General features: G+C 32.1%; 6 protein-coding genes across 7 annotated transcripts; 4 read left to right on the forward strand and 2 right to left on the reverse strand.

Annotated features, from left to right (window-relative positions):
* The first annotated feature begins 74 nt into the window (after positions 1–74).
* Positions 75–2,439, forward strand: HCF152 (Tetratricopeptide repeat (TPR)-like superfamily protein). Its single transcript, XM_028081555.2, has one exon. It carries the CDS (start codon positions 158–160, stop codon positions 2,285–2,287), a length of 2,130 nt encoding a protein of 709 aa, XP_027937356.1. The 5' UTR covers positions 75–157; the 3' UTR covers positions 2,288–2,439.
* Positions 2,440–13,387: 10,948 nt separating this feature from the next.
* On the forward strand, positions 13,388–17,039 carry LOC114190479 (PWWP domain-containing protein 5-like). Of its 2 annotated transcripts, none has more exons than XM_028079377.2 (3): positions 13,388–13,470; positions 13,559–13,623; positions 13,718–17,039. In XM_028079377.2, the coding sequence occupies exon 3, from the start codon at positions 13,727–13,729 to the stop codon at positions 16,697–16,699; it is 2,973 nt and encodes a 990-aa protein (XP_027935178.1). In that variant the 5' UTR covers positions 13,388–13,470; positions 13,559–13,623; positions 13,718–13,726; the 3' UTR covers positions 16,700–17,039. The 2 variants fall into 2 exon arrangements, with proteins under 2 accessions (XP_027935178.1, XP_027935179.1); XM_028079378.2 differs by having other exon boundaries at positions 13,391–13,440.
* Positions 17,040–21,164: 4,125 nt separating this feature from the next.
* On the forward strand, positions 21,165–22,487 carry LOC114191158 (akuammiline synthase 2-like). The gene has a single exon (XM_028080340.1). It carries the CDS (start codon positions 21,165–21,167, stop codon positions 22,485–22,487), a length of 1,323 nt encoding a protein of 440 aa, XP_027936141.1.
* A 6,714-nt stretch (positions 22,488–29,201) lies between these two features.
* On the reverse strand, positions 29,202–30,789 carry LOC114189926 (small ribosomal subunit protein uS12). Its single transcript, XM_028078653.2, has 4 exons — positions 30,639–30,789; positions 29,843–29,998; positions 29,627–29,753; positions 29,202–29,515 (listed from the first exon to the last, which is right to left on the reverse strand). The coding sequence occupies exons 1-4, from the start codon at positions 30,641–30,643 to the stop codon at positions 29,375–29,377; spliced, it is 429 nt and encodes a 142-aa protein (XP_027934454.1). The 5' UTR covers positions 30,644–30,789; the 3' UTR covers positions 29,202–29,374.
* A 13,043-nt stretch (positions 30,790–43,832) lies between these two features.
* Positions 43,833–44,675, forward strand: LOC146884618 (uncharacterized). The gene has a single exon (XM_085675942.1). It carries the CDS (start codon positions 43,833–43,835, stop codon positions 44,673–44,675), a length of 843 nt encoding a protein of 280 aa, XP_085532068.1.
* Positions 44,676–57,559: 12,884 nt separating this feature from the next.
* On the reverse strand, positions 57,560–58,850 carry LOC146884619 (uncharacterized). The gene has a single exon (XM_085675837.1). The coding sequence runs from the start codon at positions 58,645–58,647 to the stop codon at positions 57,745–57,747; it is 903 nt and encodes a 300-aa protein (XP_085531963.1). The 5' UTR covers positions 58,648–58,850; the 3' UTR covers positions 57,560–57,744.
* Between the last annotated feature and the right edge of the window lie 13,239 nt (positions 58,851–72,089).

A 72,089-nucleotide genomic window follows, 5' to 3' on the forward strand; every position in this document is an offset into this window, starting at 1 on the left:
ATAACCAAGTTGGGATTGAATGGCGGGAGGAAAAAAACCAATAATATCCCTTCCATCCACGTATGTGAAGGGAAGACCCAAAACGTAGTTAACTGCAAATCCATTGATCAAGTTTTTATTCTTATCCTCTCATTTCTCAAATGGAGGAGCTGCAGTCATGAACGCGGTTCTCTTACAATCACCACTCTCACCCTTCCAACGCGCCGCCACTACCAACGCTGAGCCCCGTGACCAGAAGCTTCTCTCGCTCTTACGCGACCGGAAAACGGAAGAAGCCTGGCACGCCTATGCCAACTCCACGCACCTCCCCAACCCCACCTGTCTCAGTCGCTTGGTCTGTCAGCTATCTTACCAGAACACTCACTCCTCCCTCACGCGTGCTCAGTCCATCGTTACGCGCCTCCGCAGTGAGCGCCAGCTCCACCGCCTCGACGCCAACTGCCTCGGCCTCCTCGCCGTCGCCGCCACCAAGGCCGGACACACGCTCTACGCCGCCTCCGTCCTCCGCTCCATGATCCGTTCCGGCTACCTCCCTCATGTCAAGGCCTGGACCGCCGTTGTTGCCCGCCTCTCCTCCGCCCCCGACGATGGCCCCGTCGAGGCCCTCAAGCTCTTCCGCTCCGTCACGCGCCGCCTCCGGAAGCTCCCAGACAAAGACATGGCTGCCGCGTCGCGCCCTGACACCACGGCTATCAACGCCGTGCTCAACGCATGCGCGAACCTCGGGGACGCGAAGGCGTTCTTGCAGGTGTTCGATGAAATGCCGCAGTTCGATGTTGCGCCTGATGCGCTGAGTTATAATACTATGATGAAGCTGTGTTGTAAGATTGGTAGAAAGGACTTGCTTTTGTTTGTTTTGGAGCGGGTTCTTCAGCTGGGTATTCCTTTTTGTGTGACCACTTTGCAGTCCCTTGTTTCTGCTTATGTTGAGTTTGGTGATTTGGAAACTGCGGAGAAGTTGGTTCAGGCGATGAGGGAACAAAGGAGGGATATTTGCCGGGTGCTTAGGGAGTGTAGTAATTTAGAGTATTTGAGTGGAAATGAAAGTGATTACGATAATAGTAATAATGATGAGGATGAGGATTGTGTTTTTGAGAAATTGCTTCCAAATTTGGTGGATCAGAGTGGCAATGAAGCTGAGCCACCCTTGTTGCCTAAAGGGTATGCTCCAAACACTAGGACTTACACCACTTTGATGAAGGGTTATATGAATGCAGGGCGTGTGAGTGATACTGTGAGGATGCTTGAGGCTATGCGGCGTCAGGATGATAAGGGTAGTCACCCTGACCACGTTTCCTACACCACTGTGGTTTCAGCTCTTGTGAAGGTAGGTTCCATGGACCGTGCTCGTGAGGTTCTTGCTGAGATGACAAGGATTGGTGTGCCGGCGAACTTGATAACTTACAATATTCTCCTAAAGGGTTACTGCAAACAGCTGCAGATTATTGAGGCAAAGGAATTGCTTAAGGAGATGGTTGATGATGCAGGGATTCAGCCTGATGTGGTGTCCTATAACATTCTCATCGATGGGTGTATACTGGTGGATGACAGTGCTGGGGCTCTTTCATTCTTCAATGAGATGAGGGCAAGGGGAATAGCTCCCACCAAGATTAGTTACACTACTTTGATGAAGGCTTTTGCGTACTCGGGTCAGCCGAAGCTCGCTCACAAGGTGTTTAATGAGATGGACAGTGACCCTCGTGTGAAGGTGGATCTGATTGCTTGGAACATGTTGGTGGAAGGGTATTGCAGGTTGGGGTTGGTGGAAGAGGCGAAGAAAGTGGTTCAGAAGATGAAGGAGAGTGGAGTTCACCCTGATTCGAGCACTTATGGAAGTTTAGCCAATGGAATTGCACTGGCAAGGAAACCCGGAGAGGCCCTTCTGCTTTGGAATGAAGTGAAGGAGAGGTGTGAGATGAGAAAGGAAGGGGAGAAGTCTGATTCTTCTGTTCCTCCATTGAAGCCAGATGGAGGGCTTTTGGATACTCTGGCTGATATCTGTGTGAGGGCTGCTTTCTTTAGGAAGGCTTTGGAAATCGTGGCTTGTATGGAGGAGAATGGGATAGCTCCCAACAAGACCAAGTTTACTAGAATCTATGTGGAAATGCATTCAAGAATGTTTACTAGTAAGCATGCTTCAAGGGCTAGACAAGACAGAAGAATTGAGAGGAAAAGAGCTGCTGAGGCGTTTAAGTTTTGGCTGGGTTTGCCTAATTCCTATTATGATGGAAGTGAGTGGCGGTTAGAACCTATGGAAGGTTATGGCACCACTTCCGATTCGGTTTAGTTGCTTCCTTTACATACATGTCAAAACGTGGATAAATCTACAGTGTAGAAATCGATGTAACTTAAAAAAGGTGGTTATTTTGTAATCTACAGTGTAAATTTTGTCATTAAAACACAGTTTTTCCAGTGAAGAATTCAGATGTTTGTTTTTAACACTTGACTCTTCATTCATTCTTTAATTTAAATTTTGATTTTAAAATTATAAAAAGTTATGAACTTAGATATATATATATATATATATATATATTATATTTAAAGATAGATATGGGTTAAAATCAATATTGTTTGGTAATTTATTCAAAATTGTACAGAATATCATCAAATGGAAAGTTATATTTTTCAGTATGACTTCTAGTTCTAGCCAGTAATTTAGTCAAGCCACAGAAAAAAGGTCATGAAGCTTTGCGATGCTTGGTCCAGAAATTCTGCATTGCGGGAACTATGTAGGTTGAGTGCAGCGGCATATCCTTCTCGTCAAGAAGTTGTCTTAACTGAATTTTGTGAAATGAAATTTTGTCATTTGTTTATGACTATATGTCATGAAGGTTATCTCCCAATTCATTACCATAGTATCATGGTTTTTAATATCAAGGTTTTCTCACCACTCATTTTCTTTCGGATGAAGTTCCAAAATTTTGAAGTCAGCTCACTCCACTACTGTATGGATAACAGGCCGACCATATCTCGGCCTGTCTGTACATGGAAAGGCCGATCACATCCCGACCCCAGGGAGAGGGAAGGAGACACGCGCGCAAGCCCAGCAGACAAAGGAAAAGGGGCCAACATGGTGCAGAGGTCGAGTACATCTCGGCCCGCTGCCTGACCGGGTATATCCAGCCCAATAGTGGCCAGTTGGGTAAGGATGATGATGTATAGAAGAGCAATCTTATTCAATAAGAAAAGGATTGATCCTTGATAAAGTACAGACGAGCAAATCTCGACCAAAAAGAAAAGAGTTGATCCTTGACAAGGTACAGACGAGCAAATCTCAGCCAAAAAGTAAAGAGTTGATCCTTGACAAAGTACATACGAGCAAATCTCAGCCAAAAAGGAAAGAGTTGATCCTTAGCAAGATACAGACGAACAATCTTAGTTAATAAGGAAAGAACCGACGCGTACAATCTTGGTCAGAAAGGAAAGAGTTGATTTTCGAATACGAATGGCCCGCAAATAATAATAACAGTTCTGTTAAGAGATTAGTATAAATTAGGGTCTAATGAACATGTAAAGGTATGCTTTTCTCACTTTACTACATACACTTCATATCGAATCACTATTTAACTTAAGTATCAGAGTGCCTGTAGGTAACCCCACCCTCAGAATTCATACAGCAAGCAAATCCAGGAGGAGTCCAGAGAAGAACAGAAGGAGGTTTGACACAGAGGGTTTTTGATATCGTCTGGTTTTGCACTAAAATAGTATCGATCAGGTTATTGATTCGCAAATATACATGTCTATTTTTTTGTGTTCATTTGATCATTCTCTTTATCTTATTCTTGGCGAATGAGTGATTTACAAATGTTTCTGCCTATTTCTGTGTGTTTGTTCTTATTCTTTATGTGTGAGTAATTTACAAATGTTTTAGCCTATTTTTGTGTTATCTTGTTTTTGTGAATAAGTTATTTGTTGGAGTAGTAAGTGGAATCATCATCCTCTTCAACATTTTTTTTTTCAGATATGAGTCAATTTTGGCGAGAAATTACAAGAAATGAGGGTTGGTTGACTTGGAATTTTACAGATCTCGGTGAATTTGGCCTAATATAGAATGACTTCTAAAGAGAAGTAGTCACGAATCCAAATGGCTTCTTTACGAGTGGAAGTTGACATGAGTCGTGGTGACTTCTTCTATAACTGTTATTTCTAGCGATTTATGTATATATATTTTTATTAATTGATTTATTTTTTATAGTGTGCGACTTTTGTATATATATTTTTCTTTATATTAGTTAAATTCTTTTATAGCGTAGAGGTATTGTAGTTTACAAATCCTAAACATAAATATTTATTATATGTATCTCTATTTTTTAATTTAAGTTTGACCATAAAGTATTGGAACATTCATTAAAAAAACCATAAAGTATGTGAAAATTAATAATATAAATAATTTAAAAGACATCAAAGTTGACATACAATATTGTAATACATTAAAAAAAATGCATTGATGGAAGTGGTCAGGTAGGTTATTTGGGTGGTTGTTGTTCGCCCATGTTAAGTTTAATGAAAGTGGGGATGGTGAATAGTTGTTTAGGGTGTTTGAAAATGTGCAAACAGTGATGTCATAGCTGAGGTGTCAAACATGTGTGATGGTCTTGCACTATAGCTTGACTCAGACGAAAATAATGTGTATGACGAAGGGACTTGTTGGAAGGATGTGTTTGATGGGTTGTCATGCTGAGGATGGTAATATCCGAACATTTCACTATGACCCACAGACGACTGACAAAAAAATTGATGTGTATGATGTATAAAATCAGTAGAAGACCTGGCATGGGCAAGGTAGGATTGTGAAAGAGGCTGAGGAGGTTCTTGTGGCGTATCATATTGCAACATAAATAGTAGGGTTATTTAATTGAATAACTACAAATCATAAATAAATGATGTATTATCGTAAACCTAACCTTATTGTCAGAAGATTGTGCAGATGGAGATATATAGTGAATAGTATGGTTCATGTATCACTACATGTATAGTGCACTATCACTTAAATGGTTGTTTGCGGTGAATGTTGTACCTTGAATGACATGATTATGTCGATCATTCCATATTACAATCCATCGTCGATGTGTTGACCAATCTTTGTCATTTCTTCCTCTCAAATCGTCCCTATGAACCTGATCGAGGTTAACTGGGTCAAATTTTGTCTGAAACCAAATTACCGCATGATTGGATTTGCTTGTTGGAATTCAACCGTCGCAATGCAAATTACAGGGACTGTCGCTCTTGATATCGAAGGGATGTTAATGACAATCAATTGACTTATTTCATTATCTAATAAAATGATCTCACCATTTATAGTTTTATGAAAAATATCTCAAATTATTATTTTTGAAAAACTTCAACATCAACTCATATATTTCTATTAATAATTATTTATGTTACCTCCATTCCACGCCTCTATATAAAAAAATAATTAAAATATAAAAAGAACATCAAAACTAAAATCGTTATGAGCCAGGACGACTTCAGTTCAACACAATCTAAAGTCACCAAGAGTTATAACGACTTTAGTCTATCTAATATAAAAAAGTTGTCATTATATCATAACGACTTAACCCAAATCTATAATATTGTTGTCAAACAACCCAATTTTGTAAATTAAGGGCAAAACTAACCCATTTTTTGAAAAAAAAAAAAACCCTTCTTCAACTTTGTAGACAACATGCATGACTTTCTTGCATGGGGTTCATCTAAGTTTTTAATTCTACATAATTCTTACTACCTTTCTTGAATCTTGACTATGACAATATAGATATAGAGGCCCACACATCAAGCAAAATTTACTGAAGTGATGAACTCAACTAAATTTAGAAAAGTTTAAGGACCTTCCTCATTAAGATACTTCAATTGATATTAGTCTATCTAACTTCATGGATTTGATATGGTCTTATCAATGCATGGATGGTCAAAGTTGTGTAATGAATTTTGAGTCAAATTGATAAGACCATCAATTTTTTACAATATTACTTATGCATCCTATCAAATTTCTTCTTGCACCACAGTACAACAAAAATACTCAAATATCCTTTATAATTGCACCAAATCACCACTCTTGTTCGTTATTGTCATCTCTTTTGGAAGTCTCACATCGACTAGAGATAAGACCAATTCACAATATATAAGTGGGTGCAATCCTCATCTTACAAGCCAGTTTTGTGGGGTTGAGTTAGGCTTAAAACTCATTTCTAACATGGTATCGGAGTCAGGTTAGAACATATTCTAGCGAGATTGCTTGGACATTCTATTTCACCTGCTATCTTACCGCTAACGGATCACCCACTAATTTCTAGTCTCACGCACAAGATAAATATACCTCAGCGTGAGGGAGTGTGTTGAAAGTCTCACATTGACTAGAGAAAAGGCCAATTCATAATATATAAATGAGTGCAATCCTCACCTTACAAGCCGGTTCTGTGAGGTTGAGTTAGAATTAAACCTCACTTCTAACAACCTTTGCTGCCAACAAATCAGAAAAGAAAAAAATGCTTAAATTTTTCATTCTAAAAGGTCTTTTCCAAAAAGAATTTCATATGTTCCTAAATTTTTGTTTTCCATAACACATTTCAAGCATAAGAATACCAAAAATATCTTTTCCAAGTTCAGGAAAATTTATTCAAAAAATCTGTTTCAGAAGACGTGTTCCAGGATGTATCTTCCATGTTTTTCGAAAATTTTATTTTAAGCATCTCATCTCACAAATTTTGTTTCAGAAAATTTCATTTCAGACAAATTCTGTTCCAAAATTAATAATTTGAAGGTCACTTTTACAAGGTAAACTAGTCATTTTCAAGAATTAATGGGTGCTGCAACAAATTGATGTGGTGCAGGAAACAATTGCATGAATCTTTTATATGAACACCTCCCCTCTAACCCTATGTAATTTTACATTTTTCATTTACATTCCTCCTGAATTATAAGTTAGATATTGTATTCTTAACCATGTTTGAATCTCAATCAAATGCACTCTTGCTTAACTATTACGGATATGTTGTTTTGGTTGATACATAATAGAAATTTTGCAAAGCATAATTGAGTATATTTGATGAATATTTTTTTTTTTCTTTTCGTTAACTTAATCTTAGCATTAAGATATTTGTGGGAACAAATAAAAAAAAAGGTTAAAATACCTTTTTGTTCTAATTTTCGTCAAGTTTTGTCAAATAAGTTCTAATTTTTGTTTTGTGTTCAAATAGGTCCCAATTTTCGTCAATTTTGTTCAATTAAGTCCTTTTTTGCTAACACCGTTTAAATCATTAACGATCATGAACAGTAACTGTCACGTGTCATTTCATGGTTTTTTTGAATTTTTTTTAAATGTTCATGTGCCAACTCAGTAGTGTGCCACATGTCAAAGTCAATATTCTATATTCAATTTGGTCCATATATTTGTTATTTTTGTTCAATTTAGTCTCAATTTCGGTTAACACGAACCAATTTGGTCCCTCTCCAAATTGAAACCAAATTTAATTTTTATATTAAAATTCACATTTTTATTAAATACTTTTATATAATATATTAAAATTCACATCATTATAACTTTGATATAAAAATTAAATTTGGTCACATCTTCGATAGAAACAAAATTAGTCAATTTTAAACAAAATGGGGACTAAATTGAACAAAAATAACAAATATAGGGACCAAATTGAATGTAGAACATTGATTTTGACACGTGGTACGCTACTGGGTTGACACGTGGACATTTAAAAAAATTCAAAAAAAAAGTTAAAAAAAAATTAAAAAAAACCACGAAGTGACACGTAGCCGTCATTGTTCATGGTCATTAATGATTTAAACGATATTAGCAAAAAAAGACCCAATTGAACAAAATTGACGAAAATTGAGACCTATTTGAACACAACCAAAATTAGGACTTATTTGACAAAATTTGACGAAATTTAGGACAAAAAAGTATTTTAACCATAAAAAAATATATATACAAAAAGAAATTAACTACAACTTTGGGACATAAAGGACACTAAACTTATATGATAATTGGATTGATGCAAAACTAAAGATGTTTTGTAAAGGTTAAAAAATATTTAATTATTCTCACAAAAATTGATGGCATATTCTATGACAAACTAAACAAACAAATCAGACCGCCAAGTTTTGTGTATTAGGGTGGACGTATGAAAGCAAAAAGTATTAATAACAACTTCCAAACAGAGTTTTTATTTTTTCTATTGTAAAATTCCAAGTTTAATTAAAGAATAACATTAATTATATCTATATGCAGAATGAGTTTCTTATTTAACAATAATCTAGAAAAATGACACACAAGAAAATCATGTTGGGATTCAAGGTCTCACCTATATTCTCATGCTAAGAAAATTAAGTGTTGAAAACATGCTAAATCATTTTATCAGAGTTGCTAACACTAATACATCTTTTGTTCATCTACTCACACATACGACGTGCCAAACTCCAATTATTTGTTCTTCCAAGATTTTAGGATATTAACCTGTGAAATGTCTAATATTTCTTTTAATCTCTTAAATATAGTTTACTATCACTTGAAAATTATTAAAAATGAAGGATTTCATATGTTTAGTGTTGTTGTTCTTAAATTAATGCTTCTAAGTGATAATTAAAAAGTTTTGATCATACAATATAATCAATATTATTTCTTACAAAGACTCTTCAGATTGTGTATAAATGTTTAAGAAGCAAAATGTTTATTAAAAAATATTAAATATTTATTATATAAATATTAAAATATTGCTAATTAATTAGTCAAAGAGTTCTATTAAAGTATTTGGATGATTCTTTTCACACCTAGTAAACATGTGTTATCACCTTTTATTTCACTGTACAATTATGATAAATTATATAATGTTGGTAAACTTAAATGTGGGTAGTTGGAAGTTGTTATATTAATTGTCTAGGAGATTGCAAAAGGTTGAGAGTGAGTCTAATATTGATTAAGCATGCAATAGAGTTCATTAATTGTGGTTTAGATAATGGTTATATTTAAGAATGTAGTTAAAGGATCATGTCCAAAGGTCTAAAAATGGACCATGTAATGCTCATGGTAAAATACAACAAGTCTGATCTGAATATAGAGAGTGTTTATCCAGAAAAAAATTGTTTGTCGACATAATATGAATAGATTGAAAAGAATGTTGTTATACTTTCTTAGGGTGTGTTTGTTTTCAAGAATGAATTTAAAAGAGAATTAGTAAATGAATTTGAGGGGATGTAAAGAAGTAAATGAAGGTTGTTTGTTTTAATGGACACGTGAGATTGAACGAACTTATACAATTTGTAAAAATTTATGAATGATTTAATGAATGTGATGTGATATATATAAAATAATATTTTAGTAGATAATATTGTTAGATTACAATTTTAATCCTATGATTAAAATTAGTATAGAATAAAATATAATTGTTATTATTATTAGTTTTATTAATATTATTATTATTATTATTATCAATATTATTAGTTTTAGTACTATTATTATTATTATTATTATTATTATTATTATTATTATTATTATTATTATTATTATTGTTTAAGTAAAAATATACCTATTAAGTTGGAATTCTATAAAAATTGATGAATATTTAGTTAAATACTCATAATGAATTGTCTCTCCTTCCTCATCTCTTTATCCATATAAGATTTAGAATATTACATTCTTCCTCAAATTCATCCAGACAAATCACCTTTAATATTAAAAATCATTTAAAAAAATATTAAAATTATTTATTTTAATTATTTCATTAATGTTATAAGTTTATGATACCTAGTGTTAACATTTAATAAAATACAAAATTGTAGAAAAATCAATAAAATATAATTATATGCAAAAACTACTAAAATATAATATAATTTTGTTATTTTAATTCAAACAGATATATTTGAAATGTTAAAAAACTTCAATATTAAGAGGGGTTGTTAATTTCCCTAGTGTTATGACCGATATTTTTGTACTTTATTTTTACAATATAATTCTAATTCTAAATCCATTGATTTTTTTATTAGAAAAAAAAAACACTTTAACTTATAAAATACATGATTTTCATAATATGTATATTAAGGATATTAATTGAAAAACAAAATGATAAAATAGAACTTGCTTATGAAAAATAGCTAGTGGACCTTAAAAATATCTGTCATTACTCTCATTGTTCAAACAAAATAATCACATGTTTATGATATGATAATATTTTTGAATGATTAATTTATTATTAATGTGTGATTTCCAGAAGAAAAAGAAAAGATGATTAAGGTGTGCTAAACTGTTCAGTTTAATAGTATTAACAACCTTCAAACCAACACAAATATATCTTCAAATGATCTTGGTGTAGATGATATACTGAGTGTGGGGATTAGTTTTTTTAAAATAATTTTTTCAGTGATTAATAAAAATTATATATTTTCAATTACATTTTAAATTTATTCTAATTAAATCTCATTATTTAGAAATTATTTGATATTATATAATTTTAAAAAAAGAAAACAGTTAGTACTTTTTATCCTTTAAAATAATTATTTTCTGTTTTTTATTTTACATAAAATTAAAAATATAGTTAAAAAATTATTCAGATTAAAATAATGAAAATATTTGAAATGTTAGATTCCCAATGAAAAACATAAAACAAGTCTTTATTTTCTTTTATAAGTTCATATACAATAGGGAAAATAAAAAACAATAAAAAGATATTCTTTATATTTCGTAGAAACTTTTTAATATAATATCATAATAATATTTTCTTATAATAAAAATGTTAATGAAAATGAATTTTTTGAAAAGAAAGTAATGTAGAGTTACCATAAAATCTTCAAACTTGATACTACCAAGTAACAAGAGAAGATGAAGAGGTCAAGTCAAGAACTTAAAATCATAAAAAGTAAGTTTTTTACCAAACACAAAGGCATTCCATGAAGATTCCAATGAGATTAAAAGAAAAGGCAACCACTTAGATTGAAGATTCCATGAAATTAATCCACAAATTTCAAGAACAAGCACATTAATATATTGAATTTTCGTATCACTCATTGAATACTATAAGAAAATCATTAAACAACAATCAAATTTAGACAAAAAATAATTAGTTACTATATTAACCAATTTAGATATTATTTTATAAACTACAAATTATTAGTATCCAAATAATTATAATAAATAAAAAATTATAAATCATTTGTGAAAGAGTCTAAAATGGTCTCTAAAAGAGTTTATAATTTAAAATTAGAGACTAATTTAGAATCAACAATAATAAATATCTAAAACCTTGGTAACTAATGTTAAAGACCAATTTAAATTCTATTTCACAAACTAATTATAATTCTTTATTCAAATAGAAATTATTTTAGATACATAGAATGTTAATTTATAAAAGAAAAAAATATGTTTGTGGTCCCTGAAATATTACGTAAATTTGGAAATAATCCTTGATCGAAACTTGTGTATGGTTTGATCTGTGTACTTTTAAAAATATTGGTTTTGATCCTTATTTTTTTAATGACGTCAAAGTTATTCCTAAATGACAAACGATGTGCCACATGTTATTTATTTGTTTTATAAAATTAACATTCTTGTGTTGGCTTAGTCCATGTTTTTCTTGATTAATTAAAAAAAAACTATTACTATAGAAATTAAGAATGAATTTATTTAAAAATTTTAAACTTATTGTATTAGTGAAGCCCACGATATTCGAAATTAATGAAAAATAAATAAATATTATAAAGTTTTATTTACTAAAGTTTTATTCCCCAAAAGTAAATCGAATGCGTTAACAAAATATGATGACAAATAACAACTTATCCAACAGTTTTATATTTCTACCAAACATTAACGTTGTTTGTATGTGGCACTCGTTTGTCGTCTAGAATAAACTTTGACGCTATTAAAAATATAGGGACCAAAACCAATATTTTCAAAGTACAGGGACCAAACGATATTAAAGTTTCGACAAAGAATCATTTCCAATTTTGAAGATTCATCAGTCAATATAGTACTAGTACCAACCGTCTAAACTTTTTGGTCTTTTGGTTCTCGAAACACCATTTTACACATTCTTCTCTAGCCTTCATAGTGACTTTGTTGAACCTATTCTTTCCAGGTATATGATATTGGATTAGACTTGAATTTATTGTTTGGAATTGGTTACCTGAAAACTAAAAAAGAAAAGATAAAAATTGCAAAAATTTATAGCAATAACAAAACTAACACATGCCCATAAATAAAAAATGGAGTAACAAAAATAACCAAATAAAACTCCATCCAAAAATAATAAAAATCAATCCTTTTAAAAGTCAAATCTTTTTAAAACGAAATTCGACTTTCTGGTTGAGATATATATGTGATCTATAGAAATGAGAAAAAAATTGAAAAAAAAAGCTTCAGGTCATAAAAAAGCTTCACAATCCACAAACCCTTCATTGATTAAGAAAAAAGTGAAACAAAATGTCAGCAAAAATGTGGAAGACACAAAAAATATAAACCAGGTAAATAGAGAGATATCTTCTTCCCTAGTATTATGACCGATATTTTTGCACTTTATTTTTACAATATAATTCTAATTCTAAATCCATTGATTTTTTTTATTAGAAAAAAAAAATCACTTTAACTTATAAAATACATGATTTTCATAATATGTATGTTAATGATATTAATTGAAAAAAATTGATAAAATAGAACTTGCTTATGAAAAATAGCTAGTGTTGATTCAATGAGTCAGGATCTTAAAAATATCTGTCATTACTCTCATTATTCAAACAAAATAATCACATATTTATGATATGATAATATTTTTTGAATGATTAATTTATTATTAATGTGTGATTTCCAGAAGAAAAAGAAAAGATGATGGGTGTGCTAAACTGTTCAGTTTAATAGTATTAACAAACTTCAAACCAACACAAATATATCTTCAAATGATCTTGGTGTGATGATATACTGAGTGTGGGGATTAGTTTTTTTTTAAATAATTTTTTCAGTGATTAATAAAAATTATATATTTTCAATTACATTTTAAATTTATTCTAATTAAATCTCATTATTTAGAAATTATTTTGATATTATATAATTAAAAAAAAACAGTTAGTACTTTTTATCCTTTAAAATAATTATTTTCTGTTTTTTATTTTACATAAAATTAAAAATATAGTTAAAAAATCATTCAGATTAAAATAATGAAAATATTTGAAATGTTAGATTCCCAATGAAAAACATAAAACAAATCTTTATTTTCTTTTATAAGTTCATATATAATAGGGAAAATAAAAAAACAATAAAATGATATTCTTTATATTTCGTAGAAACTTTTTAATATAATATCATAATAATATTTTCTTATAATAAAAATGTTAATGAAAATGATTTCTTCTAAAAGAAAGTAATTTAGATTTACCATAAAATCTTCAAACTTGATACCAAGTAACAAGAAGATGAAGAGGTCAAGTCAAGAACTGCATTTTTCAGTGGTACTACACACAAAAAGTTTTCTCAATGCTGTAACCTTTTTTTCTCTCTCTTCAAATCCCTCAAACCGTTCACATTTTTTCACTCTCAATCTAAGGACACTCCTTTTGCATTTTGCAGGCTCTCCACTCTCACAACAAACTACAATTCTGCTGAAAAGAATAAAAAATCAAGAACAAAAGAAGGTTTGAACTCTGTTGTTTATCGTTTAATGTTCATGTTGTTATGATATGAATTTACAGGTGCAAGTGTCAATGCATGTGTTGTTTTATGTTTTAGGTTATAATAATGTCTGTAAATACCGGCCAAATTGATTTAAACTCTGAAGCTGGTTTGTTTGATCGGGAAAATGATATTGTGGGGGTCAAATCGTCAGAGTCCAACGGTGTTAGTACGGATGTCTCTTGTTCTAGAACCCTAAGTGATGATCCTGTTGTCCGAGATGATATTGTGGATCGCGATCAGACGGTTTTTCACATTGTAGACGATAGAGGAGGAGTCGATGGTTATGTAACGGTGTTTTGTAGTATGAACCATGAGTGTGATGTGATGATTAATGACAGTGGAAAAGAGGGTTTTGGTGAAGAGCTTGAATTGATGGGTGTAGGAGTTGGTTTGGAGGAAGGAGTGGAGGTTGCTGATGGAGGGTGTAAAGAAAAGGGGGATTATTGTGGGATGGAGAAGAATGCAGATGACAAGATTTCGATTAAATGTTCAGATAGAGTTTTGTTTGCTAATGGAGGTTCAGAATGCCGTGGAGGTTTGGTTATTGAATCTGATGATGGTTTTCAGGGTGAGTTACAGCGTGAAAATGCTATTGATGTTACTGAAAATGGTTCGCTGACGAGTGAGCTCTCAGGAAATATTATGGCTCAAGGAGTTGATAATGAAGCCGCTGAGGAGTGTGAGGATGTTATGGATATTACTGAAAGTGGTTTGCTTGTGGCTCAAGGAGGTGATGATGATGCAGCTGACGAGTGTGAGCATGCTATGGAGATTACTGAAAATGGCTTGCATGTGTCTCAAGGAGGTGACAATGGTCTGGCTGAGGAGTGTGTGACTGGAAGACGTGTTAATGATGCAGGGAAGGAGTGTGAGAATGCTATGGATAATGTGGTTGAAGAATGTGATAATGGTGTGGCCGAGGAGGTTAAGAATGCTGCATTGGTGAATTTAAGCGCCGTTGTGGAGGATGACAGTTTGAGGATTGCAGATGATAGTTTGGTTGCTAAGGACGGCCTCAAAGATTTGCCAACTGCAGAAGTTGCAATACAGGACAGCATTCCATGTACGGAAGTTGTGAATGTCAACGCCAAAGAATCTTTGCATGTGAAAGGTCTTTTAAGGAATTGCCTTGAGCTAGAACCTTCTTGTGAGTTGAAACAACCAGCCATTCATGTAAATGCACGAGTAGATGTGATGCAGAATCAAACCACAGTCGGTGATTTTGTTGAAGGACATGTGTCTGAGAATAAGCAGAAGGAGTGTCTTGGTGTTAATCTTGTTGTAGATCTTAATACTTACAGAAACATGCAGGATGTTGACACGTATCAGGGATCAATGTTTTCAGATTTGAATTTGTGTCTATCAGATTTAGTGTGGGGAAAGGTGACTGGCCATCCTTGGTGGCCAGGTCAGATCTTTGATGCCTCAGCTGCATCAGAGAAGGCAAAGAGGCATCTCAAGAAAGACTGTTACCTGGTAGCATATTTTGGGGATCAAACATTTGCTTGGAATGATGTGTCAATGATTAAACCGTTTCAGGCACATTTTTCACAAATGGAGAAGCAGACCAATTTGGAAAATTTCAACCATGCTGTTAATTGTGCTTTAGATGAGGTCTCAAGACGGGTTGAGTTTGGCTTCTCCTGCCCTTGCATACCTGATGATGTGTTTTTCAAGCTTAAAACTCAAGTAGTTAGTAATGCTGGAATCAATAATCAATTTAGCAGAAGAAAAGGAGGGGACAGAATTATAAATTCAATGTCTTTGGAACCCACAAAACTTGTCAATTATGTTAAACTATTAGCTCAGTCGCCACTTGTTGGATCTGATAGACTGGATTTTGTAGTTGCACATGCCCAATTGTTGGCCTTTTATCGCTCAAAGGGTTATTCTCAACTGCCTGAGTTCACAGTACTTGGAGGGTTATATGATAATGATATGGAAACCCTACTCATGAGTGGGAAAGAGCAATGGGATTATCAAACCCATGTTGGCCTTTCACTAGAGGAGTGCAAGCACATCTCTGGGCATAGCAAGCGCCGTGGTAAGAAACATAAACTTATGTCAGATTTGATGTCTGAAAGGAGGTTATATATTTCAAATGTTGAACACACATCAGAACAGAAAACTAAGTCAGTTCCACGGCGTCGGGGTAGGAAAAGGAAAGCAGCTTACAATGCTTCGGAAGATTATTTGCATAATTCCCAAAATAGAAAGTTCAACCAATTACAGCATGCATCTGTAAGTGAGATTACGTCCCAACTCTTCTTGGCCGCCAAGAATCCAACTGGACAAAGTTTTTCCAGTCACTTAGTGCAGTTTTTTGCAGAATTTAGAAATTCCATTAGCCTTGAATATTCTGCTTCCCTGGAACAAAAAATGTTGTGTGAAGAAATGCATGGTGATGAGACTGGAACAACCTCCATGGGAGCATTGGCTACTGTGACATCTGAGCCTTGCATTGATTCTTATTGGACTGATAGAATAATTGAAAGCATTCCTGAAAAGCAATCATTGACAAAATACCAGAATGAGAGAGCCATTTTTCTGCCTGAGACTCTAAGTGAGGCTAACCCTATCTGTTTGAAGTTGCCACCATCTGCTGAAATTACTAGAGATTTGAGTTTTAACCAGCAAGATACTGATAGAAAATTTGGATCAGAATCTTCTAAGCCTGCAGAACATTTGGACGAGAGTTCTACCCCGGGCTTCTCCCCCACCGCTCTAACTCTGAAATTTTCAAACTTGGATTCTGTTCCTTCAACAACAGATCTCAACAAGATTTTTGGCCGCTTTGGGCCACTGATTCGATCAAAGACTGAACTGCTAGAGAGAACTAACCGTGCCAGAGTGGTCTTCCTAAAACGTTCTGATGCAGAAGCTGCTTTTAGTAGTGCTGGAAAATATAGCATATTCGGACCTTCACTTGTTAGTTACCGCCTCAAGATTTTGCCTCGGAAGCCACAAAAAGGTATAATAGGAAAGCGTGGCAGAAAAAAAAAAGTAACAAGTTCTGTGGATGGGGCAGCAGTCTGATGCATTGGTTTTGACCATTCCATCCTTATTACTTATGACATCAATCATGGTTGTGTTTTGATGTGAATGTTAATATTCACTTAGTATATTTTATGTGCTGAACCAAACTAATACTTAGAATTCAGTGGCTGACTCATTGATATTTAGAAATATTTGAGAATAGGACAATTTACAATTTAATTATTATGTTGCATACACTTTGGAACTGATATAAGTTCTTGGAGGTTGGTTTATGACTTTCTGGAACGAAATCGGTGCAGGACCAGAAATGGACTTGTCTGGTATACGAGAAGATTCATTCTCAAATCATATTTGAATCATAGGGCTTTTGTTTTGAAAACCAGTGTCCATGATTCAACGTTTTTCCCAGGTCCTTCAAATGCACTCTTTCAGTTTATTTTAAAGGAATGATTGTTTATTTTTATTAATATTTTAGATTTTTAAAATTAACTAATTATTTCTCTAAGACTAATTTCAATCAAACTTGCACTCAAAGATTTTAATATTACGAGGAAAGAGGTTTAAGAATGTGTACTTGGTAGAACCCTTACTCAATGTCTACTATTTTCATCTAACCTCGATTCCTCCGTACAAAGCAAAACTTTTGGTTAAATAATAGTTTTAAAGCTTTCACATAAGAATACTAATTTCTTGTTTTCCCAATATATATTCGCATTAATATTTTTTTTTGTGGAAACATACTAGCTTTATCCTTTCATATAAAGATACGTAATTAAATTAAGTAGAAGTTAAAAAAAAAATTTAAATTATTGATATCATAGATTTTCAGTTTTATTTAAAAATTTCCATAGGATAAGTGAATTAAGTGGTAGTTATTCTCAGTATTTTTTTCCTCCGACGAGTATGTCTTATATTCGCATTTAACCTAATAAATACATATATTCTTTTCAAAAAGGGTGCGGATATTTCATTGTCAAACATATAAAGATATGTTTATTTGTGAAGAGGCAATAGAATCGTGCCATAATCCATTTTTTCTATATATTATTATTTGCAACAAATATACATACTTAACATTTGATGAATAAATCAGTTTTAAAAAGTTCTTTTTTTTTAAGTGAGACGTAGATCAAAATTGATTTGTAAATGTTTTTTGATAGAATCCTACTTGTGAATTAGAAGATAGGTCGGATCAAAGTAAACATGATTTTTATTCAACTTAAAATCATAAAAAGTAGGTTTTTTACCCAACACAAAGGCATTCCATGAAGATTCCAATGGGACTAAAAGAAAAGGCAACCACTTAGATTGAAGATTCCATGAAATTAATCCACAAAATTCAAAAACAAGCACATTAATATGTTGAATTTTCGTAACACATTGAATACTACAATAAAATCATTAAACAACAATCAATTTTAAAGAAAAAAAAATAACTAGTTACTATGTTAACTAATTTAGATACCACTTTATAAACTATAAATTATTAGTATCTAAATAATCTGTAATAAATAAAAAATTATAAACCATTTGTGAAATAAAGTCTAAAATGGTCTCTAACATTAGTTACCAAAGTTAACTACTAAAAAATTAGTGTCTAAAAGAGTCTCTAATTTAAAATGAAAGACTAATTTAGAATCAACAATAGTAAATATCTAAAACCTACTGTAGCTAATGTTAAAAACCAATTTAAATTCTATTTCACAAACCAATTATAATTTTTTATTCAAGAATGTTTAGTTTATAAAAGCAAAAAATAGGGACCAAAACCAATATTTTCAAAGTACATGGACCAAACGATATTAAAGTTTCGACAAAGAATCATTTTCACTTTTGAAGATTCATCAGTCAATATAGTACTAGCATAGTACCAGTGGTCTCAACTTTTTGGTCTTTTAGTTCTCAAAACACCATTTTACACTTTCCTCTCTAGCCTCCGTAGTGGCTTTGTTGAACCTATTCTTTCCAGGTCTGTCGTGTTCGGTTAGACTTGAGTTTATTGTTTGGAATTGGTTACCCAAAAACTAAAAAAGAAAAGGTAAAAATTGCAAAAATTGATAGCAATAACAAAACTAACACATGCCCATAAATAAAGAATGAATAAAGAATGGAGTAACAAAAATAACCAAATAAAACTCCATCCTAAAATAATAAAAATCAATCATTTGAAAAGCCAAATCTTTTTAAAACCAACTTCGACCTTTTGGTTGAGAGTTTTGCCTTCGTCTTTTAAGAATTTTTCGGTCTTTTCCTTTTCATTCTCGAAGATATCCTATATCTTGAAACAAAAACTAAGTTAATAGTAGAAAGTAGAAAATAATACAAAGTTTTTTTTTTCAATTGTTTATCTTAACAGAATATATATATATATATATATATATATATATATATATATATATATATATATATATATATATATATATATATATATATATATATATATATAAAATCCACAAGCCTTTCATTTAGAAGAAAAAAGTGGAACAAAATGTCAGCAAAAAAATGGAAGAAACAAAAATCATAAATCATGTAAATAGAGAGATAGAGAGCCACGTCAAAAAAAGAAAAAAAAGAAAACATAAAAGAAGAGCAAGAACGAACACCAGAACTTGAGAGATGTCTAGAGTGCAATGCCAAACCCTAACTCAAAATCTGATAAAAAAAACAAATGATAAAAAAAACAAAAAACATATCAAATATATAACTTCGAAGATCAATGGTGAAGAGAAAATGACAAACAAATCAAATATATAACTACAAAAATCAGTGGTAGAGAGAAGGTGATTAAACCTTGAAGACCCAATAATGTGGTGGAGAGATGATGATTAAACCTTCGAGATCCAATAAATTGCGAAAGATAAAACCTTCGAGACTCAATAAAATGAGAAAGCCAAAACCAAAACATGTACAAGCAAAGAAGAAAAAGCAAATCAGTGATGGAGAGAAAAATGGAAGAGAGCGCAATATATGTATGAGAGAAAAAGTTAGAAGTTCTTTGACACAGAGCGTAGAGAGTGAGAATAAAGAGATCGAAGACACGGTGAGACATTGAGAGTGAAGAAAGAAAAATAGGGTTTTGCTCATAAAGGAAGAGTGAGGTGACAGAGGGTCAGAGAAAAGTTGGGAGTGAAAAAATTAGGGTTTTAGGACTCAATAAAATGAGAAAGCCAGAACCAAAACATGTACAAGCAGAGAAGAAAAAACAAATCAGTGATGGAGAGAAAAATGGAAGAGAGCACAATATATGTATGAGAGAAAAAGTTAGAAGTTCTTTGACAGAGAGCATAGAGAGTGAGAATAAAGAGATCGAAGACAACGTTGAGACATTGGAAGTGAAGAAAGAAAATTAGGGTTAATTAGGATTTTGCTGATAGAGGAAGAGTGAGGTGGCAAAGGGTCAGAGAAAAGTTGGGAGTGAAAAAATTAAGGTTTTAGGACAGGAGATGAAATTTGTTTTTTGAATTTAAAGCAGGAGACGGGTAAAAACCACATTTTGCCACTAATCAACAAAATAGAGTGTTTAAACTTTCCACTTCTAGTTAATTTTGTGTGTTCTGCCTTCCTGTGTTTGATAAAAAAAACTTGTATAGATAACATTAGGATTTCATGATATATGAATGTTTGAACATTATATATAACTTCTTCACTTAAAAACTAAAAACAACTTATTTTTTCACATTGTCAATACACGTCTCAACATCATATAAGTTAGGTGTTTAAACAATGTTTCTTTTCATGTAACTATCTTTTTTTTTTTATTCTTTTTTACGGAATGTAACTGCATCTCCTTATAATTACTATTAGTAACATACTCTACATTGATGTGGGGCTTCACAAATTGGAGTTTCCTAATATATGTCATCATAACTTTAAGAATTATATTGAATGGTAATTAAAAATAATATATTTTTCTACAACGTCTTTGGTATGAGTCTAATAAAATTTCTAACCTTATATATAGTTTATATGTCCTGGAATTCACACTCAATTGTTTCTCTGTGTTTTCGATGAACACTTAAAAGTATTTAAACATTAAACATGAAAATAGGCTAGTTCTTTAAATAGTTGAATTTTTTCTTTTGAAAAAAACACACACTCTTCCACCTTATCAGTGAAAAGTAAAAAATATATTTCAACATTAAATAGAAGAAATAAGTTAGGCGTTTAAACAATTTCTTTCTATATAACTATCTATTACAATTACTATTAATAACATAGTAGGACTTGATGAATAACGTAAACAGTTAATGAAATTTTGTTAACAAAATACTATAAAACAACAATACATATATTGATTATCAGAATGTTATTTAATTAACGTTGCTTTAAAAAACATAACTCTCGATTAAAACAAGACAAAAAAACCAAAAAAAAAAACTCATTTTCTACATTGTCTCTGACATTCCTCAAACAGTGTATATAAACAAATACCAATGAACAAATTTCTTATGAGATCTCTTATTCATATCTAATTCAAGCTTGTGCGGTTATATAACAGTTGAGAATGGAAATTAACATCACATTAAGAGAAACCATTAAACCATCACTACCAACTTCTTCAGAATGCAAAACCCAAAAATTATGCTTGTTTGATGTGTTTCAACTCAACACCTATTTTCCATTGATCCTTTTTTACAGCAAAACCACCAACCTTAAAGAATTTTCAGATGTCTCAACTCAGTTGAAGAAATCACTATCTGAGGCACTAACCATTTTCTACCCTCTTGCAGGTAGAAGATGCGATTACTTTTCCATTGATTGCAACGATGAAGGTGCAATTTTCATGGAAGCTTCAGTGAACACCACCATGGAAGTGTTCTTAAAACCACCAAAATTAGAATCACTAAACCAGTTACTTCCATGTGAGCCTAACAAGTGCCACCCTCACCAAGAAGTGTTGCCTCAGTTACTCGTTCAAGTAAACAAATTCCAATGTGGAGGAATAAGCATTGGGTTGTGCAACCTCCACATTCTCTTGGATGCATATTCTTGCAGTGCCTTCTTGAAAACCTGGTTTTCAATTTGCAAAGGGTCAAAGGGAGAAATCTCATGGCCAGATTTCTCTTCTGCTGCTTCTTCCTTCCCTCCAAGAAACACCATTGGTGTGCGTGCTGGCATGTTGAATATAAACAAGGATTCGAACATAGAAGAAAACTGCACAACAAGAAGATTCTTGTTTGATGACAAAGCCATCGATGAGCTAAAATCCATGTCAACATGTGATGAAACAAAACCTACACGGTACCAGGTAGTATCTTCATTCATAAGCAAACATATGATTGTAGCAATCAAAGAGGACAAAAAAACAAGACCGATGGTTGCATTGCATGTTGTGGACATGAGAAAAAGGATGGGGGAGTCTTTCTCAAGAGGTGTTGTTGGAAATTTGTTGTGGCCTGCATTGGTTGTTCTTGAGGGTGTGAACAAGAAGACTGAGATCATAGATTTGGTTGAAATTCTAAGAGAAGGACTAGGAAAACTAAGTAAGGACTTGTTTTTGAAAGTGCAGAATGATCCTGGTTTTTTGTGGAGTGATGAGTGTGCAGAACTAATGCTTGAAGGTATAGCAGAAAATAAACCAATCTCATTAGTGTTCACAAGTTGGGCTAATATGGGATTTAATGAAGTGGATTTTGGTTGTGGAAAACCTTTGTGGGTAGCTCAAAGAGGAGGTACTAAACAAAGTATCCCAAACACAGTGATATTGATGGAAACAAGAGAGGGAATAGAGGCATGGATCACAATGCCAGAGAAACATATAAGTATCTTGGAACATGATTTGGACTTCCTTCAATTTGCATTGCCTAATCCTACTATTTTAATTTAGATGTTAAACCAATGAAGATGATTAAAATGCCGAAATAAATTAAATTGTTTTATCTTCGTAATAAGAAAAAAGAAATTGTGTAATCAGAGTTGCTGTCTATATTGGTTAGAAGTGACTTTCTATCTCAACTCCATAAAATCGACTTGTAACATAAGGTTTAAACCCACTTATATATTATATATTGTTAATTGATTTCATCTCTAGTCGACGTGGACTTCCAACAATCTTACAAAATTGATTTTGTTTTTTTGGGAAACTTTTAATGTTGATTTGTGTAGTTAGACGACGACTACTGTTTTTTCAATTCCATAATTACTAATTGCATTTCGATATTAATAGAAAGATTAGATTGATCCCAGAAAAAGGAACCCTAGAATATGATGAGATAGAGAAGAATCCTAAAAAGGCTTATTTGAGAATAATTATGCAAAAGAATGAAAATCTTATTGATCTTTCGGTGATAGAGATATTGTCAACTCATGCTTCCGATGAGGTCTACCTTGGACAAAGGATTCCATATTCCACCTCAAATCTAGTAGCACTAGAAGCATTTGAAAGGTTTAGAGAAAGGCTGACAGAGATTGAGAAAAATATTTTAGAAAAGAACCATGATTCAATTTGGTCAAGTAGCTCTTATTAGTCATTTGAGTGGGCATTAGATTTTGTTTGGCTTGATATGAGACTTTTGGTTTTCAAAATGTTAGAATATGGTTCTTGTGAATAGCGTGGGTCTATCGATGGTCAGACCGTCTCTACCTAATTTTAAAAACAAAATTAAAAATTAAAACATAGAGTCCCTTAAGAGTGAGCGGGATCGTTCATAATTTGCTTCCATTGTTTTAAGGACGCAAAAATGTGAAAGCTTTGTGGTATGGCACAGGGGTTGAAAACGGACGCACATGGGACACTTTAGCGTCTATTTTTTGGTTTTGGGTGGGTTTAGGTGGGAGTCTAAAACTATGTTTTCTTGTAGTGATACATTCATGTTATTTTAATTCAGAATGAATTGATAACAATATTGTGATAATACATGAAAGTTTTGTTTTTCTCAACAATTATAGATGAATATGGAAATGTTTGAGATAAAGGGAGAGGGGTGTAGTGCAAAATCGAAGAATAAGAGTGATCAATGGCAATTTCAATACTAGAAACAACCTGAGCATTCAGGCACTATGTTGTTGTAATGGCTGGGAGAGATAATAGCCATTAAATTGTCAAGGATCATCCTAATGTTGCAGCTTCTATTGTTATTATTTGAAGTTTTGCTCTTTCATGAATATTGTGTTGTCACCAATGTTAATCATATTTTCTAATTTTTGACCATTTTCTTAATTTTTTTTATTTTAATTTACTCTTGCGAGTAAGAGGAATTTTTGTTTTTGAATAGGTATAGCAAGTATACATTGCAAAGTTTGAAAATTGATACCTGATCAAAGTGAATAAAGTATGGGTTAATTCTTGGATAATATAAAAATTATAAGATGATTCAAAACTATTACAGTCGCTATTAATAAATTTCTAGTAATATTTACTATGCAAGTTAGTTTTCAATCTTTGGAAGTTGCAACATGGTTATGGAATTTGACAAAAAGATGGCATATATGAGATCATTAAAGAAGATGATGGAGATGTGACAATGAGCAAGGACAAGGATCCACTTGAAAAACTTGGAGGACCTATGACAAGGGCTAGAGTAAGGAAAGCAAAAGAAGCTCTGCAGCAAGTGTTGTCCATGTTATTTGAATACAAGCCCAAATTTCAAGGAGAAAAGACTAAGGGTTTTAATTGCATCATGACCCAAATGGAGGACTAATATACCAATTTGATGCAGCTTCTTTTATTTAAATAAGGGTTCAATGCTTTATAAAATTGACTGACCAAATTGTATCTTGGCTTAACCAATTAATAGAGTTTAGTTTTTCTTTATATTCAAGTTAAATAAGGGCCCATTTGCCAACTTAAGAACTAGCCTTTGGAAGACCAAGAGGACCCTTGCTGAATGCTTCTGGATGACTTTTATTGCCTTAATTAATTTCAATTACAATCAACAATAAGTAAGAGACCATTATTAGCTTGAGTGGATCATTAATAGCTTTAAGTGAGCTATAATTCTAAATTTATGTGTCCTTTGTAATTCTGATGGTTACAGCTCCTATACAAGCTGAATCATTTCTATCAATGGAATCCAGTTAAGTTTCATTCAGAAATTCTATTTTTCTAGCTAATAGTGAGAGTGATTCTCCTAGTTTCTTGAGTGATTCAAGAACCCTTGGTTGTATCAAAGGATTTTTCCATCATTCGTGTGTTGTCTCCTTTGGAAATAGTGATTATTTCCTTCTACTTTTATATTCACCTCTTATTTCTTTCTTCTTCACCCAATTGTCAAAATGAATATCCAATTTTGTCCAAAAAAATATCTCGTGGTCATAACTGATTCTTAACCCTAAAGATCTTAAATCAGCCCTTGTGGAATAAGATTCACATAAGAAGACCAACTTTTTCACGGTCTCAATTGATTATTCAAAGAATAACCTCTAAAAAAATTCAATTTATAAAATTAGTTTGTTACAATATAAAATAATAGATAAATAAGTTTTATTTTTGTAACGATTTAAAAATATTTGATTCAGTTTGCTATTTACATAATATAAATAACATTATAAATAACATTGATATCTATTTTTCACTAAACTGTATAAGTTTTTCAATATATTATAAAATGGAAATATAAATTCTACGAAATTAAAAAGTAAAATTTAAATTTAATTGATGAATTAATATATTTTACTTATAATATACAAATATCAAATTTATATTCTTAAAATAAAATAATAACATTTAAATTTATTTCATTATGAATGTTTTATGACTTAACTTTTATGTCAAAAAGTAAAAATACTTTTCTTTTAGAAGAATTTTGGATATAAAAAGAATGATAATAAAATATTTATATTCTCGATATAAAATAACAAAATACTTTATTTTACGTATTGGTTTCTTTATTAGGGTATCCATCCAAATTATTTTGCTATTCTAGCTTTTGACCAAAATATTTATTTAAAATTGTTTTAAATAAAATTCAAGAACAAATTACAACACACACATTATAAAGTTTATTTGTTTTTATGTATTCAAATAAAGTATTTAATTAATTATTCTAAAAATATTATAACTTTATTAAGTTAATATACAAAATAAATTTATATTTATTAAAAATAAAGTAAAATAAATGTAGAAAATATGAGAAAATAACTGTTGATAAATAAGAAAATAAAGAAGGAGAAAAGATAGATAATTTTATAGAAAACATGTAAAAAAGTAACTGTTAATATTGTAAAAATTTTCAAATAATTATATCGTAAAGGGTAAAATTGGAATTATAAAATGTGGACACAAAAAAAAATCCTCTTATATAGAGGTATAGATTCCAATTACTAACTCATGAGCAAATAAATTTGTATAAAGAGATCATGACAATAGTGCATTAGTAAACCGCTTCTTTTCTTATATGGTTATGGTAGTACAAAAAAGACTTTTTTGTGGAAATTTTGTTCAGCCGCTAATCAAAGAGAGTAATTGTCCTAAATTTAACTTCAACGATATTGCATCTTTATTGCTTCCTAAAGACAAAATTGCTCATTATACTTTTTGCATACCATTGGCAATCAATGATGAATCAACTTGCAACATCAATCAAGGAAATATTCATTCTAAACTCTTGATGGAAACAAAATTGATTATATGGGATGAAGCGCCTATGATGAACAAGCTATGTTTTGAAGCTTTTGATAAAATCTTGAGAGTTATTATGAAAGCTAAAAATGAAGATAATGTTGAAAGACCATTTGGTGGAAAAGTTGTGGTGTTGAGAGGTGATTTTAGATAAATTTTGTTTGTTGTAAAAAAGGATCAAGATTTGAGATTGTAAAGACATCAATAAACTACTATGATTTGTGACAACATTGCACAGTTCTAAAGCTTTCAAAAAATATGACATTAAGAATGCAATTTCAAATCAAAGTGCAAGAACTATTGTTAAAATCGTCAAATTGGAGATGGACATATTGATTTGAATGAAAATGGTGAATGCAACATTTGTATATCACCAAATCTCTTAATTCAACGATATGAATCACCTTTAATTTTTGTAGTGAATTTTGTTTGTCCTAGTCTATTACTTTAAATCATATTTATCATTACTATTATTATCTATTTTTAACTTCTTAATTTTTTTTTCTATTTACTATAAAAAAAAAACAAAATTCATTCACATATCAAAAATAATATGTGTGTTGCACATGTCAAAATTCTAGTTATATTTATAATTAAGATTTAAATTATAAAATTTTAAAATATTACAATTTTACATAATATTAAGATTTAAATCTCACGCATAAAATCGTCATAATCATACTCCAAACAAAATTATAACATTGTGTGAATTATCATGTTTTTATAAATTGTGTTGCATCCATTATCACCTTTTTATGTGAATGAATTTAGTTCAAATAAAATGTAATAAATTAAAGATGTATTGGTATGTGTATATCAATTTTAAGTACATCCAACTAAAAATTAATGCAATTAAAATTAAAATATTTTCCATCTAACTTAGTTAAATTTAATATAATTAAACATTTACTTTATTGTGTATATTAACATCATCTAATTAAAATTTAGTTTTTTAGATGCACAACTAGAGATGGCAAATAAACTTGCCTCGTCGGTATTGCTTGAATCCGTCTCCGTTTTGACAAGAATCCCCGCATTGACTGGGTATGGGTATAGGTATGGATATGAAAAATCTCCGACTTTTTCAATTGGGTACAGGGTTATACATAGCCCCACCTTATCTCTGTCTCCGTTTAAATTATTAAAATATTCACAATTAATTAAGTAACCATATATATATATATATATATATATATATATATATACACTTTCCATTTTTTATTTCTTTTAATTATTTGGTTTGTCATGAAACTTATTTGCATCTCTAATATATTTTTCATCTTATCATAACCTTTATGTAATTATGTTAAAATGATGTATGTCAAATAAACAATTCTTATGTCTCACATTGAATATTTCTATTATTTTTTAATATTATTTTTTGTATATTTTTCTTTCATATGAGAATGTTTAATACTCTGAATTTAAGTATTTAATAGCATAAATCTTTCATTTACAAGGTAATATAAAAAAAATCTTTACTTATTATTATTAACTTTTATTTCATTTTTATTGTTTCGCTAAAACAATTTTTGTTATTTCTAAAACAATTTTTTCATTTTATAATACCCTTAATTATACATTTATTTTCTTTTGTGTGATTTCATTCAATAGTCTCTCAAATTGTTCATAAGACTCACATTTGTTAGTTTTTTAATATTTTTATTTGTTATTTATTTTTATCATGTAGAATACTATTTCAATATATTTTATCTATTTTATTTTTTATTTTCTAACTCATTATAATCATATTATAATTTTTTCATTATAATTGTATAAATAACTTTTATTTACTACAATATAAAAATTTAATATAATTGTCATGAATATTTTTTATCATCATCTAACGAAGTTCAGAAGATACAAGATTTATATTAAAATTTTATTATTATGTTTATTATTTGTTCTTTGCATCATTTTGATCAAATAATGTATTATAACTTTAACTAGATGATTACAAATTTAATAAATATTTTGGTTCTCATTAAATTTTATTTAGTATTAATGTAAACAAATATAATTTATTTTAAAATATTTAACATCAGAAAAACAATTATCCTCCTAATATTAAATATTTGATAATATTATATTTTTTTTACCATAATTTTTTATTATCTTATAAAAATAAATTAAAATTAATATTAAAATAATAAGAAAACAGATAAATTACGAGATTATACTCATAAAACTCGTCCCCGCCTTATTCTCGTCCCTTCGCACAATCCTTAGTTCTTTCTTCGTGAATGAGAATTTAACTAAAGTAAAATTTAAACCCAATTAAAAAATTGAAAGTCTTTTCTCTCTCGCAAACGGGATTTTAGTTAGAAAAATTCAAATCGAATTAAAAATAAAACGTGTTTCAGTTAAAATAAAACAGTATTGATGAAAAAAGTCAATTGAGGATTGATGAAAAAAGTTAATTGAGGAGTTTGCGCTTGATGATAGTTCTTCCCATTGCACGATGAAAGTGTTAAGTTAGGAGAAATATTAATTTTATAAACATAAATTTGATTAAATATTAAGAAAATTTGAATTTATTTTAATAATTTATGATTTTCATTCTAGAAATTAAAATTCATTCTAACAATAATACCTATTTTAGATTTTAAAAACCTTACAGTTTAGTTTAGTCACTCGCTTCATTTGAAAGCGTGTATCTCTATTATAAATAAATCTCACTTGTACTCTCTATTCATTTGAAGAGGTTAACGATTATATATCTCTAATATCGAATAAATCTCACTTCTACTCTTTCTTTGATTTGAAACTAGATGTTAACGGTTATATATCTCTAGTATTGACTATAATTTTTCAAAAAATCACAAAAATCCCACCTCTACTTTTTCTTTTTCAACCTGATGAAAACGTTTAAAAGCTTTTCAAAAAAAAGATCACCATAACTCCCAAATGAGATCACAGCTCTTCTGCAATAGAAAGATCGAGAGAGAGAGAGAGAGGGTTGCAATAGTTGTTAAGTCCATGTGAACACAAAATAAGGATACGAATCCAAGATATTTCAACTAAAAATGTCAAATAATTAAGTTTAGTAAATGAACGAGAAAAGATACAAAATTGTTCACAAAAACCATTCAGCTCAAAACAAAATTCATAATACTTAAGCGGATCAATTGCAAACAAACTAGCTTCTCACAAATTTAAGACCTTGGCTTCTCCTTCTTCTCCTTGAAAAGAGCCAAAAGAGAGACACCAGAAACTTTAACAACCTTAAACCTGACTCCGGGAATATCTCCCACAGCATGACCTTTTCTTCCAAATCCAGCAATCAAAACTTCGTCCTACAACCACGTGCCACAATCCAAGTTAATAACAAATAATCAAACAGAATCAATAATTCAAACTCAGTGAAAAAACAACACAAACATCAAGTAATGATGGCAAGCACTCACATTCTCTTCAATGTAGTTCAAGCAACCATCATTTGGGACAAAAGCAGCAATTTTCTTCCCATTTTTGATGAGTTGAACCCTGGCACACTTTCGAATAGCAGAGTTGGGCTGCTTGGCCTCAATACCTCTGCATAAAACAAAAACATTTTCATCTCTCAATATCATTCGTTTTTAAATAAATCTCAATATATACAAATCATGTTAACTTAATCTTACATCTTTTCAAGAACAATTCCCTTTGCATGGGAAGAACCAGCAAAAGGCTTCTTCCACTCATTCCCAAGATGAGATTTCTTGTATGACTTATCAGCCCACCTTTGTCTCCTGCGATGGGACTTGAGCTTGCGAGCAGCTCCCATTCCACGTGTCTTCCTGTAAACCAGGAAGAAAACCTAATCTAATTCAACACATTCTATGATCTTTGTTGAAGAACCAATTTCTGAACAAAATCTAGCTAAATACATTATATACGGTTCTTGTTGAACATCCACTTTCTGAATAAAACCAACCATTATTAAAAAGCACATCTAACTAAAACATATTTGTTAATTATTAGTCGCATTTTCTTAAATTGTGATAAAAATATTTAAACCCCTATCCTCCAAAACAAAAATCGTAACTCAGTTCACTAATCCCTAAGAGTGTAAAATTTGCATACACTTAATGCTTAAATCAAAATAACAATTGCAAATAATCAATATAGAGTGACCACAGGGTCGACCAAATATCACGAAACAAAAGCCCTGAAGAACCTAATCGTCTTGTTTAAAGCGCAGACATCAATCTAAACCCTAGACTGATAAATATACAAAACCATATTATAAAAAATATAAACTTTTCGCAGGGGAAGTAGCCACAGAAAGATTAGGTTTGAAACGGATCAAGTGAAAGCATATAAGAATTCACAACTCAAGTTATTTGTGTATGTTCAATTGGAGATTATAAGCAAACAAAAACAGAAAAACGAAAAACACAAAGCATATTGAGAAGGTGGAGGAGGAAATTAGGTTACCCCATGGCTTCGTTCTTCTAGGCACAGCTCGGGATGGAGGGGATGAAGGATGAGTAGCAACGACAGCAGAAAACCCTAATGAAAAACTGAGGTTGGGAGATTATATAGTGGACAAAATGAAATTCACTAATGGGTCTGTTGCGAACCACTGGGCCTGTGTAACAATTTTCAAGCCCATTTGGTTTAAAGACCAGTAAGAAAAAAAGTATGCCGCACAGGACACATGTATCACCGGTGGGCATTTACTAAACTATAATTCTTATTTATTTTCGTTTTTTCTTATCAGTGAAAGCTAGTTCTTAATACATTAATTAATATAATTTTGTACAAAATGATAGAATTAAATATGAACATAAATTTAATCTATCTGTAATTGTCCTGAAAATTTGAGAAAGGATTCATCAATATTTTTGTAAAAACAATTATACAACTTTGTTCAATTTTTAATTCATTTCTTTTATATATATATATATATATATATATATATATATATATATATATATATATATATATATATATATATTTTATTTTATTTTTTTTGAAAAATTAAAATTTCTCATTATGAGAAAAGTTATGTGCTTATATATAATTAAAGCAGCATAATACAGAACCTTTAAAATGATATTGTTCATCTTAACTTTGTCAATGGTATAGAAAAACATTATTATACTATTTAATCTTTTAGAGATTATATATATATATATATATATATATTTATATATATATATATATATATATATATATTTATGACAATTTTGACATTATTTTTCCTTGAAATTATATTTTACCTTTTATTTATATTTATATGTAAATGAATTCAATTTTTATAACTTTTTTTATTTCTTTAAATAAGATTATTTTATCTTTTCTTAAATTACAATAATTTTTATATAATAGTGAAGTATATCTATTTTCTGTATTATAGCAAAAAATTATTAAATTATAAAATAATATTTTTATTATGAATAATAAATTTAAAATTATGATTATTAAAGGATAAAAATAGGAAAGAAAATGTGTACGGTATGAATCATCTTATAGAATAGTATAGAGACAATTGTATCATTTCTATATAAGTGTGTAACCTTCTTCTTAAAAGTCTTCTTTTTAATGTTTTCTTACTAATATATTTATTTTTATACCTTTTTTAAATAATATCATTTTTTTCAAAAATATGAACATCTATCCTGAAATGTATGCATATGTTTTTAAAATAATTTATATTTATAAATAATATAATCGAGAACGGACAAAAAAGTAATTTCTTACTTATGTCACATCCATAAAAATTTTAAAAGCATTTGAGACAAAAATAAATTTCTTTTAACCAAACATAGTAGAAAAATAACTAAAAGGTGGCTCTTCAGAAACCAACACGAGGTGCTCTCTCTTTTAATTGTTTGGCTTGTTTTATGTTTTTAAAATCCACACATATTTTCAAGGTATTTTCCCTAATATCACAATCTTGATTACACTCTTTTTCTTGTTGTGTGGTTATGTTCAAATGATATATTATCAATTTCAGTGAATAAAATAGATTTTAGGTCTCACATTTGATTATTTTTACTTCTTCTTAATATTTTATTTATTATTTATCATTTTTCACATAAAAAATGTTGACTTTCAATTTCAAGTGTTCAATTGTGTAAGTCATTCATTTAATAGGCAATATAAAAATTTATCTTCTTTATTCTATTTGATCCTTAATTTTTTTTTTTAACTTTTGTTTTGCTAAAACAACTTTCATTATCTCTCAACTATTTGACTATTTTGATATATGGAAAGTTTTCTCAGATCTTCAAAATATTTTCTATCTTATCATACCATTAACTATACATTTATTTTTCTTTTGTGCGATTTTATTTAATGGTGTATCAAATCGTTTGATCATTGTGATTTTGTAACTGTATCAAATGATTTAATTCCAAGGTTGAGATTTTGTGATTTTTTATTATTGAAAAAAAAATGAAATTTAAGTTATAATGTTATCAAACCATTCATGTCTCGTGATAATTCATATAATTCTATGATTATATAATCACTCAACATGATCAAACATATTGTTAAAAATAATAATAAATTAATAATACATAGTTGGCATACCTCGGACTCAAACCCAAGTCCTTTCACACCATTAAGTATTCTCAACCATTTGAGCAAATACTTTTCCACGTCATACATGTTAGAATTAAATGTCATAAAGGCTCTCACTACCCGCATTTATTAATTAATTTTTCATGGGTCTTACAGAATGCATGTGTATCAATATAAATTTAAATTTTTGCATAGGAGGTGTGAAATGCTATATTAATTTGCATTGGTGCATATAATCATGTACTTAAGTTGTTAGTGGGTTGTTGCTTTATATTTGATTTGAGAATGCATTATTCATAAGTTGAAATTGAATGCTAGCATGGATTTAAATGATGGAGTATATATATATATATATATATATATATATATATATATATATATATATATATATATATATATATATATATATATATATATATATATATATATATATAGGGATTGATGCATGTGATATGTGGTGAATTCTATTATCACTTGAGTATTGGTATGATCTCAACTCTGAACCCATTGGGTATATGAATGTGTTCAATTGTGATTCAGTCAAGCTAATATGATTGGAGAAGTGTGGTTGATGTTTTGGATTTCCTGTGGATTGTTTGGGTTCATTGAGAACCTGTCCCAATGTGCCAAAAACCAATAGCCTTAACTCTATTGGTATGGCGCCTAGCGGTACGGGGTGAGTCGCTAGGCGACAACGACCAAACATAGGCCATTGGGATCGCGCGGCGCCTGACGGCAAGAGTGGTTCTGCCAGGCGACTACTGTCAAACAATGGTTATGTTTTTGTCTGGTGCCTGGCGGAGAAAGGGTTCTGCCAAGCAGTCTACGCTGTGATTTCACTTGGCGGTACTTAGGCTACGCCAAGCGATAGCACGGAGGGCAGTGTGCTCTTTTAGATTGCATTTTGTGTGGTTGTGATGTGGGACTTGAACTAGGAGATGCTTGGGTGATGAGCGGGAAGGTTCATTGCTGGTGATGTACACGTGATGATATGAGCCGGGAGGTTCATATCATGATACTCTCGTGTGGGGATATGAGCAAGGAGGTTCGTATGTTCCGTGCTCACACTTGAGAGATGCTGCGAGCGGGGAGGTTCGTAGCTGGTGGATCACGTGTGTTGGACTATGGGTGGGGAGGTTCGTAGAGTTGGACTACGAGCGAGGAGGTTTGTAGAGGCAAGACCACGAGCTGGAAGGTTCGTGGGAGCATTGTATATCCTAGGTCAATGGTCAAAGTAATTGCTTGTGTGGTATGGATGCACGTGGTCTACAATGCTTCAATGATACCTTAAAGGTCGGCTTGCTGGTGTTCCTTGAGTTGAGGCTCAAAACGTATCCCTTGAGTTGTGGCTCAGGATAGGGCTTAAGCACGTGACATTCCTTGAGGTGTGGCTCGGAATGGCATCTCTCGAGTTGTGGCTCGAGATGACGAATGAACACGAGGAACTCTTGAGTTATGGCTCGAGTTGGCGAGTGTTACCGGTGTGAGTGTGCGAGTTATGGCTCGTACGGCGGGTCCAAATAGATTGCCCTCCTTGGTATGAGTTCAACGGGTTTGGTAGTCTTGGGACGTTACGAATGATATTTGTATTGGGAACTCCACCTGGCATTACGGAGTGTGGTCTGTAGCATGGTTTCTCGCACGTGTTCAGCCAGTTGTGGCTGATAGGTGTGACATCAAGACATCTTGAGGTATTCATTAGAAGACGTAGAACATGGGTAACATGGTAGTGGCTATGTGTTCTAAAATCAAAGGATGGAAATTCCTTTGGTGTGTTCGTGTTGCTATAATTTTTTCATATTATGTGTATGGTTTAAACTGTTAGCTCACTCTATCTGCTTGTGTTTTGGCGATGATCGTGTACGCAGTACACGGGAGCAGATGATGTTGTAGGTGGATCTGGTGAGGCATAGAATCGGAGTGTGGCTATCATAGGAACATTTCTACAAAGAGTTTATTTTATGAATTTTAAGGTTTCTCTTGTAATCAATTGAATTATAGAAATTGGTTTTATTATGAGACGATTTTTGATAATATATTGAATTTTATAATAATTAGTTTTGAGCTGGTTTTTGTTATGAAATAAAGTTTTTATATTTCCTGTATTTTGAAAAATGCAGCTTAATAAATTAGGTTATAATATTAATATCCTATTTTATTAATTAAATTCGTAATATCCGAATGAGATCTTACAGAAGAGATGCAAGTGATGTTATGAGTTTTTGGATTTGATGCATCTACATATATGTATGTAGATCCTCCACCTATATAGATTATTTTGAATTTCCCTTCTTTTTGAAAAAACTATTGAAATTCTCAAGAGGACTATATATTCACTCTCTATACATATTTGTAGAATGTTAAATTTGCTTTATATTATTTATATAATGGTGTGGTTAATATTATATATGGATTAATCATGTCTTTACAATTTGTAATGTAATAAACAAACCGACTCTTATGAGTGTGGTTACTATGGCATACAATGGATGACAACCATTGTTCGTGCTGATATGCAAACACATGTTGAAACCAAGTAATGATATATACTTAACTCAAAGTACAAAAGAATTTTGTCATTTTTATGTACTAAATGGAGTTACTATCTTTTGTCCAACATTTTGACAATCCTCAACTATTGTATCAAAATTCAATTATTTATGTAAGGAAGGCTTTTGAAAAATATCTTATAAATTTGTACAACAATTTAAACCAGCTAGAATGACTTCTATTTTTTTTCTATGTAAATGCATTTTTTACTAGTATATAAAGGTATTTTACTATTTTGGCCATTTTTGGATGTCTTTCTACTTCTAGTTGTTGCATTTCCAGATTTCTTAATTATATGCCACTACAAAAAATATATTTATTATTAGCGGTGTGTTTCTTGCGGTTATATTACACCGTTAAAATATAAAAAAAGCAGTTATTTGGACGGCTACAAATTTTATATTATTTAACTATTTCTATTTTAATTGAGTGTGAGCGAAGTTGTTTTAGTGGCTTTGGGTTTTGGAGTTTTATTCAAAAACTTTCAAATTGGTTTGGAGTTTGGGAACTTAAGTGCGGGTATGTGATTTCTTATCACTCCATGGACGATGATATTCAAATTGGTTTGCGATTTCTAATCAAAAAAATTCCAAATTTGCTACACACTCATTCTGCACAAAGATTTCGTAGTTTATGTTCTTTTCATGTTTCTATCGCTTGACATTCTTCTTTCTCCCTTTCTTTTGGTCTTTTTTCTTTGTAATTTTAAAATTTTAGGTTTGTTCTTGTTCTTTTCATTCTCCCTTCAAAACAATTGTGTTTTTTAAATTTTACACAATATAATTCTAATCTCTCTTCCAATCTTCCTTCTTCTTGAAGTAGTGTGATCTTCTTATTGATAAAATAACGATAGGAGTGTTTTTGAATCATAGTTTGATTTCAAGGTTTGCAACATCTTATTGTATTTATTTTCCTTTTTTTTTCACCTTAACCTCTATTAGGTGCGAATGTGATCAAAATGAAAGAGTTATATGTTAGAACTCTTTCATTTGGTTGTTACTTTAACATCCTTAAGGAATATTACTTAAATAAATAATTAAAATAGAAAATTGAATATCAAAAGTCGCAATATTATTATTCCTAAACGCGGGAAAATTTAAAATGTTTAAACATCGCGCCAAAATTTATAAATTGTAATAGGAGAAAACATTACAATCTCCAAAATCCAAAACCATAAATAAAACATAGTAAAATATGGTAAACATCTCCTAGCTCTAATTCCCAAGCTAGCCCTAACTCCGTCGCCTAAGCATCCTTAGCATCACCTGTATCAACATCTGCTCCCGTGTAACGAATCACACGATCATCGCCATGCACAAACAGAAAGGGTGAGCTGATAAAATAAAAATAACAGATATATAATTCGCAAGATAAGTCATACACCCATCTTATTCAATCTACATAGTTCTTAGCCAAGACCTTAACCCCAAGGCTTTTCAGCCTTCAAATCACACCAATGGTTAGCCTTGGACTCAAGAATATGATGCTCACACGAACCTGCCCGCTCGTGGTCCTGCCTCTATGAACCTCTCCGCTCGTAGTCCTGCTCTACGGACCTACCCGCCCGTAGTCCAACACATGTGATCCACCAATCCCGTACCTCCCCGCACGTGTCATCTCTCAAGCGTGAGCACGGAACATACGAACATACCTTACTTGTATCCCCACGCGAGAGTAATTGGATATGAATCTTCCCGCTCATGTCATCACATGTTAACCACCATCCATGAACCTACCCGCTCATGGCACAGCATCTCCCGATCCAAGTATAGCATCATTGCTTAAAACACAACACATACATAAGTCACAGTTTGCTGGATTTCTGCCTGGCGTAGCACCAAGCGCCGCCAGGAGAAACAGGTCCAAACCGCCTAGCGGTACCCCCTCACCGCTGGGCGCCAGCCCTTCTCCAGCCCCACTATTTCACAGACGCCGCCTAGTGGGCGTACCCTACCGCCAGGCGCCATACTAGAGGTACACTGCTGCTGGTTTTGGCATTCAAAATGGTTGGTTCTACAGCCCAGATAACTCTAAGGTATGTTGCACATTTGCTTTTCATGACCTGCTAGTTTTCCAACCTTCCCACTATCACTTTAGTTTCTTATAACTCATCTATAGGTTCTTTCATTCTTACCACTTGATTCACCAAATCTCCCTTTAAGCATAATTATTCGATCAAACTTAAGAAATTGTCTAATCCATCCAATTGAACTTACTCAATTCTGAAAGATATACTTCCTTCACCACATTAGGCTATATAACTCATATCAAATAATTTTGTTAACTCCACGGTCACGTACTTCCCTTTAGCCCCAATTCCTATGCTTATTCCCTTTAATGCATTCTTTCATCCTTCAATCATTCTTAACTATCATACCAAGACCCAGGATTATCTAATCACTATTCCTAATCAGATTATCCCATCCTGTCACCATGTTCTAATATTAGACTTACTGTTAGCACTAAAGGTTTCATTACTTATTTGACCTCACTGATTTTCAATACTCTTCCACATCTAGTACCATTGATGCCATCTCTAGTTTCCCATTCCTCTACTTATATAATCTATTTGATCTGCAATTCATCCCATTTTGGATTCCCCCTTTTTCTCTTTGCTAGTCACACTTCAGGTTTCTCAAAACCACCCTAATAACTCACTGTCACCTGGCGGCCAATTAGATGCCGCCAGGCGATGCATAAGATCATGGGTACAATACCTAGATTTCTGCACTCGCGCCTAACACCAAAATCCCAGAATTTGATTCCGCTTTTACTTCTAACAGAACACCATCCATTTTACATGGTTTACTAGACCCGCTCTCGATCGTATCACTCATTATGTGCCATCAGATTCCCAAACACATCATTATATACTAAAAATCAAACACTCATTGAATTCCTTCATTTGACTCATAATTCCTCTCATCTCTATCCCTAATGGTAATTCGAATCACGCCAACATTAGGAATATCATGGTCTTTTACAACCCCACAGTTATAGAAGTTAATGAGAAATCAACACAACACAATTTACACCATATTTCAATCAAACATTGACAGTACATCACACATCACTTGGCGACTCAGTCTCGCCGTTGGGCAGTTCATAGCAGAACCAGCGTTTTTGGGTAAAATTGGTGTGCCGTCTGACGACTCGAACGACCCAACAACTCGTACGGACCCATTCAAACCGTCAGGTCCGGTTAGGTTATCGGGACCGTCTAGATAGTCTAGCCCATACGAGTCATCTGGATCGTCGGGTGCGTCTGGGGTCGTCGGGTCTGTCCGGGTCGTCAGATGTTTCCAAGTCGTTGGGCTCATCCAGGTTGTTGGGCCCTTCCGGTTCTTCGGGCCCATCCTAGTGGTCAGACCCCCCAGGTCTTCGAGCCCGTTTGGGTGTACGGGCCTGTTCATGTCGTCGAACAAGTTTGGGTATTCGCCCCGTCCGGATTGTTGGGCTCGTCATGCTCGTCGGGCCCGTCCATGTCTTCGTGTTCGTCCAGGTTGTCGGGCTCGTTCGGGTCGTCGGACTTGTTTGGAGCATTGGGCCAATTACCTAGACGGGTTGGACCGAGCCATATTGACGAACTTGACGGCATAATCGTGAAGTATGTGCCGTTAGGCCACTATATCATCGGGCCACCCAACCTGTCGGGGCTTCCCAATCGGTCCAGCTCAGGTGGGTCGTCGGGTCTAACCAATATGGTTGCGTAGTTGGGTATGCCCGACCCATCTGGGTTGTCGAGCATGTTTCCAAATTTATCTTGAACTTAAAACATAATTAAGCGTAAAATAAATATTGTTAAAATTAAATTTTATCTCACAATAAATTCAAATTTTTTTTCCAAACAAGAAATTGAAATGTAAGGTATTTTAATTTCCTTATCCAAACAAGTTATTTAAAAAATGAATGGAATTTAATTACAAGCAATTCAACTACAAAGCATTTCAATTTCTAAGCATTGTTGAAATACTTCATCCAAACACAAGGTTAACCTTGAATCCTCGCTCAATTTTGAATTTGGTATGAGTATTCAACCCAATGACTCTCTTAGCCTTGGTTTCTCCTCCAACAATGACTTCACTCCCCTAATTCTCTCTGCAACCCGCACCAGTTCACTAAATTTCTTCTGTCCAAGGGTTCCCACGCAGTTCCAGTCCTTTCTTTGCCCAATCTCTCCCTCTCTCAACCTTAATGCTCTCTTAATTACTCATTTACTCCACCAAATCGAAAATTAAATAAAAAATAATTTAATGGTTATTCAACCCTCATAATTGGAATGTTTTTCATCCCTCTAAGCTACCTCAACCCATCAATTACCAAGTCAAATGCACAACCAAATCAACCAATTCATATTTGTGACAATTCCTAAAATTTTAGGATTTTATTATCACGTCTAGCATTCAAGTATATCATCAAAATAGTGCATAAATTAAAATAACACACAATTGGCATACATAGGACTCAAACCCTAGTCCTCTTACACAATCAAAGTACTCTCAACCATTTGAGCTAGTACTTTTCCACATCATAGCTCTCTGCATTAAATACCTTAAAGGCTTCTCTTACCCGCACTTATTAAATAATTATTTAATTTTCTCGGGTCTTATAGTTACCATTTTGGTTTACTTATTGTCCTTTTCAATAGTGTTTAATTTAATTTTTATTTCCAGTATAGGTAACCTTGGTTTTTGAAATATATACATGTGTGTGTATGTTGTTTTCTTTTTTATTTCTTAAGTAATCAAATTTTACAAAATGGAATGCCAAAATTTTAGCTAGAAACTTCTAAAATATCATAATTAACTAAGTAAAATTGAATAGATAATGTAAGTGTTTAGTTACATTTAAAGAGAACTGAACAAGCACCCAAGCAACAATTTATAGGAAGTGGCTTTGGTAACTTCTTTGTTTTAATAAAATTTGGTACTTCATTAATGCATGCTAACATTGAGTAGTATTGATTTGATTGGTTGTGCTTACAATAGATCCTTTTAGAACTAGTGTATTATAATCTAGTTGCATGGACCTCTTTCTTCAGAACCTGGTTTAGCTTTGAGGACTTACATACTAACCTATGTTTATGCCTAGTTTTCTTGCGCTTTTCTATGCATAACAACTATGGTAATTTGTAAATTGAATACATACAATGAATTTTATCTATTGCATTTCAATCAAAATGCGATTGAATTATAGGACTTAGGGAATAAGATGATATCTAAAATTCATCATCATGCTCCTAAAATACACAATCTGTAATTTTATTATCTCTTTTCAGGTTCTGAGGAATACATATTGGTTCTAGATGCTCTTTACTTGATAGTGAACCTCATTTATCGGTATGTCTCAATTAAATTCATACAAAAGCAAAGGCTAGAATTGTTGGGTGTTACTAGCATGCCGATTGCATCGTAAGTATTAAAATTTGTAATGGTTCTGGTTAAGATTGATGTTGGGTGTTACACACATGATAATTTATTTAGACATTCATAAACACATAATGAAGCTCTAATATTATTCATGCAACTCTTGATTCTGGTTGAGTGTACTTGGAGATGCTGATAAGTATAATAATTTAAGATATCATGTCTATTATTATTTTTTTTATAAAAAAAATCATCTTAGATGTGTTTCTTTTATTTTGTGACTTGAAGAAAGTACTAAGAGATGTGCCCACCTTGAGTGGAAGCATTATGCTTCATCACAAATAACACATACTCAAAGGAAGAGGTATTGTATTTGGTAGTACGACTGTAATCTTTCATCTTTTTTCTTTATTGTGTAGTGTTCATGAATAATAAGGGTAAACATTTTTTTATATAGTTTCTTTGTTTTGTGAAACTAGTCCATAATAGAACAAAATATGTTAATAGTTAATTGAATGTTTCTCATATTAATGTTTGAATTTAAATGATGAGAAATGTAACATCCTGTCAGGATATTACTGATTTAAAAAAAATAAAATAAATAAAATCATAAAGTCATCGTTTTTATGAATAAACCTCATTTCTCAAAACACGGGAAATTTAAAATTTATTAACAATTGTTCAAGTCTATAAGCACCAAAATAATTAATTATAAAAAGTTCTCATAAAGGTTTACAACGTATTTCAATAATCAAAGAAAAGTAACGTAAGTTGTTTCCCAATCTATCCCCTCTCCGCAACTAAGCTTCACCAGAGCCACCTGTATCAACAACATCTGCTCCCGTGTACCGCGTACATGATCATCGCCAATCACAAGCAGATAGGGTGAGCTTAACAATTATAACAAATAAAATAGCACATCAGATATAACACATATATATTTAGACATGCCCAAACATCCTTAGAATACTATGTAACATAACCACACCCATTATCTTCATGTTATACCTCTTCTAGTGATTACTTCAAGATGACTTGCTGCCATACCTATCGGCCACAACCGATAGAGCACATGCGGGAAACATTGCTACGGATCATACACCGTAACGCCAGGTAGAGTTCCCAAATACGAACATAGTTCGCATCGTCCCAAGACTACCAAACTCGTTAGCCAAAAACTGAGGAGGCAATTTATCTGGACCCATCCGTACTTGCCACAACATGCATACTCACACCGGCAACACTCGCCAACCCGAGCCACAACTCAAGGGTTCCTCGTGTTCATCCGCCATCCCGAGCCACAACTCAAGAGAAGTTATTCGAAGCCATAACTCAAGGAATACCACGTGCTTAACCCCTATCCCGAGCCATAACTCAAATTCATAACACACCATTCCAACAACAAATATCAATTAACACCGTGCCCATTATAGAATTCCATATGATCAACCCTGAAATTCTCTACTACTGTTCCATTCAAATTTCGTACTCATACCAACATTTCGATTTCTAAACCATTCTTTAAAGATTTGGTTAGCTTTCCTCCCGAACACAATCAGCCCCGGTCCCCCTTAAAATACCAAAAACGAGGAAAAGTTTGCGTCTCCTGGCGGTAATGATCATTACTGCCAGGCAGTTCGAGCAAAAATCCAGAAAACTGATAAATCTCCAAGTATCGCCTGGCTGTTAGGGTAGTGCCGCCAGGCGGTCCCATCTCTGGAACCCACAAACACCACAAAATAGCATAAGCTCCCCTAACCTGGTTTTCCTTAGCTTAAATTGGAGTTGCTTGCTATGAATTCCTGCTTGATCACCTATGATCCTCCTTTGGATTCCCTTCCAATTCCGCCTTCTATTCATGTACACACCACAAATCCTCTCTGAATTCTCACTCTCAAAATCACAGACTAATGGTAATTTACCAAACCCTTCTCTCACTCCTTTTAAATAACACATAAATGGCATACATAGGACTTGAACCCAAGTCCTCTCACACATATAAAGTACTCTCAACCATTTGAACTAGTACTTTTCCATGTCATACATGTTAGAATTAATTATATAAATGCTCTCCTTACCCGCATTTATTAATTATTTATTTATTTAAATTAATTAAATTCCTCGGGTCTTACAAGAAACATTCATAAACTATTAGAGTTTGTTTGAGTTATTCAGACCAACCTTAACTGAATTCTTATTCAATGGCAGTTATTTGTTGTAGCTGAATTATTTCTTATTTTTTACCACTTGTGTTTGTAGCCATTGGCAAGTGCATATGGACTTGCTAAACATTGAGATGTCTCACCATCATCATGATATCAACATGCAACGGTTTGATTCAATTTATACTATTTTATTCTCATTTTTCTTCAACAACTGCATCACATAGTTGTGCATAATATATTTTCATTAATAGGGAAAAGTATTTTTCATACAAGTTTACTTTAAATATTTAGGCACATTTTTTGTTTGTTGAATTTTCTGCAGGTGGTTGTTGTTGTAGAGACGAGGTGGTGTATTAGGTGAATTTGATCAATTCCTAATGATATAATGCATTTTTCTAGATTTTATTTCATTTTTCACAATTATTGATCTAAAATCTTATTTTTGTACGGTACTTTTGTCTTCATGAGTTTTGGTTTAATGATAATACTATTGAAACTACCTCACTACTTAGTGTAGAGGTGTTGTAAACAAACGTCATTATTCCATTTCAAAATATGTGAAACGACAATTTTAATGTTACGTTGCACTTATAAACTTTGCAAATTTTCAGTTTGGATTTAGCCATAATGTTTAGAATCATTTTGATTGTGGTTTTAAAATAGTACTGTTGCTTTCTCAGCTGGCCATGGACTTGCATGCTCCTCTCCATCTATAAATAGATGTCATTTGCCTCCTCCAAAAAACACACCACTTGAGCTTTCTTTCTTCTCTTCTATATCTTCTACTATATTTTCTAGTTCTTCTTTTCCCTCCTTATTCTGGGTCTAATTATTTACTCTTTCAAGAGTACTTTCTTGCTAGTTTTGAGATCCTCGGAAGATCCGAGAAGTTCCTGTTGTATCCTAGGGGGTTTATGCAACACATCGCGGATAAGTCCTTAAGGGCAGTGTATTTACACGCCTCAGGAAGTACCTTTTGTTCGTGATTTGTCAGTTATTTACAGCAATCTTAAGGACTTATGGCTGACAACAACAACAACTCTACTACACTGGAGAATCAAAATAGTTTCAGAACTCCGACCGTCTTTGCGAAACCATTTCCGGATGTATCAAAAATTGAGGTATTCTCTAGGCAGAACTTCCGACGCTGGCAAGAACGTGTGTCTACTCTTCTAGACATGTATGGAGTAGCTATGACTCTCTCAACTTCAAAAACTGACGAATTCAGTGCCAAACAAGTTGAAGATTGGACTTATGCAAACAAGGTATGCCGACACACCTTACTTAACGCCTTGTCTAATGATTTGTTCGATGTGTATTGCTCATATAAGGAAGCGAAAGAAATTTGGAATTCGTTGATTCTCAAATATATTGCTGAGGACGTCGTCCGACAAAGGTTCGTCATAGGGAATTACTACCGTTGGGAGATGATCGAAGATAAAGACATAAAAATTCAAATCAACAAATATCACAAGTTACTTGAAGATATCAAAGCAGAGAACATACTTCTGCCTGATGAGTTTGTTTCAGAACTTTTGATAGAGAAATTGTCGTCATCCTGGACTGACTATAAACAACAGTTGAAACATAGACACAAGCAAATGACGCTTCAAGAGCTCATTACACACATCATAATAGAAGACACAAACAGGAAAGAGAGTGCTACTGCAAGGTCCAAAGCACTATCTGCAAAGGCAAACGTGGTAGAAGACAAACCTACTTCAAAAAGGTACGAGAACAAACTTGATCACAAAAGAAAAAATAACTTTCGAAATTCCCATCCTAATGGATCTAACCCCGTCTTTAAGAAAAAGGGTAATTGCTTTGTATGTGGGAAGCCAGGCCATCATGCACCTCAGTGAGGCGTAGAGCAAGAAACGACAATCCTCCTAGGGCAAATATAGCCCAAGGGGAAGATACTATAGTTACGGTCGTTTCTCAAGTAAATTTGATGACCAATGTGAGTAAGTGGGTGGTAGACTCTGGTGCTACCAGGCACATTTGTGCAAACATGAGTGCTTTTACCTCCTACACTAGTGTAGGGGATGGAGAAGAACATGTTTACCTTGGTGATTCCAGGACAACTCCAGTCCTTAGAAAATGAAAGGTTTTTCTAAAACTCACATCTGGGAAGACTCTGGCCTTGAGTGATGTTCTACATGTACCCTCTATCAGAGTTAATCTAATCTCTGTAGCATTATTGGGAAAAGTGGGGGTTAAAGTGTCATTCGAATCTGACAAGATTGTAATGACAAAAAATAATGTTTTTGTGGGGAAGGGATATTGTGATCAATGTCTTTTTGTACTCAATATTTCAGAAATTATAAATGAATTATGTTCTTCTGCTTATATCGTTGACTCATATGATGTGTGGCATGTTAGATTAGCACATGTGAATTCCTCGTATGTTATGAAATTGCAACGACTAGGATTAATTAATATGCATGATAAACAAAGTGGTAAATGTGATGTATGTGTAGAATCCAAAATAACTAAGAAAACATGTTTTTCTGTAGAACGTCAAACATAATTGTTAGGGTTAATTCATACTGATCTAGCTGATTTAAAACAAACCATGTCTAGAGGTGGTAAAAATTATTTTGTAACCTTTATAGATGATTATTCTAGATACACCAAAGTGTACTTAATCAAACGTAAGGATAAAGCCTTTGATGTGTTTTTAACTTATAAAGCAGAAGCAGAAAATCAATTGAATAAGAAAATTAAGAGGATTAGATCAGATAGAGGTGGTGAATATGTTTTATTCAATGACTTTTATGTAAAAGAATGTATTATCCATGAAGTAACCCCACCATATTCACCTGAGTCTAATGGAGTAGCTGAGAGGAAAAATAGAACTCTTAAGGAAATGATGAATGCTATGCTTATTAGTTCTAATGCACCTGATAACCTTTGGGGAGAAGCCCTTCTTACTGCATGTTTTTTTACAAAATAGGATACCTCATAAGAAAACGAGCAAAACTCCCTGTGAGTTATGGAGAGGGTATCAACCTAATCTTAAATATCTGAGAGTGTGGGGCTGTCTAGCTAAAGTAATGTTACCCGATCCTAAGAAAAGGAAAATAGGCTCTAAAACCTCTGATTTGTATGTTCTTGGGTTATGCTGAACATAATGCTGCCTATAGGTTTCTTGTTCTTAAAAGTGATTGATTGAACATAATACTATTGTGGAGACAAAAAATGTTGAGTTTTTTGAACATATATTTCCATTAAATGTTAGTGATAGATCTGAACAACCTATAGATACTTATAGTGATGCCATGGGTAAGGGTTTAAGAAGAAGTAAAAGGCAAAGGAAAGAAACTTCTTTTGGAGATGACTTTTATACTTATCTAGTTGAAAATGATCCAACAAGTTTTTTAGAGGCTACTAGTGCTCTTGATGCAAAACAATGGAATAAGGCTATTAAGACTGAAATTGAATCAATTGAGAAAAATAATACTTGGACCTTAGTAGATTTGCCTAAAGGAGCAAAACCCATTGGTTGTAAGTGGATCTTTAAGGAAAAGTATCACCCTGATGGATCCATAGATAAATATAAGGCAAGATTAGTAGCGAAAGGTTTTACTCAGAAACCCAACATAGATTACTTTGATACCTTTGTCCCTGTGACTAGGATTTCCTCTATTCGAGTTTTGTTAGCTCTAGCGGCTACCCATAAGCTAGTGATACATCAGATGGATGTTAAGATTGCTTTTTTGAATGGTGAATTAGAGGAGGAAATTTATATGACTCAATCTAAAGGGTGTGTTGTCCCTGGTCAAGAAAATAAGGTGTGAAAACTTTTAAAATCTTTGTATGGGTTAAAACAAGCACCAAAATAGTGGCATGAAAAACTAGATAATGTGTTACTTTGTGATGGTTTTTCACCTAATGATGCTGATAAATGTGTGTACTCTAAATCTGAAAATGGTGAATATGTCATTATATGTTTGTATGTGGATGACATGTTAATTTTTGGTACATGCATTGATATAGTCTCTAGAACTAAATTGTTTCTAGGATCTAAGTTTGAAATGAAAGACATGGGTGAAGCTAATGTGATTTTAGGTGTTAGAATTATAAGGAAGGGAGATAATATATTACTATCCTAGGAACAATACATTGAGAAACTTCTTAGGAAGTTTGGATTTATGACTTTAAACCTGTGAGTACCCCTTATGATGCTAACTCTAAATTAATGAAAAATAGAGGAGAATCTATTTCTCAACCTCAGTATGCCCAGATAATTGGGAGCTTACTGCATTTAATGAGCTTTTCAAGACCTGATATTGCTTATGCAGTAGGTAGATTGAGTAGATACACTCAATGTCCTAATCAAGAGCATTGGGGTGCACTTGGAAGGCTTATGAGATACTTAAGAGGTTCAATGGATTATGCCATTGAATATAGTGGATTTCCCGCTGTACTAGAATGGTACAGTGATGCTAATTGGATCTCTGATTCAGATGAGACAAAATCCACTAGTGGTTATGTATTCACACTTGGGGGTGGTGCGATTACATGGAGATCAACCAAGCAAACAATTATTGCAAGATCAACAATGGAATCTGAGTTTGTTGCTCTCGAAATGGCTGGTAGTGAGGCTGAGTGGTTGAAAAACTTCTTAGCAAACATTCCTTTAGGAATGAAATCAACCCCATCTGTATCTATACATTGTGATTGCCAATCGGCAATAGCTATAGCTAAAAACAAAAACTATAATGGAAAGAATAGACATATACAATTGAGACATAATCTGGTTAAGCAACTGCTAAAGAGTGGAACTATTTCCATTGATTATGTGAAGTCAGAACGGAATCTAGCAGATCCCCTAACAAAACCCCTGTGAAGAAATATGATTTTGGAAACATCGAGGGGAATGGGACTTAAGCCACTTGCAAACAAACAAGTGATGGTAACCCAACCTTTGTGATTGGAGATCCCATGAATAAGGTTCATATGGGTAAAAACAAGTCACTTGTTAGTTCTGATAACACTAAATTAATTTTTAAATCAATTATGTCCATTTCTATGGTGTGCGTGAAAGTGCTAAAGACTGCATTTTTGAGAGGTTAAACTTTGTAAATTAAAATTCTATGTGGTGTAAGAATTTTAGTTTAAACAAAGTTTTAATGATTTTCATATTCCTTATGGGTAGTGTATGATTTGCAGCATACACTTGATGAAATCACCTATATGAGTGTCAAGTGGGGTCGCTTGTATGAGATCTTGGCATGATCTCTAGAGCACTCATGAATATCGGGCACGCGCATGGCCTAGTAAGCGCAACACAACGTTAACAACAAGGATTGTGGGGGTGTATTGTGATCGATAAACCACTAACACACATCAAGTGTATTTGGTTCATATAGCTTGCTATACCACCTACACTGTGTGTTAAGTTTATTTGTCTAGGACTGGTTCATATAGCTTGCTATACCAGCTCCGATGCATTACATCTTATGAGACCCAAAATTTTTCTTCTTTCTTATCTTTTGCAATGTGTGGGGGATTTTTGTAAACAAACGTCATTATTCCATTTCAAAAGATGTGAAACGGCAATTTTAATGTTACGTTACACTCATAAACTTTGCAAATTTTTAGTTTGGATTTGACCATAATGTTTAGAACCGTTTTGATTGTGGTTTTAAAATAGTACCGTTGCTTTCTCAGCTGGCCATGGGCTTGCATGCTCCTCCCCATCTATAAATAGATGTCATTTGCCTCCTCCAAAAAACACACCACTTGGCTTTCTTTCTTCTCTTCTATATCTTCTACTATATTTTCTAGTTCTTCTTTTCCCTCCTTATTCTCTAGGTCTAATTATTTACTCTTTCAAGAATACTTTCTTGCTAGTTCTGAGATCCTCAGAAGATCCGAGAAGTTCCTGTTGTATCCTGGGAAGCTTGCGTAACACACCGCGGATAAGTCCTTAAGGGCAGTGTATTTACACGCCTCAGGAAGTACCTTTTGTTCGTGATTTGTCGGTTATTTACAACAAGAGGTTGCATACCTTTTAGAATATTGGTTATCATATGAATGAAAAATAATTAATAAATATCTTTAGAGTTTTAAAACATTTAAAAAATTATTTTAAACATTTTTTTTGTGATTTTTAAAATTTAAAACATGAATTTGTGATAATTTTTAACTGTCAAAAGATAATATATTTTATGATAGTTTTTAATCGTCAAAATACAATATGTTTTTGTGATGATTTTTAACCATTAAAATATGATAAAATATCATAAAATAAAAGTAACTTTTGTTGTGGTTTTTAGATGCTAGTAATTTTTTTTTTATTTTCTGACAATATACCAACGGTTAAATTGTTGTTGTCACAAACTGTTTTTGATATATGTAATTCCAATAGTTTTTTTAACCGTCTCATTTGTTACTATATTTAACCATTACAACTTATAATTTTAATATTCACCAATGTCCACTTTCTTTATGGTGTGTTGAGAAACTAAAAGAGAAAAAATATTTTTAAGAAAAATATCATATAGGTTACGATTAAGTGCAAAATTGTAGCATATTTTCCTAGAATAAAAACTATTTTTTTGTAATGATAATTGGCTACGGTTTATACAAGAATCGTAATTTATTATCATTGTAGTTGTTTTTAATGGTAATGGACAACAGTTACAAAAAGAAAACCGTAGCTTACTCTTATTTTTGAATTCCATATTTAGAACAGGTTATTGTTGCTTCAGGAACGTAGCCCATTGGAATTGATAAACGAGAAATTGTAGCCTAAAAAATTGTTTTTTACTATGGTATGATAAAATATGATTTTTGAAACTAGCCGAACATCCAAAATAGCCATAATCGAAGACTCTGGTAGTGATACAAACTCACAAAATTAAATTAAACTTAAACTTTCTTCCTTTTATAATAATATTTAAAAAATATATTTATAATTTATACCTATATACGAAGGGAATGATACTTTTTGGGTGTCCACATTTATTTTCTAATTTTATCATTAAAATAAAAAAAATTAAAATTAAAATAATTATTTTAAATATTTTTCTATTTAAGTTACTATTTGTTCAAATTTTAAGTGTTTTGTTTTCGATTTAACCATTTTTTAAAGTTAATCATTTTTAATTAAAAATTACCTACAAAATAAATAAAATATATTTACAATAAAATTATTGAATTATTTATATTTAATTTTATAACTATAATATTAATAATCAGAACAATTTTATTACTCTTTGTCTAGAAAGCTCCGAGATGACTCGGAGGTTGTTGCGCTTCCCGCTTCCTTTGCGTTGCAGACGTGGGCACTCATCAGAAGCATACACAATGTATTGCCGAACACTCTTCTTTGGGTCAAACACCCTAATTATGGACGCGGGAAAAGACTTAACCACTTCTCTAGACCCATATTTCGGAAGCAATGGATGCACAAAGCTGCGACTTTGGAAAGAGAAAAAGAAAGGGGCTTTCTTCCTGCACCCCCAAGATTTTTTTCTGCACTTCCAAAGTTTTCCACTATTCCATTAGTGCCCTTTCAGAAAAATAAATGTAAATTAAAAATTGTATTTGGTAATAGCAATAATGATGTAATTATGAGATTTTGGTGAGTCAACAAACTTATTTAATGTGCTTTGGACTCCACTTCACCCCTAAATGATTTCTAAAAGTCTAGATTTGGAAGATAAATGTTTTTATTGACCTTCAGAAGTCGAGATCTGAAAGAGGAAACTTTCAATTGATTTTTGAAAGTCGAGATTCAAAAGAGGACTTTTTTTTTATTGATTTCAATTGCCTTTCAAAAGTCGAGATCCTGAAGAGGAATTTTTCCATCATTTATTTTCGGAAGAGGATTTTGAATGCTTGAGATCAAACTATACACTTTTAAAAGTCAAATTCTGGAAGAAGAATTTTTTCAATGACTTTCGGAAGTCGAGATCCGGAAGAGGAAATTTTCTATTGATTTCTTGAAGTCGAGATCCAAAAGAGTATTTTGAATATTTGAGATCCGGGTTATATACTTTCGAAAGTTGATTTTGAATATTTGAGATCCGGGCTATACACTTTCGAAAGTTGAGTTCTGGAAGAGGAATTTTGATTGACTTATGGAAGTTGAGATCTAGTATAGAATGCTTTTCAATTGACTTTCGAAAGAGAACCTTTTTCCATTGACTTCTGAAAGTCGAGATTCGGAGATGAATTTTTCCATTGGCTTTCGAAAGTCGAGATCCGGAAGAGTATTTTGAATGTTTGAGATCGGGCTATACACTTCTAGAAGTCGAGTTTCGAAAAAATAATTTTTTTAGTGACTTTCGGAAGTCGAGATCCGGAAGAGGATTTTTTCAACCAAACCAACCCCTTCAAAATACGCCTCCAAATGGGGAACCTTGCTCATTTCATCAACCAACTTTCCATTCCAATAACAACTTCATTAGGTGAAGGATGTTCATCTCCATTTTTTGACACGCAACATGAAACATAGTGTAACAGGCAAGTGATTGTTCCAACCATGTAACCTGGCAGTGCCACTCTTGCCTCACATATCTCTTTCAAAACTTGTTCATCCATTAACTGAATTGCCCATTCCACAACTGAAGCCAGTATTTTGCAGGCATCAATGGCCACGTAGGTGGGTTTTCATTGGCATGAAGCAAGTCATGGAGAGAGGCATTGGGCATGAACTCCATCACAATGAGTTTGTGTTTGTGATCATCACCTTCACCACTCATGGTTCCCAAAAGATTAACCACATGAGGGTTTTCAAGTAGAGAAGACAGAACCTAGATTTCATTTTTGAGTTTTGAGTTGTCATGAAGAGGTTGAAGTTTTATGTTGCTTTAACAACCTCTTCATTCACTAGAAGTGGAGATGTGGGGATCCAATCGCCGAATGTTGAGATTTGGGGGGTTCATTCAACGGAACTTGAGACCTGGGGGGTTTAATTCACCGATAGTCGACATCTGGTGGCTTGATTCATGGAATTGGAAAATTCCAGAAGTTGACTTTCGGTAGTGTTTCCTAGTTGCTCTTATGGAAGTCCATTCGATATTACTTCAGATGCACAACCTTTTCTCCTTTCGAGATTCGTGACTTTCAGATATGGGGGATGAGGTTAGTTTGCATTAAATGGAGAGAGAGAGAGAGAGAGGGCGGGGGACCAAGTGGTTCAATTTTCAAAAGTAATTATTGTAGTTGGTCAAATGGATCAAATATTCAAAGATTATTCTCGAAATATAAAAGAAACTTTAACGCAATGTTCGTTTGAATGGTTTGTTCTGTTTAAGCAAATTTGCGAGCGCGAATGCCATGCAAAGAGCATGTTCCATTGGTACGATTTGCAGAGAAATAAGAGCGCATATTTGGAGGATAGATGGTTTAATCCATCCACCCAAAAGTGAGGTGATTCGCGTATATTTCGTTTAAGATTACTAAATTTCCCCTCCTTTTGGAAAATAGTAGTGGGTGTGTGTGAATTGAATACATTGGTGAGTCGTGAGTGCAGCGATGGGTCGTCGGGGACGAAGATGAAGGAGGTGTTGGGGTGTGGTAGGGGAGGAAGATCAAGGAGGGGGTGGACTGTGGTGGCGGACGAAGATGAAAGTGGTGGTGGGTGTGGTGGGGATGAAGCTCGCGGAGGAATGGTGGTGCATAAGGTATGCACACCGGTTACATAACTAGTGCGGTGCATTGTGTGTGTGTGTGTATGACACCGGTTACGTAACCAGTGCATTTGCAAAGAGGAGAGTGACACCGGCTACGTAATCGGTGTTGTGTGTGTGTTGTTTTTTTTTTAACTTTTTTTGTATAACTTTTGTTTAAAATTTAATTGTATAACTTTTTTTTTTAAATTTAATTGTATAATTTTTCTTACATTCATAAAAGTTTAAATTTTTTTTATTTTAAAATTTCATATAATTTCAATATTTTTATAATTCGTATTAATTATTTATAATTATTTTTATAAGATCAAATTACAAAATTATTCTTTTTTTTTCATCAAGGATATTTTGGTAACTTTCTAATTCTATCTATTTTTACAATTTATTTTATCTATCACATCAATCAAATATTTCACTAACTTTCATAAAACTTATCTCCAAATCCTCTCACTTTACCCTCTAAATCCACTAAAAAAAACACACAAATTCATTTACTCAAATTCATACAAATTCATCTTTACACTCTCCCCTAAATTCATACCTTCGAAGGAACACACTTTTACAGCCTGTTCTCTTGAGTGAATAACACTGTTGAACCGAATTTGGGAGCGCGAATTTATTTTTAAAACGTGTTCGATTGCACTGATTAGAAGTGATAAGCGAGGGCTGATTTGAGGGATTCAAAAATTATTTCATCCACGATGAAAGCAGAGATTAGCGAGTATTAGTAACCAGTTTGCTATATTACCCTCGTTTGTTTGTTTCCAAGCAGTACTTCGTGAGTGGTGTTGAGTTATGGTGAGTTATGGTGTGTGATTGTTGAGTGCGGAGGGGAAGAAGATGAGGTTGTTTGGGGTGTGGTGGTGGTCGTGAGAGGAGTTGTGGTGGTGCCGTGAGTGGTGTTGGAGGTGTTGCAGGGGTTGTGATAGGGGACTGGGATGGCACCGGTGTAGATGGATGACACCAATGATGTGATTGAGAGAGAGGGATGGCACTGGTTACGTAACCGATGCCTTGTTTTCAAAGGAGCGACATCGGTTACGACACCGGTGTCGTTGGTTTTTTTTTTTGACCTTTTTTTTCACTTTTTTTTTTAATTTTTTTAACTTTTTTTTAACTTTATTTAACTTTAGTTTAAAATTTAATTATATAATTTTTTTAAAATTTAATTGTATAACTTTTTTTACATTCATAAAAATTAATTTTTTTTTATCTTAAAACTTTATATAATTTTAATATTTTTTTTAATTCGTATTAACTAATTATAATTATTTTTATAACATCAAATTACAAAATCATTTTGTTTTTTCATCAATGGTATTTTGGTAACTTTCTAATTCTATCTATTTTTACAATTTATTTTATTTATCACATCAATCAAATCTTTCACTAACTTTCATAAAACTTATCTCCAAATCCTCTCACTTTACCCTCTAAATCCACTAAAAAAAACACACAAATTCATTTACTCAAATTCATACAAATTCATCTTTACTCTCTCCCCTAAATTCATACCTTCGAAGGAACACACTTTTACAGCCTGTTCTCTTGAGTGAATAACACTGTTGAACCGAATTTGGGAGTGCGGATTTATTTTTAAAACGTGTTCGATTGCACTGATTAGAAGTGATAAGCGAGGGCTGATTGAGGGATTCAAAAATTATTTCATCCACAATGAAAGCAGAGATTAGCGAGTATTAGTAACCAGTTTACTATATTACCCTCGTTTGTTTGTTCCCAAGCAGTACTTCGTGAGTGGTGTTGAGTTATGGTGAGTTATGGTGTGTGATTGTTGAGTGCGGAGGGAGAAGAAGATGAGGTTGTTTGGGGTGTGGTGGTGGTCGTGAGAGGAGTTGCGGTGGTGCCGTGAGTGGTGTTGGAGGTGTTGCAGGGGTTGTGATAAGGGACTGGGATGGCACCGGTGTAGATGGATGACACCAGTGTTGTGATTTTGAGAGAGAGGGATGGCACCGGTTACGTAACCGATGCCTTGTTTTCAAAGGAGCGACATCGGTTACGACACCGGTGTCGTTGGTTTTGTTTTTGACTTTTTTTTTATTTTTTTAACTTTATTTAACTTTAGTTTAAAATTTAATTATATAATTTTTTTAAAATTTAATTGTATAATTTTTTTTACATTCATAAAAATTAATTTTTTTTATTTTAAAACTTTATATAATTTTAATATTTTTTTTAATTCATATTAATTAATTATAATTATTTTTATAACATCAAATTACAAAATCATTCTGTTTTTTCGTCAATGGTATTTTGGTAACTTTCTAATTCTATCTATTTTTACAATTTATTTTATTTATCACATCAATCAAATCTTTCACTAACTTTCATAAAACTTATCTCCAAATCTACTCACTTTACCCTCTAAATCCACTCAAAAAACACAAAAATTTATCCACCCAAATCTACACAAATTTATCTTCACACTCTCCCTCATATCCATCCTCTCAAAGGAACACACCCTTAAGCATAAAGAAACCCTAAAAGAAATGAAGCATTATTGCAGAAGAGTAAAAAAGAAGGAAAAAAGAAGTAAAAAGATAAAGTACTTTAATTATATTAATAAGATTTAATTACTCGGATGATACCCACTTTGGTATAGGTGTTTCAATCTGGTACCCGCTTTTAAAAAAATGTCAATTGCATCCCAACTTTTGAAAAATTGTTCAATTAGATCCCTTTCAAACGGAGTTGACTAGCGTTGTTAGTCAACGTGCCACGTGTCAATATGTGATTTTTTGAATTTTTTTTGATTTTTTTAATTTTTTTTAAAATTCTTAAAATTTTTAAAATTTTTTGAATTTTTTTTTGAATTTTTTGAAAAAAAAAACTAAAAAGGCCACGTGTCAAGTCCCTGCGTGTGACACGTGGTGTTGTCAGTGCCATGTGGCATTGCAATGCCACGTGTCAGTGTCACTATCAGATGCCATTGTGTTGATTTCGATTTAGTCCCTATATATATATATATGTATGTATATATATATATATGTATATATATATATATATGTATATATATATATATACATATATATATATATATATATATATATATATATATATATATATATATATATATATTTGTTTCAATTTGATACCCACTTATGTATATCTGATTCAATTTTGTTCTAATTTTTTTAATAAGTAAAATATTTTTGTAATTCAGTTTTCTAAGATTAAAACTAATTAAGTATAAATATTATTTGTATAAAATGTTTTACTAATATTTTTTTAAGTACTCATTTTTTTTAATTATAATTTTATTAAGGACTCATGTTTTTTTAATTATTATTTTTTTAACCCAAAATAGAATAATATTGTCTCTTACTAATTTTAAACCAAAATTTCTATTTGACTGAATGTTATACTAATTTTTTTTTTATTAAAAATGACTTTTACTACTAAATTTTAATATAAATATCAAATACTTAATTTTTGTAAAATTTTTATACTTAATTACTTTTAATTTTATAAAAAATGGATTTTAATTATTAAAAAAAATTAGGTCAAGATTGAATCAGATATACATAAGTAGGTACCAAATTGAAACAAAAAGACATATATGGGAACTAAATCGAAATCAACACAATAACATCTGATAATGACACTGACACATGGCATTGCAATGCCATGTGTCACACACATAGACCTGACAAATGGCATTTTTAATTTTTTTTCAAAAATAAAAATAAAATTAAAAAAATTAAAAAAAAAATCAAAAAAAAAAATAAAAATAAAAATAAAAAAAAAACCACAGATTGACACGTGGCACGTTGACTAACGACGTTAGTCAACTCCGTCTGAAAGGGACCTAATTGAAGCACTTTTTCAAAAGTTGGGATGCAATTGACATTTTTTAAAAGCGGGTACCAGATTGACACACTTGTACCAAAGTGGGTACCATCCGAGTAATTAAACCTATTAATAATTTAATATTTTATTAAATTCGGATTTTTCATAAATTTTACATATTATTTCTAAAGTTTAATTCAATTTTTTTAATTTAAATTTAAATTTATATATGATTTACTAGATAAATATATGTTTCTATTTTTTTAATAGAGACTATTTTTATATTTTCATTTATTTTACCCTTATATTATGAACATAAAATTACAATTTTTATAATTTGGATATGTCTTTTTTAAATGATAAATTTTCGTTTTATTAGATATGGAAGTTATAAAATATAAATTAAATTTTAACTTAAGAAAAAAAAATTTTGAAATTATTTTTTACAATAATCATATTAAAATTAAAACTATAGCATAATATTAAATAATCAATAATTTAATATTATTTTAAAAATATATAATATATTATATTATTATTAATTATAATTGATGGCATGTTTTATTTTTTATATTTAAATATTTTAATTTCTATTACATTAATTTATGTGACTATATAATTAATATATTTTAACAGATATATTTTGTGTATTTTTTCAATTTTATTGCATTCTCGTGTCCGTACTGTGTTAGCGTCTGAGCTTCGTAGGTTTCTATTATTATAAAATGCGTATTTATTTTCACTAATAAAATATAAAAAATTAATTTTTTTATTTTACAGTTTTACATTTTTTTAATATTCTAATTTTATTATTATTACTAGTGTAAACACAGGCGCTATCGTGCCTGTGTGTACGCATTTTTTGAATTATATTAAGAATTGATGATATTGTAATGTTATTAATTTAATAAACAAAATAAAAGTATATTTATAAAAAATAAAATAAAATGTACGAAGAAAATAAGAGAAAAATAACTATTGATGAATAGTAAGAGAAAAAAAAGAAAAAAGAGATAAGTAAATAATTTTATAAAAACTTATAAAAATAACCGTTAATTTTTAAAAATTTAATAAATAATTAAATTATAAAGGGTAAAGTTGGAATTATGAAATGTGGACACAAAAGAGGGAATCCCCTTTATATATAGTTATAGATTATTTATATGGCATAATTTTATATTGATTCATCAATTAAACTATAGTCAACACGATCCGAATCCTAAATCAACCCATTCAACCACACACGTTTTGACTAAGTACAATGTAAAAAGATTTAAACAAACATATTATGGTGAAATCAAAACACATAATTTTATCTTTTAAATATTTGTTTCTCCTTATTTAACTAATCGTTTAAATATATGGCATTTATGATCATATTTTACCAAGTCACTATTTTAAAAGTATAAACACTTTGACTCTTTTATTTCCAATTACAAAACAAAAAGTTGACAATTTATGATCATACTTTACCAAGTCACAATGGGTATCTTCCTCCATCAGAATGCGCTTCCTGTGGTTGAGTGATCTTGCATGCTGAGTACAACGTTGAGAAGAGTCCCCACGTAAAAAACTCAACCAGAGATATATTTTGCCATATCATCATCATCATGTACTTTTTATACTCCACCGACACTTTGGAACACGTCTTCAAATACAAGTACCCTAAAAACAACCCTACAGATATAACTCCCACCACCAGATTCATCACAAATCCAATAACTTTCTTCTTTCCCTCTAATACCTCTGAAGCCTTCTTCAGTGCCTTGCTTCCACTAATCTCTTCACGAACCGAGATATCAATTGCCAAGTTCCCAAAACTGCCCACATAAGTGAACATTAAGATACCTCCTGCAACCAAAATCAGAGTACCGAAATTGCTGGCTAAGATGTGACTCACTTCATGTTGCTGCTCACAACTAGAACTAATCATCAACGCCAAGCGCTGATGGAAAACTAGAATTCCCAGGAGTATACAACTCAATTTAACTATTCTTACCAAGAACCACGTAACGAGTAAGCTTCTGGCGGGTTTAGTAATTATTAGTATCAGCTTTGTGATGCTGAACTCCGCTTCTGAATCCACTTTCTTCTCAGAGAGCAAGATGCGGGAAATTGGCGATAGCAAGAAAAACATGGAAATGGCAAGAACGGCAAAACCTTCGACTTGTACGATAAATGAGACATAGTGGAAGGTTGCGTCTGAAAAGGTGCTGAGGTTTTCGCTGTTTGTGAGAAAAACATTGGACAAATGCCCTGTGACAAAGAAGGAGTAGAAGTAGGAGGGAGGCATCACCAATAAACACATGAAAATTGTGAATATTACTTTATGTGCTGTGCAGAAAGCTTGAAGGTTTCTCAGAAATCCTGGCAAATCCATTTGGATCGAGAAGGGTTCAGAATATTTCCTTATTGAAAGTGAAGATGATGAGCTTGTGAAGAAGAAGGCTTCTGAATTTAACAATAGAGTATTAAATGGGAGAAGGTTCCTTGTAGGTGGCTAATAGTGCAGTTGAATCTTTGATTCTGACCCAGGAACTGAAGACTTAGTACATACATGCGTGGTTTTGATGTGGAGAAGTTTGAAATTCAAAGAGTGTTAACTATTTCATTAAATCCCTACCCATATGTCAGAGCCATACAACCATACATCATTAGGCCAGACAGCGACAATTAATCTTTATGAAACTATATAACTACAAAACTATTAAAATTTTTATAAAACTGCATAAATATACAACTATAAAATTATAATATTATAATATTGTAAAACTACAAAATTATAAAACTATAAAACTATAACATAAAAAATAATTATAATATTATAAAATTTTACATATAAAATTATAGTTATAAAATATTGTATGATTGGGTGACAATGTAAAATAAAAGTCATGTCGCAAAATAAAACTTATGTGATAGGCAGTCAATTGGAAAATATATATGTTGAGTTCTTATACGAACAGTAAATTTTATTTCACACTCAATTAAATATAGTTAAATATAAGTTTAATTAGTCGAAAGATAATATTTTTATTCAGATTTGTCAGTTTGATACTCGCTTTTTAAAATATGTCAATCGAGTCTAAATCTTTGAAAAGATGTCTCAATTAGGTATCTTTCAAACAAAAATTATTAACGCTGTTAACTTTATTTATGACTTGTACCCCTAAATTTTAATGTAAATATCGATACTTAATTTTGTAAATTATTTTAAATATAAATATAGTTAACAACATTAATATTTTTTTTTTCTGAAAGGAACCAAATTGAGACATCTTTTCAAAAGTTGAGACTCAATTGACACTTTTTTAAAAGTGGGTACCAAACTGACACATACAAAAAGAAGTTGGTACTATCCGACTAATTAAACCTTAAATATATTTCAATATATCAAAGATTTAGAATTTAGTTAAACTTTTAATAAATGTGTTATTATTTTGATCTCAAGTCTGATGATAGAATTACTATCAATCACTATACATCTATACATCTGAAGCATTATCTGTTTTGGAGCATAAACTTTGTTAAGGTTTTGTTATCAAAAGACGCCTTAGAAGGTGAAAGGAGAAGGGATATTTAAAATGTTAAGATTTTTTTCTAATATAATAAGAAATTTTGGACAAAATCCCTAAATAATGACAAATTATAGTGACAAAAAATAATTACACTATAATAACCGATTTATATACCAATTTAACAACTAAAAATTGTTGGTAACTTAAATAGTTTATAAACTAGTCACTAAAATAATAACTAATTTAAAGACCAATTTTTTTGGTAGTCAAAACCTTGGTTGGTAATGTTATAGTAACCAATTTAGAGATCAATTCACCATCGTGACCAATTTAGAAACTATTTTAATTACCGATAATTTCTAGTTTATAAATTCATATCTAAATTGGTTATTATAGTAATTAATTATTTTTTGTCACTAAAATTAGTCATTATTTAGAGATTTTCTTGTAGTGATATTTGAATAAATTTATTTGATTTAATCCTAATTATTTTGTATTAATAATAATTTAAAATGTTTTCTTTAAAAAACATTATTTTGGGTTTACTAAGGAATTAAAATAGCAAAATTGTATATTATAAACCCATGAACTCTAGTCCATTGTTTGGTACCAAATGAAAAAAAAAATTGAAACAAGTGGACCATGCCAATTTCTCCAACAAATTTCGTGCACCCATAATAAGAATAAGGTAAGAAGATTCCCTTACCCATGTGACATGTGAAATATAATGTGAAGGACAAGCTTCAGTAGAATTTTTTCTTCTCTTCCAATGGAAACCTTTCCAATGCAATTACTAGGATTAAAGACATGTCTTTTACAAAACATCTTTGTCCTTTTGTGCAAAGTTTTACTTATAAATGCAACATCATCTCCCACATCTTTCTCACAATTACCTACAACTAGATAGAAAGAAAGACCTAAGGTAAGCTTTGTCTTCTCTTTTTCTTTCTCTTGTTTTTGTTTTATTTTCTTCTCCTCTCTTTTATTCCTTTCTTTATTATGTAAATTCTTAGTCATATCGTTTGATTCAATTAGATATAGAATTAGGATTTATTTCTTCCTATCCTTCTTAAGTCATACTCTATAAACCATGTTTTTCTCGCTAGTAAAATCTTCTTGTGAGGCAACTTAAATAGGGGAACTACATCACTTTAAGGCTTCCATTTAAAGCTTAGATTTCAATAAACTTCAACAAGGTAAGGTGGGTCAATCCCAAATCCCTAACTCTTTATTTTGACATATTTTTCTTCAAATATACAATCTGCCCAATTTTATTTTGTAATTTTTCGTACATAATTTGAAAATTATGAGTTCATAAATGGATTCCTTGGTATGAAAACCTATGGTTAGATTAAAAAATCACCTCCTTTGAAGTTTTACACAAAAAAGTTATAAATAAAACAAATTTGCTACTTTACTTATAAAATACATATGCGAAAATTATGTTTCTTTTATGGTTTTTGTTCTAGTTTTCATTTTCTGTATTTTTTTTTGCACATTAACCATGTATAATAATTTAAATTCAACTAATGGATGAAGGATTTAAATGTATGAGCAAAGCACTAAAATAATTATGCATCATACATACATGAATTGTACTGATCTAGTAATTCTAATTGTTTTTAAAAACATTGGAAGGGTAAAAGTGCAATCATTTTGTTGACAAAATTTTGTGAATAAATTTTAGTTTCAAGAATTGTATGCAAATTTTGTGTGGAAGAATTATTGTAAAATAAATTATAGTGAATGAAATTAAGGTAGAGAAAATAATATTATTTTAAAAATTGTATGGATAGTTTATGAGATGGATGCCATAAGATAGACATGTAACTCTTTAAAAGCTAGTTTGTCGTCCTGTATTAAACATCGATAGAGGGGAAACACAAATTGAGAATGTCTAATGACGAAATCAAGGAACAAGTCGAGAAGAGCAAGGCAACAATCACTCTGAAGACTAAATGGGTGTGAACCGCTTAGGCCGTGGACTTCAAAACCGCTAAAAGCAGTTATAGGATAGTTACTTTTAATTTATTCAAATTTGAATCAAATTTGTGACTGTTCGGGGAATTGTTAGAAAATATAAATAGGTTTATTTTGTATTTTACAAGGGTGACAAATTATGGAATAGTTCACACATTCTGAAATGTTGTGAACAGAAAAATGGCTAATACAATGTTGTTGTTGTAATTTGGATCATCGCTTTTACTGATTTATGTTACTGGTTTCTTTACTTTCCTTGGTAATTTATTTTCTACAATCTACTTTAATGTTCTTGTTGTTTTACTGCACTTCCATCGATCATCACATCTACCGTTGTGAGTTTAGTCATTCTCATCATTCATTTCATCCATTGTTGTTACATCCCATCTTCATATTCACCCAAAATCCAAAATAAACAAAAATATTAACTTGTTATGCATGAAATTCTCGTGAAAATTCACAGAAAAATAATCGAATTCATTGAATGTATGGGTAAAATTGGTGTATGGAATTAATAATCTTTACGCCAAACTAATTCTTTGCATTGATACTAAGACGTGAAAACACCATAGTTAAGATTGAAAAATTAGTGTTTGCTAGCCCTGAAGAGAAGAACTCACATCAAAGTGAGTTAGTTGTAAAATAAAGTAGGAGATCGATCGATACTAAATTCGTGAGAAACACCTAGATTGATGTACATAATTAGTCGGGTAAAAATAAATCACAGACCTCACACTTTATTGTTGATTGTCCTCTTAACTATACTTTAGATTAAGAAGTGGTGTAGCGCACACATTGTATCTGTGGGAGTGCACGACCTACTAGCACTATCCATATTGGTGTAAGATCATTATGACATGAAAGTTATACTGACAACGCTTAAGGGTCCCAAGTACTTAAAAGATGACTATATGATGCGTCTAACGATGAGTTTGAACTCAAATTATATAAATATGATTATTAAAATATTGATAGTGTCAAGTGTGTGATCTTGAACTCTAAATAAACAAATATGATTTTCTTATTGCGATCAACTTGATTTTTTTTGGCATTATTAGTTAATATTTATGAAGATATATAATTTTGTGAAGTTGTTTCATATAATTTCAAGTTCATTTCAATAATTCTATTGTAAACTTTGAGATGTTATGGTGAAGTTTTAAAGGTAGGGGAAAGTCTCACCCTTACTCTCTTTGTTTTTCAGATGAAGAAAATGAAGACCTAACATGTAACAATGAGATTGTCTAGCTTGACTTTTCATGTAACACTTGATTTCATTAACTTTGTAACTGATGTAGTTTAGCTTGTTTTGTGATGTATTTCAAAATAAGAATTATCTTTAATTTATTGTAAGAGTATAAACAAACTTCTGCCACATACATCTATATGTATATTAACATTTTAGTCACATAAATACCATGTATGTTTAACAAACGATATTTGAGTGATGTGCTTTTTGTTTAGTGATGAACCCCTAACTCATACCAAAGATGTAGGAGGGAGTTCACAAAAAATAAACATGTTTAGGAAGGAAGTTTTCACCTTCTTTCTTTTACTTAATTTAGTTTTAAATAAAATATAGGACTCATGTTTGTGTTTTTTGTTTCGTAGGCTTGCTTGTGGCACCTCCCTTTTTGAGGTTGTTACCTTTCTAGAAGAATGAAGGGTCAAGAAGGAGTTTGCCCAAGGGAGTGTTCTTACTAGACCCCTAGATTTTCAAAGAGGACCCCTTGGAAGTGGAAAAGAGAGCATCTTGAAAGATCTTCGTGTGAGGACCACTATGCACACATGGAAGAGAAAGATAACACCTTATAGATGATTTTGTAATGAGTGGGTAATATTCTCCCTCTACCTCATCATTAGGATTTTCTAGGAGATTCTCTTTGTATTTTCTAGATAGGCCCTCATCTTTTCCTAGGTTACCCTTTCCCCTCTTTGGTATTTGCTAGGAGGCCCTTCCCATTGCCCATTTAAGAGGGCTTCTTCACCACTTGTAAAAAGGGTGATCATTTAATGAGTTATTATGCTCAACTTGAGTGAGGGAGTGCTCTTGAAGCTCCATTATCTTATCTTGAACCTAGGTTCAAGTGGTGACACCACCACTTATCTTGGGTGGCTTTGTACCCAAGTGGCGTGACCACCTTGCTTTCCCTCCCACCTTCTTGCCTTTCCATCTTTCATTCCGTCCTTTGGTTTATTTTTCCAGCTTATGTTCTTCACTTTTCATGTTCTTGTTTTGTTTATGTTGTTTTTCCATTTCCTATACTTGAATCCATTTCTTCTTGTTCTTTCTAGAGTCTTTTGAAGTGAACCTTCACATCTAGATAACTTGATTATCTTAATATCCAATGGGGATCATCATTAGTCTTTCTTAATCAAACATTAACACAAACACCTTGCCCACTAAAACCAACAAGATGAATTCATATCATTTAGTATAGTATTTTTTAAATGAATACAAATTAATTTTTCTTAAACAAGTAAACGACGCATTAGAAAAGTAAAGTACATCTAATAACACCAGTTTTTGGGGTATTACATACATGTTTCTTTATTTTTATTTGCGATATGCATTCTACTTAAAATCCACATCTATTGGGCAAAATTACAATATCGTATATCACTTCATCTACACTCATGTCAAATGTCAAGAGGCTATATACCAAACACACTATTATGAATAACAAAGACTAAAACAAAAATATACTTGAGATCCAACCTTACAAAATATGTGCAGTATAGTTTTAAACTTTAAATTGAATAAACAAATAAAAACATAATCCTTTCAGAAGAGTAAAAGGAATAAATAGAAGATACAAAGCATAAAGGAAAATACACGCAGGTCACAAAATTTTACTTTGTGTTTATCATTCATATTACCAACCAACTATTGTAAGAAATGTTAATAATGTGTTTCATACAAAAACTACATATTGATACTGTTAGGAAAATACTATGATGTTTTATATACTTGCACGCAAGTTAAGTTGGATTAGATACAATTAACCAAAAGGGAAAAGGTAAATGCCATATCCCTTTCTAACATAAAAGGAGTTAGTAATGTTAGCACCTAATAGAATTAGTTAAAAAGTCAGCAAAGATGAACATTGTTACGTTAGTAGCAACTAGAATAAAAAGTAGACTAAGAATAACTAATAAAACTATCTACTATGGAAACCGATAGACTTGTCAAGTAGAAATAAAGAAAAGACACTACTTGTTGTTGCTTATTACCATGTACATTGCACTAATTACAAACATGCTGTAACATCCTAGGCAGATATTACTTAATTTAACAGAATAAACAAATTCACTTCAATTCAAACGATATTATTAATCACAAAATGCATGAATAAATAAAATTTGTTCAACGTGCCAAAATAAAAATCCATAATATAAATTGTTACAAATTTTGAATTCCAAACCCAACTTAATTAAAATCACAAAATAACCAAAACAAGTCTTTAAATAAAATCCCAACAATTAGCCCTCACTCCAGCTTTAAGCATAACCAACATCACCTGAAACAACATATGCTCTCGTGTGACAAGTCACATGATGATCACCAAACACAAACATAAAGGGTGAGCTCAATGAGAGTAAACACACATAATAAATCACATCATAAACCCTTACCCAAAGCATACTAACATAACCAATTACCCCTTCTTAAAACCTTTCTCATTATGCATTAGGATACACTATTTCCTACCCTATCCATCCATATTTTTACACAACTTATGCATGGCCTTAAGGATATCACATGCTTCCACAAACTTGTCGCTCGTGGTTCAAACTCTACGAACCTCTCACTCATAGTCCAACACGCGTGGAACCATCAAGTGAAGCTAGCCAATACGAACCTTTCGCTCGTATTCTCACACAAGATGTCTACCATCACGGACCTCCCGCCCGCAATCGCCACACGTTCAATCTCCATTACAAACCTCCTGCTCGTAAAATGATCTCTACATATCCTATACCCGAGGCCATCGCCACTAGTTGTGCGAAAATACTCCAAATAGCCAGCTAAACTTGGAACATCACCTGACGCAACACCCGTCGCCAGGCGAAGTCAAGCTGAAGACTGCCTGGTGGATCCTTTAGCGCCGTCAGGCACTAACCCATTGGAATTGGTCTAGACCACTTGTTTTCCACGACCGCCTGGCGGCTCAATCCATCATGATAGGTGCCAGGTTACTGGTTTCATGTTGCTTGGCGATTCAAAGGTGTCGCCTAACGCCACACGGTTCCAGGACTTCTTGGTTCCTACTGTAGCCTGGCGGGGTGCCTCGTGCCGCCAAGCGTCACACTAGAACATGTTCTAATGAACCTAATCACCCCACATGCAATCTAGAACACCAAAAATGCCTATCCATTTATACTAGCATGACTCAATCACACTACAATACATCATATGCATAATTACTCATGCCATCACTTAAACTTCATCAAGAATCCATCATGTTCGTAGTATACTTCAAGGGCCAAACCAAATAATTTTTTTAACTCATGCATAAAACATGTTCTATTTCAACAACACCAGATACATGCTCTTTATTCCAGTTATTTCAACCATTCAAGTTTAGCACCTTCATTCATGTCGCTGATTCATGCATTTAAACCACTCAACTATATACTTTTGCAAATTTTTACCATCATACCATATTCATGAGTCATAATCAACCCTAACAGAACCCCAAAGAATTCCCCAACTCGTGCCCCACTCAGCCAACCACAAAACTGATCGTTACTAGTTCTCGCCTCGCGGCAAGCTATATGCCGCCAGCGGTGCAATAGTTGCTGGGAAAATCCCAGATTTCTCCTGCACCTCCACTGAACCCTAAAGTTCCAAAATCCATTCTATTTGTCCAATTTCACATACCAACATCCATTCATATGTTCAATTCCACATATAATCGCTTGGAACTCAATTGCACAAAATATCAAAAACATTGTAATCCAAAAATCATGCTACACACAATCCTCAATCCCACATGAACCCTCATATGAACTCATACAATGATTCAATCAATTGAAGTCCCATAGAGACAATCCATACCATAAACACCTTAAAAAAATTCATCGAGATTGCAAGGACCCAAATTGAGCACAAAATTCCACAAAATCAAACCAAATAGAGAGAATAGACCAAGTGCGTTCGTGACACCTGGATGACATTCATCGTCGCTACGCAACTCTTGACAGAACCCAGAAAATTGCATTTCCCCAACCTGAATCGCCTGGTGGCCAAGAACACCGTCAGACAGTTTTTGGGCAGAAATCCAAAAACTCGAAAACAACGAAAATAAAAGTAGACAAGAGGCAACTATGCATAAACACATCATGCAATTACATATATTAATATTAAAACATGAATTGCAGCTCCCCTAACCTGGAATTCCTGCTCCCAACGTGTTCCTAGAGCGTTCCTTTTTGCTTATCACATGATCTCCCTTTCCCTCTACCAAAAGAAATCCCACAAGCCCTCAATACTCTCCTTAGGTCAGATTACGCACTCTAAAAATTCTTACCTCCCCAGCTATATCACACCTTTTATTATCCCTTTCATAATCCACTCCCTCATCTAACTTTTCAGCCAAATAAAATTGGTTGAATAAAAAAACAAAAATTAAAAACTACAAGGTTAATGGCCATCAAATGCCATTAACATGGATGTTTCTCAACCTTACTAGCTTCTCTTTATGACGACTAGGATTTTTTGAGCATCTCGCATCGTGACCAAAATAATCCAAATGCAAAAAGGACTATTTCGTGCTAGCCACACACTTCCAATGCATATACACAATCATCAAGCCATCACATGTTTCATGACATTTCATGCACACATATAATTATAACACCATGCCATGTGTTCATGCATGCACAGAAAATAAATCAAATAATTAAAATTAAAAAATCATACTAACGTCATATAGTGGACTCAAATCCATTGTTAGTTTTGAAATGGTGATTTTAGCCAAGAAGGGGGGAGCGGGGTTGAATTGGCTTTATAAAACTTTTTCGAAAGCTTAAACCTCTTTTCAATTGAATCTAATAGATTGAAAAGTTTGGATGTAAATGTTACATACAAGTACACTTTCAGTTGATTAAAATATAAAATAGCAGACTAATTTGTTCTTGAACCTATAAAACAGTCGATTAAAAAGACAAATCAGTCGGCTAAAATACTGGAGATTTATGCAGAATGCAAAATTCGCAAATTCAACTCAAATAGCAATCTTTTATATACAAGACTTGTTCCAATCAATGTTTTTAACAAGTATAACCTCAAATTACACAAGAACGTATTAAATCACACCAAAGATCAAATTGCTTGGTGTTCTTGAGTTTTTAAAGAGGTTCAAAATGAGTGAGATGAGGGAAAGAGAATTGCACAATTGTTTTTATATTGGTTCACTCAATCATAGAGCTACATCCAGTTTACCAGGACAACCTGAGCCTGGTTTCCACTATATTCAAAAGTTTTACAAATCACACACCAAGATTACACTTTTGAACACCAAAACTCACAAGATTTTTGACTCACAAAAATATAGACACACACCCTGCAAGAATCACACTTATAGACCTGAAATCACATCAGGTAAACCAACCAGAGGCACAAGAACATCCAAACCTGATGGTGGTTGTCCTTATCCAACCATACATGTGTTCTTCAAGCTACTCACAAGCCAAAATGTCTCCAAGATCTTCAAAACACGATTTGCAGTTGTGTATTGTAGAGAGAGAGCTTTTTAGAGAAGAATGACAAAGTTTCGTGCACAAAAACTCAGATTCGCACCTTTGCTCGTGAAAACACAGCTTATATAGTATTTTCCTGACAGTCAGCTAATTTCACTTGACTTAAGTGAAATCAGTTGATTGAAAAATAATTCAACTGAATGAATACATTCATACCAGAAACTATATACAACAAGCCTTTTAACCTATTAAAACCCATTTTAACATGTTAAAAGAGACACACTAAGGCACACAAGACATCTAACCTATGTCATATAGCCTACCAACATGATATAACACTAAGACATTACATTTAACATGTTATTTTCATATTTAACATAGTAAAACATAATCTTCAAATGGATCTTCATCAATCTTAATCAAACACCTTTGATCTTCATGCACATGGCTTTATCAATTCTTTGCTTCAAGTTTGCTTGTGCCAACAACCAAGTCCTCTCAACACCACTCCACACACTCAACCACTTAAGCTACAATTACCCCTTGTCATAACTCTCCGCATTAAATACTATAGAGATCCCTTCAATTGCATTTCTATTAAATAAATATTTATTTAGTTAGTTAATTTTCCCACATGTCAATGGCTATAGTCCAATGGACTTATAGTAACATATATTAATTAATTGTTAGCTTAAGTCTCGCTTACCAGCCCACTCAGAAGATAGGGTCAAGTCTTGTTGTTGTTGCTATTTTTCCATAATTAGTAGGAAAATATTTGTCATCCCAAGTTTTTAAAAATAACCAAATGATAACTATCTAAAAATGTTAAAGAAGCATACCTTGGATTCAAGGATAAAGATCATCATAGAAGTTGTTTAGTTACCATCACTTGTAAAAGAAAAAAAAATGTTGTGTTTCTTTGCTACACCCAACTAACTCAATAATGTATCGAACTTTTATTCTTATTATCCAACTCAAAAAACTTACAATGAAAATGACAAATTGTAGTTGGGTGACAATGTAAAAAGTTGCACACTTTCATTACATTTAAACTAAATTGTCTAATTAAATACAACAATAATCTATCAATGAAACTTGTAGTGATAGTTTCATCTGCAATCTCAAAGGCTTGTGCTTGAAACCTATGTTTTGTTGGCATCATATTCATTTTGTAATTTTAGATATCAACACTAGATAAAACAAAGGCCACTTTTTGAAGGAATCAAGCAAGATAATTGGTTATGCTCTATCTATATCACTTTATTTCAACAAATAGGTAGATTGAGTAAAATTCACCCTAGATTATAGACATAAAAATGAAAACTAACAAAATAAAACAATAAAATCCAAATCCAAACAGAATAACCATAGAATATGAAAAAAAGGGTAAGTAAAAGAATAAATACTCAAATCAAAATTCAACGAAATTAACCTACCAAAAACAAAAACCTAAGTTACATATCAAGATTGACGACAACGATAACCGGGTAGAATGATATACTTACCTAAGCCTGACCACAACCAGAAGAGGCAATGAGGAGCTGCCTCGAAGAAGGGGTTCAACAACATGGAGAGGGCGACCACGGTGAAGAAAGAAGCACACTCAATTTTAAGCAAATGATCACAGTGACGACAACCACGAAACAACATAACATAGAGTATGTGTGTTTTCATCATTTTCAAACACTTACATTTTCAAATGAGGGAAATGAAACTTAGAATGTATTATGTGTTTTTTAGTTTTGGCGTTTTCAGTGTTTTATAGTTTTCATAGAGAAGGAAGTTTTAGGTTTTTGCATTTTCATATACAAGGAATTTGATTTTAGTTAAATTTATTATTTTTTTAATTTATTTTAGGCCACATTTTAATAGATTAGCCTACACCTTTTAGAGGTGATACTTAGATAAATGTGGAATAAATTATCAACATTTTGAAAATTGTTGTCTTTGGTATTCACAAGCCACACCTATAAAAAAAAGTGTTGCATTTTCTTTGTTTAAACAACACTTTTCTACACATGGATAAATTTAGTGTTGCCTAAAGCAAAAAATGTTGTAGTGTATAAGTATACCTCTAGAGGTGTCTCATTAAGTGAAAACACAATTCGCTGGGTGAGTCTCAGATGAAGAAGTAACATATCTCAAACTCATTGGTCGAATTGTGTGGTGGCTATGTGAGAATTCCCAATATTAAGGACATGGTTGATTATACATCATGCATTGAGGGTAAGGGCGAGTAGAACTAGGGTCTTTTATGTTGTGAATCTACTAGATATTTTAGATTATGTATGGATATGTTGTATTAAGGGGAAGAGAATAATGAGGTTGTAGTGGTGATGTTAATATTTTTTGAATGTTGTTTAAATTTAGTGTCAAAAATCTTTTGAGATTGGAACGATATTATTACTGTGTGAATTGTATGAATATGGTTATTTCTAAAGGGAAGTGTCGTCATATATGTCAATCGGTAATTAATCAGTCTTCTTAAATATTTTGATATGATTTCTTAAGAATAAGCTAGGGTATCCACAAATTGATTTGTGTCAATCAAGACTTAATTTGTCTCCTTAAATATTTTGATATGATTTCCTAAGAATAAGCTAAGCAATTCATAGATTGATTTTTTTCTCCCTAAATTCAGATTATAGAATATTTTGTAATTATGAGTAAAAAATGAAAGGCATCAAGCCATTTTTCATGACAAAATAGTATAGTGTAGTGTTTGCATTGAGTATGGATGTAGAAAATGAAATCATCATAACTCTACTAAATTCACGAACTCACAAAAAAAATAATGTTTAGATGGTAAGAGTTGAAGGAGGTTCTTGTTCTGCGGGATCGATATGAAATATTGTCATGATTTAAAGGATAGAAGGAACTAACCTTGTCATGGGGGATTTAGACCGAGTGAAACAAAGGTTGGTTGTTACATTACACTATAAGGTTACATTATAGGTGAAAGACTTCATGACCATCTGACCCGATGTAAGTATATTCCAAAAAATTGAGTCTAGAATATAGTTGTGTCATAATTAATGTTATTTTTTAGATTGAATTTGTATGATTATTCTTTTATTATGACTTGTATTGTTAAGTTTCTTAGCATATGAATGGTTAAAAATTTCACTAGCATACCACGTTGTTTGTTTCTGTGGTTTGTCACTTGCTATGATCGTATGTATTACGTGAGCATAGGATAATGGAGGTGGGAGAGATGTGTGGTAATGAGACTGTTGACAATCTGTATAGAAAGTAATTATTGTTAGGTATATAATTTTTTGTATTGTATAGTTCCTCCAATCTTGATGGACTTTTATATATTTTGCATGTAAAAACTATGTTTCTCAAGAAAGACTATAAACACATCTGATATACTTAATGAGTTTGTTTATGTTTAATATAAAGAATGTAACAATATAATTAAAAGTTTGGTCATGCTAATTAAGGTCGGTTATCTATATAAAAGTCATGTATTTTTAAATATTAATATTATTAATATGAAATATTAAAAATTAATTTTCGTTGTCATCTACTTTAATGTATGAAATGAAATAATTATGTATTTAAGAAAACTACATCACAATTACTATATTTAATAAATATTATAATTAACTAATTA

Source organism: Vigna unguiculata, chromosome 7 (genome assembly GCF_037176805.1).
Source record: "Vigna unguiculata cultivar grain cowpea cultivar isolate G323 ecotype 2 chromosome 7, ASM3717680v1, whole genome shotgun sequence".
NCBI classification, from domain to species: domain Eukaryota; kingdom Viridiplantae; phylum Streptophyta; class Magnoliopsida; order Fabales; family Fabaceae; genus Vigna; species Vigna unguiculata.

Coding starts and splice junctions, on each gene's coding strand:
- LOC114189926 (XM_028078653.2), bottom strand. Junction 29,754..29,842: donor GGAATTGTTCTTGAAAAGAT/GTAAGATTAAGT, acceptor TGTTTTATGCAG/AGGTATTGAGGCCAAGCAGC. Junction 29,516..29,626: donor TGAACTACATTGAAGAGAAT/GTGAGTGCTTGC, acceptor ACGTGGTTGTAG/GACGAAGTTTTGATTGCTGG.
- LOC114190479 (XM_028079377.2), top strand. CDS start 13,727: ATGTCTGTAAATACCGGCCAAATTGATTTAAACTCTGAAGCTGGTTTG.
- LOC146884619 (XM_085675837.1), bottom strand. CDS start 58,647: ATGGATTTGCCAGGATTTCTGAGAAACCTTCAAGCTTTCTGCACAGCA.
- HCF152 (XM_028081555.2), top strand. CDS start 158: ATGAACGCGGTTCTCTTACAATCACCACTCTCACCCTTCCAACGCGCC.
- LOC146884618 (XM_085675942.1), top strand. CDS start 43,833: ATGGCTGACAACAACAACAACTCTACTACACTGGAGAATCAAAATAGT.
- LOC114191158 (XM_028080340.1), top strand. CDS start 21,165: ATGGAAATTAACATCACATTAAGAGAAACCATTAAACCATCACTACCA.